Source organism: Haematobia irritans, chromosome 4 (assembly GCF_050003625.1).
Source record: "Haematobia irritans isolate KBUSLIRL chromosome 4, ASM5000362v1, whole genome shotgun sequence".
Taxonomy (NCBI): domain Eukaryota; kingdom Metazoa; phylum Arthropoda; class Insecta; order Diptera; family Muscidae; genus Haematobia; species Haematobia irritans.
Window position 1 is genome coordinate 154,656,079 of NC_134400.1, and position 72,089 is coordinate 154,728,167.

Sequence of the window (72,089 nt, forward strand, 5' to 3'; positions counted from 1 at the left end):
ATGAGGAATGTGGTAATTCCGAAACGTGCGTCCATCCAACCATCTTGCAGTCTATAGGGCTTTGCCCAAATAAATTTGACAAATATTCTTTTCCTCTGTTGGTTAAGCTACACTTTTAGTTTAGTCAATGCATGGTTTTAAGCTGAAATAAAAAAACAACAACAATGCGAAAATTTATTTCTATAGAAAATTTTGTCAAAAGTTTGTTTCTATAGAAAATTACAAAATTTTATTCTAAAGAAAATTTAAGTAACTCTTAGTTGGACAGGTATATTTTAAAAATTCTACCTATATAGAATTCTTGGTAGAATTCTACCACCTGTGGCAACCATGCTTCTGAGTCAATCTAGCAATGTCCGTCTGTCTGTGAACATATTTTTTGATTAAAATAGAACCCTATTGAGTTTGGAAAAAATCGGTTTAGATTTAGATATAGCTCATATGGCACAAAGGACCAAAGTTTTACTCCGATTGTGTACAGGGAGCAGGATTAACATTCTTACTACGAATGCCAAATGTGGTCAATATCGGTTCAGATTTATTGCCAGTCTATAGAGTCAGGTCAAAATTTCTCTCCGATTTACTTGAAAATGTGCACATAGAGAATAATTAACATTTGAGAAATGTGTGTCAAATTGGCTCAGATTTAGACAAAGCCCCATACATAATACAAAAAGAGTTTAGATTTAAATATTTCCAATATTTTTAGTAGCAGTGTGCTCCGCCCCAGGGCATAAGCCTATTTAAATGTTAACTCTAGAGATTTTGTTCAGATCGATTCAGATGTAAATATATATAGCTTTGTATATACACTAAAAAAAAAGCATGTCCGGTTCCAAAGATTTTGTCTTTACTTTAACAATTTTTGTATTGATTCCGAGCCAAAGAAGCGGAGAATTCAAGTAAGGATACTTTTAAGACATAGTTCTCTTTTAAATTTGGGTTTTGTGTACTTGGTTCTAGGAAGCAAATTTAAATTTTTCGCTGAAAAATGTCCTTATTTTTATACACTTTTGTGTGCATTTTAACCAAGCAATGCATTCAGAACGCATCAAACGTTTCTTCAGGTGTCGAAAAACGTTGATTTCTCATTTTATTTTTTACTTACGGGAACAAATAGAAGTCATTCGATGCCAAATATGGACTGTAAGGCGGATGACCCATCATATCGATGTTTTGAATGCTTAAAAGTGCAGTAGTTTGAACTCGACTTCGACAGTTGGTTTTAATGATTTCTTGGAAGACAACTGGCAAACAAATGGTAGCCATTCTCTTCTCTGTATCTGCTTTCGCTTATCCCCTAAAACTTACACAAAGTTAAAGACAAATTGCAAACTAAAACAAGTAAGGAAAGTCTAAAGTCGGGCGGTGCCGACTATATTATACCCTGCACCACTTTGTAGATCTAAATTTTCGATACCATATCACATCCGTCAAATGTGTTGGGGGCTATATATAAAGGTTTGTCCCAAATACATACATTTACATATCACTCGATCTGGACAGAATTGATAGACTTCTACAAAATCTATAGACTCAAAATTTAAGACGGCTAATGCACTAGGGTGGAACACAATGTTAGTAAAAAATTAAGGAAACTTCGCAAAAGTTTATTTATGATTTATCGCTCGATATATATGTATTAAAAGTTTAGGAAAATTAGAGTAATTTTTACAACTTTTCGACTAAGCAGTGGCGATTGTGCAAAATTTCAACTAAATCGGAGTTAAAAATTGGCGTATGTGGTCATATGATTGTAAATCGGGTGAAAGCTATATATGGGAGCTATATCTAAATCTGAATCGATTTCAACCAAATTTAGCACGCATAGCTACAATGCTAATTCTACTCCCTGTGCAAAATTTCAACTAAATCGGAGTTAAAAATTGGCCTCTGTGGTCATATGAGTGTAAATCGGGCGAAAGCTATATATGGGAGATATATCTAAATCTGAACCGATTTCAACCAAAGTTGGCACGCCTAGCTATAATGCTAATTCTACTCCCTGTGCAAAATTTCAACTAAATCGGACCAAAAAATTGGCCTCTGTGGTCATATGAGTGTAAATCGGCCGAAAGCTATATATTGGAGCTATATCTAAATCTGAACCGATTTCAACCAAATTTAGCACGCCTAGCTACACTGCTAATTCTACTCCCTGTGCAAAATTTCAACTAAATCGGAGTTAAAAATTGGTCTCTGTTGTCATATGAGTGTAAATCGGGCGAAAGCTATATATGGGAGCTATATCTAAATCTGAACCGATTTCAACCAAATTTAGCACGCCTAGCTACACTGCTAATTCTACTCCCTGTGCAAAATTTCAACTAAATCGGAGTTAAAAATTGGCCTCTGTTGTCATATGAGTGTAAATCGGGCGAAAGCTATATGGGAGATTTATCTAAATCTGAACCGATTTCAATCAAATTTGGCACGGATAGCTATAATGCTAATTCTACTCCCTATGCAAAATTTCAACTAAATCGGAGCAAAAAATTGGCCTCTGTGGTCATATGAGTGTAAATCGGGCGAAAGCTATATCTAAATCTGAACCGATTTCAACCAAATTTGGCACGCATAGCTACAATGCTAATTCTACTCCTAGTGCAAAATTTCAACCAAATTGGGGTAAAACTCTGGCTTTTGGGACCGTATTATCGGGCGAAAGATATATATTGGAGCTATATCTAAATCTGAACCGATTTCTTCCAAAATCAATAGGGTTCTATTCCAAAACACATACTTGTGTCAAATTTGAAGTCGATTGGACTAAAACTGCGACCTAGACTTTGATTACAAAAATGTGTTCACGGACAGACGGACATTGCTATATCGACTCAGGACCCCACACTGAGTATTTTTGCCAAAGACACCATGTGTCTATCTCGTCTCCTTCTGGGTGTTGCAAACATATGCACTAACTTATAATACCCTGTTCCACAGTGTGGCGCGGTATAAAAAAGAATATCATCTCAACTTGAAAATAAAATCCATAAAAGTGTCGAAGTAGAAAACCAACAAATTGAAGAAAAATTGAGAAGACTAATGAAAACCGTCTTCTGGCTGCCTGCGGGTATGATAAATTGTCAATTTGTTTATTTTCATTGTCACGCGGTCGTATATCATTGGGAATAAGAGAAGCCATTGAATTTCTTCGTAAACACCCTGTCACAACATGAACAACAATAACAAACGGACCAAACAAAGAAAAAGAACAATAACTCACAAGGTATAAGACGAATTTTTTAAGTATTGTCATATTCTTTTGTATTATAGCTACATTATCCTTGTGTTACAAGAAGGCCTTGGACATATTGCTAGACCATTTAAATCTAATTTAGAATTCGTATATAATTACATGCGTGAGAAATGTCTACAATTATTTTTTGTTTTATTTGTTTTTCCTTGACATTGAATTGAAATCGAATATTGTATTAACCTTGAGACAAATTGATAATTAATTTAATTGAATTGGTTGATCCAACAAGTTATCTATGTGTTTAAATAATACAATTGCAATATATTTTACTGTGAAAGCATATCATATTGAACATGATGTTTAAAGAGTTTGTTTATTTGATTAAAATCTGTAGACAATTTCGAAAATTTCATTCACCCACTCTTATGTTGCCAGTCTCAATCACAGTTCTACAGTATGCTTATGTTGTAAAGCATACTTTTCGGCTGTTTTCTTTAAGTGTCAATTTGTTGCGCTTGAACGGGTACACATACATACATAGATATAGATATGCACTCACGCTTCAACAGTGTTGCCAACTCCCCAAGGCCAAAAAGCACCAAAAATATATTACAAATTCTAACATACCACCTTCCATCACAAAATCGAAAATTAAACGCTCTACTAAAAAAAAAAAAAAAAACACTTTTGTGAATTGAATTTTAAGAAGTTAACGTGGGTATTAAGATCGAGTTTAGCTGCTAAAATTACCATTTTTCATAATTACTTTTCTTAAGTAATTCATTTTAAGGAATACAAACTTTGTGAAAATTTGCTTTTGGCTATTCCCCATTAAGTTCTAATAAAATTTGCAGCAAATATGCATAATTTTATGCCTTGTTTACTGATATAGTTTTCACATTAGCGGCAAAACTCGAACTTAGTACTCACCATTATGAACCGCTATACAAGTATACACTTTGATCAGTTTTAATGCTTTCGTCCAATTCATTTTGATCAGTGATGTTTTTCAACTTTCAAAATATTAATATATGGAAGGAGTCTATTGCTTATTTCAGTGTGCGTCTGAATCTAATACAAACGTTTTTAATGACATCTTTACCAAATTCAAAAATTCGACACTCATCGCTCGACTTTCCTACAGAATACCCTAAATAACAATATTAATTAAAAAATAATCAATACCAACTTCATAACAATCAAATTCTATATTTGGCAATAAATTTGAGTTTTTTCGGCTCTTGAAAGTCTAATCAAAATTTTTGTATCAATTAAACTAATACTGTTCAAAATAAAAAAAGCACCAAAAGCACTAAATGAAAATGCCAGAAAGCACCAAGTTGGTGCTTTTTTTTGAAAAGGCACCAAAAAGGCAATTTGGTGCTTTTTAGAAATCAAAAAGCACTAAATTTGGTGCTAAAAGCACCAAATTGGCAACACTGCGCTTCAAGTATTTTTCCTCGTTAATGTCTCCGTTGGAACATCAGAAACAAATAATCTAATATTTATGGATAAACATTATTGTAAATGGCGTGAGGAAGATCTACCCTAATGCATAGCATGGGATTCGTTTCTGCCATGGACATACTCCTAGATAATTTAAATCTAATTTAGAAATCGCATCTAATGATATGCGCTGGGCATCGAAATATACTAATATAGCATTGAGATAAATTGACATTTAATTGAATTGTGTTAAAATGTCTAACACTCATATTCATAAAAGTTAACGTACACTTTAAACCTACTATTACCATACAAATTCCTTCGGTAAATGGCCAGTAAATTATTATGAATATGGGCATAAGTGTTTAAATCAAACGATTGCAATATCTTTTCTTGTCAAAGCATATCATAATCCCTACAATTGAACTTGATGATTATGGTAAAACAGTTTATTTGTTTATAGTCTGCAGACAATTTTGAAAAATTTACTTAAATTTACTTTACGAAGTAACAATCATTCGCCCACTCGTATGTTGCCAGCCTCAATCACAGTTATAATGTATGTTTATTTTTTTATAGTATACTTTTCGACTGTTTTCTTTAAGTTGCAGTATGTTTAAAATGTTTGCGGGGAATTTACTGGTTGCGTATATATCAGGGATGGAAAATACAATTTCTAAGAAAGTACCAAAAAGGTATTTTTTTTTTTTTGAGCGAAAAAGTACTCTTCACTAATTTCAACAAAATTCCATTGGAAGATTATTGTCAAGAGCACCTTTAGACTGTAGATACTCGTAAATTGTTGACAAAATTTTCTATACAAATAAAATTTTGACAATATTTTCTATAGAAATAAAATGTTGACAACATTTTCTATAGAAATAGAAAATCTATAGAAATAACATTTTCGAAAAAAAATAATATTTTCTATCGAAATAAACTTTCTGAGGAAATTTTCTATAATATCAACTTTGTGACAACATTTTCTATAGTATAAAGTTTTGACAAAATTTTCTATAGTACAAAATTTTGACAAAATGTTCTATAAAAATAAAATTTTGACAAAATGTTCTATAGAAATAATATTTTCGCAAAATTTTTTATAGAAATAAAATTTTGACAATAATTTCTATCGAAATAAATTTTCTGACAAAATTGTCTATAGTATAAACTTTGTGACAAAATTTTCTATAAAAATAAAATTTTGACAAAATTTTCTATAAAAATAAAATTTTGACAAAATTTTCTATAGAAAGAAAATTTTGACAAAATTTTCTATAGAAGTTTCGACCGTGGCTGTAATGTTTCGCATTATTTTTGTACACGATCGATAACTTCTTATCTAGAAGTAGAAGCGCAATATAGAATCACATGCTTTTTTCGACTAAAACAGTCTTTAAATTCGATAAAATCGCGTTTTTGACAAAATCGAGATTTTCTTCCCACATGAACTTATCGGTTTTGCCAAATTTGTAAAAGACTATTATTTTGTGAAAGACTTTCTGAAAATATTAAAATATTTTGTCAAAACTGTTGTACCATAAATCTGATATCGGCTCAAAAATGTCTACACAAAGGTACTAAATCATCCGCAAGGGTACTAAGGTACTGAACTGGTGAAAAAGTATTGAAAAAAAGTACTATGGTACTGCATTTTCCATCCTTGGTATATATATGCCCTTAACCTTCAAGAATTTTTCAGATTATATTTTTGATTATATTGAACAATTTTATGGAAAAACTTAACGGCATTGTGCAAAAATTAAGTTAAAGTATATTCCATTTTTAGGAATTTCCATAATGCTTTGTTCCTTGACAATGTATTGAAATCGAATATACTAACAGGTTGGCTGATTAGTCCCCGGTCTAACAAAGAAAAACACATTTTAGTGTCAAAATTCGTTTTTATTATTCAACATAGTTCCCTTTAAGAGCGATACAACGATTATAACGACCTTCCAATTTTTGATACCATTTTAGTAGTACTTCTTCGGTTTTGCCTCAAAATAGGCCTCAGTTTCGGCGATCACCTCTTCATTGCAGCCAAATTTTTCGCTGCGAGCATCCTTTTGAGGTCTTAGAACAAGAAAAAGTCGCTGGGGCCAGATCTCGAGAATACGGTATGTGGGGCAGCAATTCGAAGCCCAATTCATGAATTTTTGCAATCGTTCACAATGACTTGTGGGGCCGTTTTGCCGCGATTTCGACCTTCAAACGCTCCAATAACGCCATATAATAGTCACTGTTGATGGGGTTTCCCTTCTCAAGATAATCGATAAAAATTATTCCATGCGCATCCCAAAAAACAGAGGCCATTACTTTGCCAGCAGACTTATGAGTCTTTCCACGCTTCGTAGACGGTTCACCGGTCGCTGTCCACTCAGCCGACTGTCGATTGGACTCAGGAGTGTAGTGATGGAGCCATGTTTCATCCACTGTCACATATCGACGGAAAAACTCGGGTGTATTACGAGTTAACAGCCGCAAACACCGCTCAGAATCATCAACACGTTGTTGTTTTTGGTCAAATGTGAGCTCGCGTGGCACCCATTTTGCACAGAGCTTCCGCATATCCAAATATTGATGAATGATATCACTAACACGTTCCTTTGATATCTTTAAGGCCTCTGCTTCTGCTATCTCGATCAACTTCATTTTACGGTCATTCAAAATCATTTTGTGGATTTTTTTGATGTTTTCGTCGGTAACCACCTCTTTCGGGCGTCCCCTGCGTTCACCGTCCTTCGTGCTCATTTCACCACGCTTGAATTTTGCATACCAATCAATTATTGTTGATTTCCCTGGGGCAGAGTCCGGAAACTCATTATCAAGCCAAGTTTTTGCTTCCACCGTATTTTTTCCCTTCAGAAAACAGTATTTTATCAAAACACGAAATTCTTTTTTCCATTTTTTTTTCACAAAAGACGCTCTATCTCACAAACTAATTGACTTACAGACGTCAAATTTTGACACGAATCATCTGAAGGTTGGTATTATATAAAAATTATATGCATTTAATACTAGCGACGCCATCTATGTGTCAGACCGGGGACTTATCAGCCAAGCTGTTATTAGACGTGAGATAAATTGATAATTAATTGAATTGAGTTGCCATTGTCTTAAGTTATCTATGTATTTAAATCATACAATTGAAATATCTTTTGTTGTCAAAGAATTCCCTATAAATTGAACATGATACTTGGCTTAAAGTTTACAATGTAACATTCATTCGCCCACAACGGCGCCCACTTTTATGCTGTCAGCATATTTTTTTGGCTGTTTTCTTTAAGTTGCAATTTATTTACAATGTTAGAGAATTTATTCGTTGCGCTTGAATGGGTACACATTCATACATAGACATAGATATGCACTCACCCTGCAAGTATTTTTCAGTGTATAATCACTAATTCACAAGAATAGCTACCCTACCTGAGTTCGTTTCTACCTTGACCATCCTCCTAGATAATTTGAATGACATTTTCGCATCTAATTACATACTATGGAGATTTCTAAAATTGTTTTGGTTTTATTAGGTTTTCTTTGACATTGAATTGAAATCGAATATTATATTAGCCTTGAGACAAACTGATAATTAATTGAATTGAACTGGATGATCCAACAAGTTGTCTGTGTGTGGAAATCAATCAATTTCAATATATTTTGCTATCAAAGCATATCATATTCCCTATAAATTGAACTTGATGTTTAAAACAGTTTGTTTGTTTAAAGTCTGCAGACAATTTTGAACAATTCACTTAAATTTACTTTATCTACAATGTAACAGTCAATCGCCCACTCGTATGTTGCCAGCCTCAATCACATACTTTTCGGCTGTTCTCTTTAAGTTGCAAGTTGTGTAAAATGTTTCCAGGGAATTTATTCATTGAGCTTGGGCGGATAAATATGCAAAGATATAGGATGTACACTTACCCTGCATGTAGTTTTCAGTGTTTATTCGCTTCTTCGATAAATGTCATGAGATATTCCCGGTTTGAACCTTAGTGGACTTGATTTGATAGCACCAAAAAGTCTAATGCCTATAATGAAATTAAATGTATTAAATTAGTTTACATTATTATAAATTAAACAATAATTACAATAAATTAAACAAATTAATGGTGGGAGGAGGAAATTTTAGTGAGATCATAGTAATTTTGATCTGTCCTAATGCCTACAATTAAGTTCTTTTTCTGCGAAAAACACATATCAGAATGTTTCAATGCCATTAGAGTTAAAAATCATGTACTGTTAACTTGTTTTTGCGAAATCATATCATTTACGAAAGGAAACTATTACCTATATTTGATTCGCTACTTAACCCTCTAATGCCCAAATTTTTTTGCCAGCTGATTAAATATACAATGTTAACGACACAAAAGCAAGAAAACTAAACACGAAAAATTTTTACGGTAAAATTCAGTATTCAGGTTGGCTGATAAGTCCCCGGTCTGATACATAGATGGCGTCGCTAGTATTAAATGCATATTATTTTTATATAGTACAAACCTTCAAATGATTCGTGTCAAAATTTGACGTCTGTAAGTCAATTAGTTTGTGAGATAGAGCGTCTTTTGTGAAGCAACTTTTGTTATTGTGAAAAAAATGGAAAAAAAGGAATTTCGTGTTTTGATAAAATACTGTTTTCTGAAGGGAAAAATACGGTGGAAGCAAAAACTTGGCTTGATAATGAGTTTCCGGACTCTGCCCCAGGGAAATCAACAATAATTGATTGTTATGCAAAATTCAAGCGTGGTTAAATGAGCACGGAGGACGATGAACGCAGTGGACGCCCGAAGGAGGTGGTTACCGACGAAAACATCAAAAAATCCACAAAATGATTTTGAATGACCGTAAAATGAAGTTGATCGAGATTGCAGAGGCTTTAGAGATATCAAAGGAACGTGTTGGTCATATCATTCATCAATATTTGGATATGCGGAAGCTCTGTGCAAAATGGGTGCCGCGTTGATCAAAAACAACAACGTGTTGATGATTCTGAGCGGCGTTTGCAGCTGTTAACTCGTAATACACCCGAGTTTTTCCGTCGATATGTGACAATGGATGAAACATGGCTCCATCACTACACTCCTGAGTCCAATCGAGAATCGGCTGAGTGGACAGCGACCGGTAAACCGTTTTCGAAGCGTGAAAAGACTCAAAAGTGCAAAGTAATGACCTCCGTTTTTTGGGATTGCGCATGGAATAATTTTTATCGATTATCTTGAGAAGGGAAAAACCATCAACAGTGACTATTATCTGGCCCCCAGCGATTTTTTCTTGTTCTCAGACCTCAAAAGGATGCTCGCAGGGAAACAATTTGGCTGAAATGAAGAGGTGATCGCCGAAACTGAGGCTTATTTTGAGGCAAAGCCGAAGGAGTACTACCAAAATGGTATCAAAAAATTGGAAGGTCGTTACAATCGTTGTATCGCTCTTGAAGGTAACTATGTTGAATAATAAAAACGAATTTTGACAAAAAAATGTGTTTTTCTTTGTTAGACCGGGGACTTATCAGCCAACCTGTTATGCTGCAAAGCCTCTTGAACAGTTTTAACAAAGTTTTCTTTTTTTCTTTTACCAATGTTTGTGGTCTTAAGGTGTGTTTTAACTAAAAGCTTCTTGATTTAACGAAGCCCGCCTAAAGGCGGGATTGGGCATTAGAGGGTTAAGACTTGGCCTGGCCAAAATTACGACAGTATATACTTGTTTAATATTTCGTTGCGAATTTAAAAACTCCCAAAAGTTGATTAAAGATAACAAAACGTTGACTTCGAATTTTGGAATGTGGGTTTCCTTCTTTTTGAATTTAAATGTCAAATATTTTCGATTCAAATATTTTGAGGGGTTTTTGGTATTCATTCCGGGCCAAAGATGAGGCTTCTTTAAAATAAAGAATTTTTTTAGCTTGAAATCTAGGATCAATATAAGTAAATTTACGATACAGATCTCATTTCTCGAATCACTCTTGTGATATATTAATAAAGCTATTCACGTACAAAACAATGCCAGTTTTAAAATCCAAATTATAATAGATACTTCAAAGTAAACTGTTTTCTTAATTCCAAAAAAAAACTTCCTCAAAATAAATCGTAGCTTATATTTGAATCTTTTTTGTCTTAAATCTTAAGATTCAATATATCAGCAAATTTAATTTAAGAATTTTGTCCTTAATATTGTGTAACCTAAATTGTAAGATAGATGGCAACATGAAATGACCACATGTTACACTGAAAACATATTGTCGTGAGGCCAAAGGTTTCTTATCCTTAAAATACGAATGCGTTTTTTGAAAGAATTTTAGCATAGAAGACGCATTTCTCCTTGTTCAAAAATCGATAAACTTTTCAATGAAATCGTTTTGTCCTTATAGTTAAGTGATTCAATCTAAAAATGGGTATGTTTACATGAAAGCAAATTATGTTTGACTAAGGACAACTTGGCTTTAATAATTCTGAAAAATTCTTCAAAATTAAAATTTTTTTTGCATCTTGACTACAAAACAAAACAGAGTTCACAAAAAATGGGAGATGTCTTTCCATATTTTATTGTAAAACGAGTTTTACTGGAAACATAATTTATACTTGTCGAGTATAAATTATAAATTTTACTCTGATAGCACATGAAAAAAACAGAAAACCCGAATACATTCAAATATGCTTCCTAGTATCAAGTACGCAAAAGTGTACCCGTATACGAACGTTTGCGAGTCATCGAGCCCTCAATCAAATATAGGTTTCGAATGTATGAGAAAACAACTGAATATTAGTATTATTTATCCCATGTAAACGAACATAAGCTCATTGCTAGCCCACTGCCTCCAATAAGGAATATTGAACAAGAAGTACTAACCCCCTAAATGTAATAAATTCCACGAAATTCCAAAGACTGATCTCCCAAATTGAGATAGCTGTTGGAGTTCGCTATCTTATGATAATAAACACGGCCCTTCGAACCGGATATCAACCAGTGTCTTGTGGTTACCTTCGTTTACAAAACCCCGATTTGTGTCTTTCTCGAACATATGAACAAGAGACATCGATTCAAGACTATATCAATGCTGCAGACATTTATGTATATTACAAAAGCTTCTTCGAGTGATTTCACATATAGTGTGACACCTATAAAAAATTCGGACGATTATCATTGACCTTAACAGGTAGCACTCATTTATGAGAGTCAAAATTCACCATAGCAAACCAGTATTGCCAGTATTGGGGATTTCCCCAAATTGGGGATATTTTTTTGTGAATGGGGACGAAATTTCTGAGTTGGGGACTTGGGGATTTGGTGGGGAATTTCCATAAATTTGGGGATTTTTTCGAGAAATAGGTTTAATCTTTTTTAACAAAATTTTATTTCTTTAGAAAATTTTGTCAAAATTCTATTTCTATAGACAATTTTGCCAAAATTTTATTTCTATAGAAAATTTTGTCAAAATTTTATTTCTTTAGAAAATTTTGCCAAAATTTTATTCCCATAGAAAATTTTGTCAAAATTTTATTTCTATAGAAAATTTCGTCAAAATTTTATTTCATATTTGTTGTGAAATAATACAATATGACTGAAAACCAAACAAACAATAAAAAAAATGTTATTTCTATAGAAACTTTTGTCAAAATTTTATTCCCATAGAAAATTTTGTCAAAATTTTATTGCTATAGAAAATTTTGTCAGCATTTTATTTCTATAGAAAATTTTGTCAAAATTTTATTTCTTAGAAAATTTTATCAAAACTTTATTTCTATATAAAATGTCAAAATTTTATTTCTATAGAAAATTTTGTCAAAATGTTACTTCTATAGAAAATTTTGTCAAAATTTTATTTCTATAGAAATTTTTGCCAAATTTTATGTCTATAGATAATTTTGTCAACATTTTATTTCTATAGAAAGTTTTATCAAAATGTTATTTCCATAGAACATTTTGTCAAAATTTTATTTCTATAGAAAATTTCGTCAAAATTTTATTTCATAATTGCTGTGAAATAATACAATATGCCTGAAAACCAAACCAACCAAAAAAAAAAAAAAAAAAAAACAACAACAACAACAAAACAAAACAAAATTTTATTTCTATAGACAATTTCGCCATTTCCATAAATTTGGGGATTTTTTCGAGAAATAGGTTTAATCTTTTTTAACAAAATTTTATTTCTTTAGGACATTTTGTCAAAATTCTATTTCTATAGACAATTTCGCCAAATTTTATTTCTATAGAAAATTTTGTCAAAATTTTATTCCCATAAAAATATTTTGCCAAAATTTTATTCCCATAAAAAATTTTGTCAAAATTTTATTTCCATAGACAATTTTGTCAAAATTTTATTTCTATAGAAAATTTCGTTAAAATTTTATTTCATATTTGTTGTGAAATAATACAATATAACTGAAAACCAAACTAACAATTTAAAAAAAAAATTATTTCTATAGAAACTTTGGTCTAAATTTTATTTCTATAGAAAATTTTGTCAAAATTTTATCTCTATAGAAAATTTTTTCAAAAGTTTATTTCTATAAAAAATTTTATTTCTATAGAAAATTTTTCTCATTTTTTTTTCTATATAGAAAATTTTCTCAAAATTTTATTTCTATATAGAACATTTTATCAAGATTTTATTTCTATATAGAAAATTTTGCCAGAATACTGAATCTTCCAAAACATCCAATCTACCAAACACCTCATGTTTACTACTTGAATATTTAGAAGTAAATTATCTTTCATAAATACAAGGCGTCCGAACTCCCATTTTTAACAACACTGCTATCGACTTCTTAATCGCAAGCTGCTATTCTATTTTGTCAAATATATCCCTTTGGAATAAATATATTAACAAGATCAACATTTAATCCCCATCTATCAAGACTGGTAGCGAAAAGCAAATTTTGTATTCCATAGACGATGCTTCTTTTTTTGGCATGAAGATCGATTTGGGTCTATATTAAATGTCCATTACTCGATTTTCGTTAATATGAGAAGTCGAATAGTTACTTTGAAAATTCGATTAGTCGAACTTGAAAATTACAAAAACTAAAGCAGATTTATTTGAACAAAACTGTGCATCGAATTTCAGGAAGAAAAAATTCTGATACGAACTAACAAATAATGGGTGGTAATATATAGTCCCATTATCAACGGTTTATGTTGAAAATAGCATCCTTTTTCGTATGTAAATTAAAGCATTACCAAGCATGTGCCTATCGTAAAGATTTCATCAGCAATAATTGAATACAATTAATTACAAACTTAAAAATGGCAACATTATTGAATCATTGAAGACCATCATGACCATGATAATTTATCTTTGTCTATTTGCAGTTATGTTGCAGATGCTGGCGCCCGCAGTATTCTGGTGTACGATATCACCGGTGCTAAATCATACCGCATTGTTTTACCCAAAGCTACATGTCCCACAAATGATGTCCTATACATAGCGCTAGCTGTTCAAGCTGATGGTACATCGACACTCTTCTTTAGCTATTTGAGCTCATCTCGCCTATATTCCATTAAGGGTGAATATTTACGTGTGGGTCAGGGTGCTGGCTCTATTGTGGATGTGGGTGGCAAACCGTATGGCAAACAAACTGTTCTACTGGGAGCTGATGGGGGCAGTTCACTGTTCTTCCGTTACAAAGGTGAAAATGACATCTACTTGTGGGACTCGGAGACATGCTTTAAACCATCAAATCTGCAGGAAGTCCAGCGTGGTGGTGATTGTCGTCTTTCGACGCAGGTATGTATTTATATAATTTACGGTGAGATAATTTAAATACAAGTTGAGCAAAAGAATATTGGGGTATACCGATAAGATTAACGATAGTAATCACATAACATATCTATTTCCATGAAATTGTAAAATACATGTATGCAGAATCGTGCCCCAGCAAAAAAAGCGTCGCCAAAAATGTACTGAAAATATTCTGTTTTGATCCGGAAGTGGTGCAAAATTGTCGCAGAAGCGATGAATTTAACATGGGCTTGTCCCTTTCAACAGCCATTGCACTGAATTTGCATCACTTCTTTAGGTGTGATCCGAATTCAATGTTTTGGATGTAAATAAAAAAATTCTGTGATATTTTGCACCACTTTGTAGATCTAAATTTTTTCGATACCATATCACATCCGTCAAATGTGTTGGAGGCTATATATAAAGGTTTGTCCCAAATACATACATTTAAATATCACTAGATCTGGACAGATTTTGATTGACTTGATATATACTTATTAGAAGTTTAGGAAAATTAGAGTAATTTTTACAATTTTCGACTAAGCAGTGGCGATTTTACAAGGAAAATGTTGGTATTTTGACCATTTTTGTCGAAATCAGAAAAACATATATATGGGAGCTATATTTAAATATGCACCTATTTCAACCAAATTTGGCATGCATAGCTGCAATTCTATTGCCTGTGCAAAATTTCAACTAAATCGGAGTTAAAAATTGGCCTCTGTGGTCATATGAGTGTAAATCGGGCGAAAGCTATATATGGGAGATATATCTAAATCTGAACCGATTTCAACCAAATTTGGCACGCATATCTACAATGCTAATTCTACTCCCTGTACAAAATTTCAACTAAATCGGAGCAAAAAATTGGCCTCTGTGGTCATATGAGTGTAAATCGGGCGAGAGCTATATATGGGCGCTATATCTAAATCTGAACCGATTTCAACCAAATTTGGCACGCATAGCTACAATGATGATTCTACTCCCTGTGCAAAATTTCAATTAAATCGGAGTAAAAGATTGGCCTCTGTGGTCATATGAGTGTAAATCTGGCGAGAGCTATATATGGGCGCTATATCTAAATCTGAACCGATTTCAATAAAATTTGGCACACTTGACTACACTACTAATTGTACTCCTAGTGCAAAATTTCAACCAAATTGGGGTAAAACTCTGGCTTCCGGGACCGTATTAGTCCAAATCGGGCGAAAGATATATATGGGAGCTATATCTAAATCTGAACCTATTTCAATAAAATTTGGTACACTTGACTATAGCACTACTTGTTCTTCTTGTGCAAAATTTTAAGCAAATTAGGGTAAAACTCTGGCTTCTGGGGCCATATAAGTCCATATCGGGCGAAATATATATATGGGAGCTATATCTAAATCTGAACCGATTTCTTCCAAAATCAATAGGGTTCTATTCTGAGCGAAAACACATACTTGTGCCAAATTTGAAGTCGATTGGACTAAAACTGCGACCTAGACTGGGATTACAAAAATGTGTCCACGGACAGACGGACATGGCTATATCGACTCAGGAGCCCACCCTGAGCATTTTTGCCAAAGACACCATGTGTCTATCTCGTCTCCTTCTGGGTGTTGCAAACATATGCACAACTTATAATACCCTGTTCCACAGTGTGGCGCAGGGTATAAAAATTAAAACAACATTTTTTTGGCTGCCCCATGGAAGACAAAACTTTCATAGGCGATATCGTCTTCTTATCGAGTTAGTGTCCCCGTTTGGGAACAAATGTTCCACTACCCGATAGTGTCCTCGAGGAGTCGAAACTGTGGCTTAACGAAGTAAAAAAAGCGATAGTTATTTTTTATACATTTTTTTTGCAAAATTTTTTCTGATGATCTTCCACATCGAACGTTGAAATCGAAACTTTCGTTTTAAAGTCAAAGGCTCTCCTTATACACAAGTGTTTCCGTTGTGCCACTTTTTTCAAGCCGTGATACTTTGTGTCACTAAATGTACTACTTTTAACATTTTCGTGCCACCATTTCGTCATACTGAGCCACTTTAAATTACATTTATTTACACTGTAGAACTTTTTATACATTGTGACCCCAAATGCCTTCAAGATTACGGATATGGTCGGTGTCTTAGCAAATAATCGAGTTTAATTTTCCAATACTATATTTATGAACAATTTTCCCTTTTGTGTCATAATATTCTCAGTGAACAAGTGGTCCGCCTAAAAGTATGCAAAGGAAACTAACCCTAATGTTAAATTTCAAAGAAAGGTTTTAAATGGAATTGAGATACAAATGATTGTTAGATTAGTGAGAATCTAAATTCAAAAAATCATTTCACAATTCTATATAAAATACTGATATAAAAGCGTTAAATGAAAAATTTTATCATTTTTTTTAAATGAGTGTGCCACCTATTATTGGTAGTGCAACTTTTTGTGCCACTTTTCTGAAATTCTCTACGGTAACGCTGCTCTGTGCTTTCCTCCATTGTTGGTTGAAAGTGGCATTTTACACACATATAGGTTAGGTTAATTTATGTGGTAGCCCGATGTATCACACTCACTTAGACTATTCAGTCCATTGTGATACCACAGTGGTGAACTTCTCTCTTATCACTGAGTGCTGCCCGATTCCATGTTAAGCTCAATGACAAGGACCTCCTTTTTATCGCCGAGTCCGAACGGCGTTCCTCATTCCAGTAAACCACTTAGAGAAGCTTTGAAACCCTCAGAAATGTCACCAGCATTACTGAGGTGGGATAATCCACCACTGAAAAACTTTTTGGTGTTCGGTCGTAGCAGGAATCGAACCCACGACCTTGTGTATGCAAGGCGGGCATGCTAACCATTGCACCACGGTGGCTCCCTTTACACACATATACTCTCAATGAAGTATTATTGAAAAATTAGCTATGTCGATTTAAGGAGTTTATTTTTTTCTGTTTGAAAAAAAAAACAGCTGTTAAACCCGCAAAGGAACAAAATATAAATCTATATATCTAGGGTTATACAAATGCCTTAAGCTTAGACAAAAACATCCCAAGTAAAAGGGATCGATCCAGAACATATGATATTCTGTGTATTAAACGATTTCAAATGGCCGTAACTTATATTAGCAGATTAGCATATAATATAATTCTCAAAGCAGTGATCATGGATTTTATGGGTTCAACAATTTTATTACACAAAATAATATACATCCAAATATTTCCAATTAGATTGTTGAATGAAACTGAAAACATATTTAATCCAAAACATTCAACACTCTACGGCGATTTTCAATTAAAATAGTAATTGGGTTTGGGACCAAAATTGAAAATTCTAAAGAAATTGATTATTTAATCCAATATATTTTTTATGTCTAATTAATTCTGTGAATCATAATATAATTTTCATGATTCAAGAGATTTTATTTAAAATATTAATTGGAAAACATTTTTTGTGTGGCTTATTGCAAATATTTTATTACATTAATAAAAATCTTCGTTGGCTCAATTTTTGGACAATTTAAATTAATAAAACATTTAGAATTAACAAATATCCTGGTATACCCCAATTTTAATCATCTTCACGACTATACAAGTTTTTGTTAAATTGTCCTTTTGCCTGTGAGCACAGGTAAATAATCAACTCAGCTTTCACAAAGGCAAAGATGAAAATTAAAGTTTCTTGCTTGCGAATGGAGGTTGTTCTCATGGTTCATTGTTATTGCACTTTCATATTCCATTTCCAATTACAGGTCCTTCCTGGTCATAAACGTTTCATGTGGGCTTTGGAAAGTAATTTTCATGATTTTATATCGGAACGTACTGGTTGCAATGGTGCTTCAATTATTCTTCATCCGGTGGTACGAGAATGTGATGACTAAATATGGCAACAATTCGCATTTGCAATTCGTAATTAAGAATACGTGAATAATTTTCAACACTCGCCATTCAGAAAGCAGCAATAACAACCTGCCACAATAAACATTGACTCGAACAGATGCAAACCACTTTGGCGAATATGGTGAGGCTGATGCACAAATTATATTGCCTACCATTTAAGTCAATTAATTTACATGTAATTATAGCATATTTTTAGTTGTCATAAGATAACTTTTATATCGTATATTAAGAATTGAGTTTTTATGCAGTAATTAATTATTTCGAATAAATAACTCTCAATTATATTCCTATTGTAAATACACATAGGTCGATAAGCCTTTATGGGTAAGTATAAAATTTTACTACATAATAGTTGTGTTCCTTTACTTTACTCATAGTAAAAAGTAGTAGAAGAGAGAAATGTTGCAATTCCTCTCAGAGTTCAAAATTTGTTAAATGTATAGGAACGAAAATATAGTAAACAAGTATATACGGCCGTAAGTTCGACTAGGCCGAATCTTATATACCCTCCACCATGGATTACGTAGAAACTTCTACTAAAGACTGTCATCCACAATCGAATTACTTGGGTTGCGGTAACACTTGCCGATGGCAAGATATCTTAAAAAATCCTTAACGCCGTCTTCTAAATAGTAAGTTAGTCCATACGGGGGATAACATATATTAAACAAAAAAAAGGCCGATTAAATACGTATATAATTCAGTTCGACAAAATTTTTTATAGAAATAAAATGTTAACTAAATTTTCTATATAAATAAAATTTTGATAAAATTTTCTATAGAAATAAAATTTTGACAAAATTTTCTATAGAAATAAAATTTTGACAAAATTTTCTACAGAAATAAAATTTTAACAAAATTTTCTACAGAAATAAAATTTTGACAAAACTTTCTATAGTAAAAAATTTTTGACAAAATTTTCCATAGAACTAAAATTTTTGTAGATTAGATTTGGCGATATGGACAAATTTTTGTGTGATTGGCCATTGGCCATAATAACTATAGACCGATATGGACCAATTTTTGCATGGCTGTTAGCGGCCATATACTAGCGCAATGTAACAAATTTCAACCGAATCGGATGAATTTTGCTCCTCCAAGAGGTTCCGGAGGTCAAATCTGGGGATCGATTTATATGGGCCTATATATAATTATGGACCGATATGGACCAATTTTTGCATGGTTGTTTGATACCATATACTAACACCACGTACCAAATTTTAACCGAATCGGATTAAATTTGCTCTTCCAAGAGGCTCCGGAGTTCAAATCTGGGGATCAGTTTATATGGGGTCTATATACATATAATTATAGACCGAAATGAACCAATTTTTGGATGGTTGTTAGAGACCATATACTAATACCACGTACCAAATTTCAACCGAATCGGATGAACTTTGCTCCTCTAAGAGGCTCCGGAGATCAAATCTGGGGATCGGTTTATATGGGGGCTATATATAATTATGGACCTATATGAACCAATTTTGGCTTGGTTGTTAGAGACCATATACTGACACTACATACCAAATTTCAACTGGATCGGATGAATTTTGCTCCTCTAAGAGGCTCCGGAGGTCAAAACTGGGGATCGGTTTATATGGGGGCTATATATACCCAGCAAAAAAAAATGGAAGTTGTTCCACAAACATTTCTTTTATAGCCCATCCCAAAATCCCCCATCGAGTTTCTTCAACTTCCGATGAAGCCTTTTTGGACAAGTCCACAAACATTTCTTCTAAAGCGCATCCCAGAATCCCCAACGAGTTTCTTCAACTTCCGATGCAGTCCTTTTGGACAACTGCACAAACATTTCTTCTAAAGCACATCTTGGGATCCCCCAATGATTTTTTTCTACTTACGATGCAGTTCTTCTGGACAAGTATTAGAAAGAAGGCAATCAGGCTATTTTAAGTGCAAATTTTGGACTATTAAATTAAAAAAAAAATAGAAAACTAATAAAAAATTGAAAATTAATAAAAAAGTAAAAAAATAATAATAAAGAAAAAAATACATTTCATCCCCGCTGGGATTTGAACCTGTGTCGTTTGACTTTTTCGCTTCCATGGAAGTTCTTTTGAGAAGATTTTGCAAATTACGAGAATTTTTTATTTTTTTTTTTTTTTTTTGTTGATTTTTAATGGAAAATATATGCCGAAAATTAAAAATAAAAAAGATGCATAACATTAAAAAAAATAATTTTTTAGAAAAATATTTGATACAAAAATTGCCGCTGGTGAGATTTGAACCTGCGTTTCTTATTTTTTCGTTCATACTAATAAAGAACTTCTCGAGAAGCAATTACAATGTTATTCCTTGGTGTCGTATTACGATCATATCACACACATTTGAATTGACCTTTCGACGCTTTATGTTCAATGGCGTTTGTGGCTGAGTGTGCTAAGGCGTTCTGTTATGGTGCCAGCAAACCCAGGTTCAACCCCTGGTCGGAGCGAAAAAGTTTTTCAAATTGTAAAAATTAGATAATAGGAAAATAATAGTGTACTAAAACATATGATCGAAAAAAAGTGAAATTGGTTGAAAAAATTTTTTGTTCGCTTTTTAAATTTCTTCATTCAAATTAACTTCCAGGGCACAACTTCTAAAGCAATGCAAAGGATCCAAAAAGGGAGTACTTCCGTCCTATGATAAGCCCGTGTAAAATTCATTGGAGTAGTCCAAGTTTGCACTACTTCCAGATCACATATTGGGGATCCAAACTACTTTTTTGGAAGCTCTTTTTTTGCTGGGTAATTATGGGCCCATATGGACCAATTTTTTTATTGTTGCTATAGACCATATTCTAACACCACATACCAAATTTTAACGGGATCGGATGAATTTTGCTCCTCCAAGAGGCTCCGGAGGTCAAATCTGGGGATCGGTTTATATGGGGGCTATATATAATTATGGACCGATATGGACCAATTTTAGAATGGTTGTTATAGACCATATACTAACACCACATACCAAATTTCAACCGGATTGGATGAAGTTTGCTCCTCCAAGAGGCTCTGCAAGCCAAATCTGGGGGTCGGTTTATATGGGGGCTATACGTAAAAGTGGACCGATATGGCCCATTTGCAATACCATCCGACCTACATCAATAACAACTACTTATGCCAAGTTTCAAGTCGATAGCTTGTTGCGTTCGGAAGTTAGCGTGATTTCAACAGACGCACGGACATGCTCAAATCGACTCCGAATTTCACCATGACCCAGAATATATATACTTTATGGGGTCTTAGACCAATATTTCGATGTGTTACGAATGGAATGACAAAGTTAATATACCCCCCATCCTATGGTGGAGGGTACAAAAATTGTTAAAAATGCCAAATAAACAAGAAAAGTCTAAAGTCGGGCGGGGCCGACTATATTATACCCTGCACCACTTTGTAGATCTAAATTTTCGATACCATATCACATCCGTGTTGGGGGCTATATATAAAGGTTTGTCCCAAATACATACTTTTAAATATCACTCGATCTCAACAGAATTTGATAGACTTCTACAAAATCTATAGACTCAAAATTTAAGTCGGCTAATGCACTAGGGTGGAACACAATGTTATTAAAAAAAAATATGGGAAACGTTTAAATCTGAAGCAATTTTAAGGAAACGTCAAAAAAGTTTATTTATGATTTATCGCTCGATATAAATGTATTAGAAGTTTAGGAAAATTAGAGTCATTTTTACAACCTTTCGACTAAGCAGTGGCGATTTAACAAGGAAAATGTTGGTATTTTGACCATTTTTGTCGAACTCAGAAAAACATATATATGGGAGCTATATCTAAATCTGAACCGATTTCAACCAAATTTGGCACGCATAGCAACAATGCTAATTCTACTCCCTGTGCAAAATTTCAACTAAATCGGAGTTAAAAATTGGCCTTTGTGGTCATATAAGTGTAAATCGGGCGACAGCTATATATGGGAGCTATATCTAAATCTGAACCGATTTCAACAAAATTTGGCACACATAGCTACAATGCTAATTCTACTCCCTGTGCAAAATTTCAACTAAATCGGAGCAAAAAATTGGCCTCTGTGGTCATTTGAGTGTAAATCGGGCGAAAGCTATATATGGCAGCTATATCTAAATCTGAACCGATTTCAACCAAATTTGGCACACATCGCTACAATGCTAATTATACTCCCTGTGCAAAATTTCAACTAAATCGGAGCAAAAAATTGGCCTCTGTGGTCATTTGAGTGTAAATCGGGCGAAGCTATATATGGGAGCTATATCTAAATCTGAACCGATTTCCACCAAATTTGACACACATACCTATAATGCTAATTCTACTCCCTGTGCAAAATTTCAACCAAATCGAAGCAAACAATTGGCCTCTGTGGGCAAATGCGTGTAAATCGGGCGAAAGCTATATATGGGAGCTATATCTAAATCTGAACCGATTTGGATGATATTTTGCAAGTTTTTCGAGACTCATAAAATATTCGGATGTACGGAATTTGAGGAAGATTGGTTGATATACACGCCAACTATGACCAGATCGGTGAAAAATATATATCAGCTATATCTAAATCTGAACCGATTTTTTCCAAAATCAATAGGGATCGTCTTTGAGCCGAAACAGGACCCTATACCAAATTTTAGGACAATCGAACTAAAACTGCGAGCTGTACTTTGCACACAAAAAAACATCAACAGACAGACGGACGGACAGACAGACAGACAGACAGACGGACATAGCTAAATCGATTCAGAATTTAATTCTAAGACGATCGGTATGCTAAACGATGGGTCTCAGACTTTTCCTTCTTGTCGTTACATACAAATGCACAAACTTATTATACCCTGTACCACAGTAGTGGTGAAGGGTATAAAAACTAAAAACTAGCGTTTACATGCTTATTTTTGAAGTTAAGTACATCTGCTTACGTAGCATTTAAATTCCTTTTGGGGAGTGTGCAAAGTACTTCGAAGTTATGTTGGGCAAGAATCTAGACTATAAGTTCAGTATACACTGAAAAAAAAGCATGCCCGGTTCCAAAGATTTTGTCTTTACTTTAAAAATTTTGGTATTGATTCTGAGCCAAAGAAGCGAAGCTTGTATTCTTCGCTTATTCGCTTATTATAGGGTATTTTTAAGACACAATTCTCTTTTAAATTTGGGTTTTGTGTACTTGCTTCTAGGAAGCAAATTTTAAATTTTCGTTTTTTCAGCTTTTTTTCTTCATATGCTATCAAAGTCCTTTAAAAAAACGAGTTAACGACAACTTTATTTTCCAAATTCAGACTCGACTTCCAGTAGAAATTATGCTTTGTTTCAAGTAGAAAACGTCTTTAAAATAAAGTGTTGAAAAGCATGTCCTATATTTGAACGCTTTTTTGGTTTGTAGTCAAGAGCCAAAAATACAACAAATTTAAAGACAATTTCATTAAATATAAGGAATTTTTCTGAATTATTAAAGTCAAGTTGACCTTAGCCCAAAAATTTTTTCTTTCATGTTATGATACCCATTTTTAAGTGAAATCACTTAATTATAAGGACAATACGACTGCATTGAAAAGTTTATCGACTTTTGGACAAGGAAAAAACTTTATATTAGAGAAACGTGTCTTCTATGCTAAGCAAAAATTGCATTTGTATTTTAAAGACATCAAATCTTTGACCTCAGGACAATATTTTTTTCAGTGTACTTTGCCCCTCCCCCCTATATAACGAGAACATAAAAGTATTGAAGTACACAGATGATGTGTCACTAGCAGTGAGAGGAAAATTCCTGGTTACAATTAGAGATATAAAACAAAGAGTCCTTCGGATAATTGGGAAATGTGTTGGGGAGAAAGGTGTGGGACGAAATCCTGCAAACTAGAACATGTTGGTAGTCAAAAAGTTCTGCGAAAAAATGTTTGAAATGTGCGACATTAGTCCCACACTAAGAAAGTGCTAAAATTTGAATCATTTTTTACAAAGGGTAATATGTCGTTGATTTTCCGGTCAGCTGATCAGCTGCTGTCCAATATTTTTTCTACAATAGAAAATTTTCTACAATTTTTCTACAAAGTTAATTTTTTTTTTCAATTAATAAATTTTAATCAAAATATCAATTAACTTTTTAATCAAGATAGAAACATTAAATTAATTAAGTCAATGATTGAAAATTTTAAAAATTTTAATTAAAAAATTAATCGATACAATTAACTTTTTAATCTAACTCGGAAGACTAAGTCAATTAAAACAAGTGATGGAATTTTTAATTTTTAACTAAAAATTTTTTTTTCAAACAATCAATTTTTTTAATCAAACTAAAAACACTAAGTCAGTTAAGAAAGTAATTGAAAATAGTTACGTCTTTAATGAAAAAATTAATTGAGTTTTGCAATCACCATCAATTAAATTTTTATACCCTTCACCACTACTGTCGTACAGGGTATAATAAGTTTGTGCATTTGTATGTAACGCCAAGAAGGAGTAATCATAGACCAACCTTTTAGTATACGGATCGGCTTACAATTAAATTCTGAGTCGATTTAGCGATGTCCGTCTGTCTGTCTGTCTGTCCGTCCGTCTGTCTGTCTGTTGATGTATTTTTGTGTGCAAAGTACAGCTCGCAGTCCGATTGTCCTAAAATTTGGTATAGGGTCCTGTTTCGGCTCAAAGACGATCCCTATTGATTTTGGAAAAAATCGGTTCAGATTTAGATATAGCTGCCATATATATTTTTCACCGATCTGGTCATAATTGGCATGTATATCAACCGATCTTCCTCAAATTCCGTACATCCGAATATTTTATGGGTCTCGAAAAACTTGCAAAATATCAGCCAAATCGGTTCAGATTTAGATATAGCTCCCATATATAGCTTTCGCCCGATTTACACTCATTTGCCCACATATGCCAATTTTTTGCTCCGATTTAGTTGAAATTTTGCATAGGGAGTAGAATTAGCATTGTTGCCATGTGTGCCAAATTTGGTTGAAATCGGTTCAGATTTGGATATATCTCCCATATATAGCTTTCGCCCGATTTACACTCATATGACCACAGAGGCCAATTTTTAACTCCGATTTAGTTGAAATTTTGCACAGGGAGTAGAATTAGTATTGTAACTATGCGTGCCAAATTTGGTTGAAATCGGTTCAGATTTAGATATATCTCCCATATATAGCTTTCGCCCGATTTACACTCATATGACCACAGAGACCAATTTTTAACTCCGATTTACTTGAAATTTTGCACAGGTAGTAGAATTAGCATTGTAACTATGCGTGCCAAATTTGGTTGAAATCGGTTCAGATTTGGATATATCTCCCATATTAGCTTTCTCCCGATTTACACTCATATGACCACAGAGGCCAATTTTTAACTCCGATTTAGTTGAAATTTTGCACAGGGAGTAGAATTAGCATTGTAGCTATGCGTGCCAAATTTGGTTGAAATCGGTTCAGATTTAGATATATCTCCCATATATAGCTTTCGCCCGATTTACACTCATATGACCACAGAGGCAAACTTTTAATTCCGATTAAGTTGAAATTTTGCACAGAGAGTAGAATTAGCATTGTTGCTATGCGTGCCAAATTTGGTTGAAATCGGTACAGATTTAGATATAGCTCCCATTTATGTTTTTCTGATTTCGACAAAAATGGTCAAAATACCAACATTTTCCTTGTAAAATCGCCACTGCTTAGTCCAAAAGTTGTAAAAATGACTCTAATTTTCCTAAACTTCTAATACAAATATAGCGAGCGATAAATCATGAATAAACTTTTGCGAAGTTTCCTTAAAATTGCTTCAGATTTAAATGTTTCCCATATTTATACCCTTCACCACTACTGTGGTACAGGGTATAATAAGTTTGTGCATTTGTATGTAACGCCAAGAAGGAGTAATCATAGACCAACCTTTTAGTATACGGATCGGCTTAGAATTAAATTCTGAGTCGATTTAGCGATGTCCGTCTGTCTGTCCGTCTCTCTGTCTGTCTGTTGATTTATTTTTGTGTGCAAAGTACAGCTCGAAGTTTTAGTCCGATTGTCCTAAAATTTGGTATAGGATCCTGTTTCGGCTCAAAGACGATCCCCATTGATTTTGGAAAAAATCGGTTCAGATTTAGATATAGCTGCCATATATATTTTTCACCGATCTGGTCATAATTGGCATGTATATCAACCGATCTTCCTCAAATTCCGTACATTCGAATATCAGCCAAATCGGTTCAGATTTAGATATAGCTCCCATATGTAGCTTTCCCCCCATTTACACTCATTTGCCCACAGAGGCCAATTTTTTGCTCCGATTTAGTTGAAATTTTGCATAGGGAGTAGAATTAGCATTGTAGCTATGTGTGCCAAATTTGGTTGAAATCGGTTCAGATTTAGATATATCTCCCATATATATCGTTCGCCCGATTTACACTCATGTGACCACAGAGGCCAATTTTTAATTCCGATTTAGTTGAAATTTTGCACAGGGAGTAGAATTAGCATTGTAGCTATGCGTGCCAAATTTGGTTGAAATCGGTCCAGATTTAGATATAGCTCCCATATATATGTTTTTCTGATTTCGACAAAAATGGTCAAAATACCAACATTTGCCTTGTAAAATCGCCACTGCTTAGTCGAAAAGTTGTAAAAATGACTCTAATTTTCCTAAACTTCTAATACATATATATCGAGCGATAAATCATAAATAAACTTTTGCGAAGTTTCCTTAAAATTGCTTCAGATTTAAATGTTTCCCATGTTTTTTTACTAACATTGTGTTCCTCCCTAGTGCATTAGCCGACTTAAATTTTGAGTCTATAGATTTTGTAGAAGTCTATCAAATTCTGTCCAGATCAAGTGATATTTAAATTTTTGTATTTGGGACAAACCTTTACATATAGCCCCCAACACATTTGACGGATGTGATATGGTATCGAAAATTTAGATCTACAAAGTGGTGCAGGGTATAATATAGTCGGCCCCGCCCGACTTAAAGCTTTCCTTACTTGTTTTTAATTGAATCAATTAAAAATAAATTGAAATTTGCTAAAGAAATCAATTAATTTTCTAATCAAGTATTTTTTAATGTCTTATTAAAACTGTGATTGATACTATCATTTTCGTAATTGAAGACATTTCAATTAAAAAATAATTTTATCAATTAAGTTCTGGATTGAATCAGAAAAAAACATTTTTGGTGTGTACACACCGAAAATTTTCTTCGTAAAAAGAATGAAAAATTTCGTTAAAAGTACGAAATTTGTCATTATTTTACAACCAAAGAAATTTTTCATTAAAAGTACGAAATATTTCGTTCTTTTTACAAAGAAAAGTTCTTCCAAATTTTTCGTAGTTTGTAAGAAAAAGCTTCGTACTTTTTATGAAAAAGTTTATGAAACTTTTTTTATGAAATAATAATTTAGTAGTGTAGTCAAGTGTGCCAAATTTTATTTGAAATTTGAAATCGGTTCAGATTAAGATATAGCTCCCATATATATCGTTCGCCCGATTTACACTTATATGCCCACAGTGGCCAATCTTTTACTCCGATTTAATTGAAATTTTGCACAGGGAGTAGAATTAGCATTGTAGCTATGCGTGCCAAATTTGGTTGAAATCGGTTCAGATTTAGATATATCTTTCGCCCGATTTACACTCATATGATCACAAAGGCCAATTTTTAACTCCGATTTAGTTGAAATTTTGCGCAGGGAGTAGAATTAGCATTGTAGCTATGCGTGCCAAATTTGGTTGAAATCGATTCAGATTTAGATATAGCTCCCATATATATGTTTTTCTGATTTCGACAAAAGTGGTCAAAATACCAACATTTTCCTTGTAAAATCGTCACTGCTTAGTCGAAAAGTTGTAAAAATGACTCTAGTTTTCCTAAACTTCTAATACATATATATCGAGCGATAAATCATAAATAAACTTTTGCGAAGTTTCCTTAAAATTGCTTGAGATTTAAATGTTTCCCACAATTTTTTACTAACATTGTGTACCACCCTAAAGCATTAGCCGACTTAAATTTTGAGTCTATAGATTTTGTCGAAGTCTATCAAATTCTGTCCAGATCAAGTGATATTTAAATTTTTGTATTTGGGACAAACCTTTACATATAGCCCCCAACACATTTGACGGATGTGATATGGTATCGAAAATTTAGATCTACAAAGTGGTGCAGGGTATAATATAGTCGGCCCCGCCCGACTTTACACTTTCCTTACTTCTTGTCCATAGGAAAATATCTTCTCAGAGATTTGGCAGGGCTTAACACTCAGCAATATTAACCTAATTTCAAGTTGAGCTTTCTTCGGTTCACACAAATAATATGATAAAAATAAAAAAAAAAATATATGTTGATCATGGATTGGGTGGAATACTCCCCTCTTTTGTGCCAGCAGTCCATTATTGAGTGATAACGATGTTAATGGTCCAATAGCCCTGTTACACTTCACTAGACAAATAAAACTCAAATGAGATTTCTGTGTTAAATTTCCAAAACCCAAAAATTGTTTAGATGTCCATAATGTTTGGTTACACTTACTGGTTTATGAAAAATGTTGACTCCCAAATAGAAATTTATAATGATTTTCTATTGACACAGTCATAAATTCATCATCAGAAACAAAAATGAAGACAAAAACAAAACATTAAAAAAAAAATCAACTGATATCACGATGGAAAAATATCTAGAAAAGTGAAACGTATCTCATAGAACAACCAAACCAAAGATATCGAAGCAACAACATCATCATTAGATTGACGATGATGATGATGATGATGATGAAATAACACAGCAATATTTGAGAGAGTGGTAATGGTATGACGAAAAATCTGAGTCCCATATAAAACCATCTGAAAAATTCGATATCATTTCAGACAATTTTTTTGCTCGAAACTTTTAACAAGACGTCTTATAGAAGAAGAAATAGAGAAGGAACCGCAAATACAAGTCCAAATCAAAGAATTGTTACAGTGAAATTGTATTATAGTGTTAAATTAAACAAAAAATCCATATTTTATTAAAGACATTTGAAACTTTGCAACTACAATCGCATTTTTTGAAGATGTGGCGAATTTATATGGTACATAACAACTTTTTTGTATGACTTTAGAATTAAAATGCAAAACAAAATAAGTGAAAATGGAACCAATTCCGGCCTTACCGAAGATCAAATATAAAGTGATTTAACTAATTCGGTGAAAAAATTTAACGAACGTATAAAGATTGGGTGTGGCAAAAATCATAGTTTTAATGTTTGGATGATTGTAATGCAACAAAGTAAAAAGCTATATAAATATTTTATTATATTTTTTTTAATTTTATTGTATGAAAGTAAAACATCAAATTTTTTACGAGGGCGGTTGAAAGAGAATAGTTAGTTTTTCAAAAATATTTTTATTTTTCAATATAATCTACTGAAACTTCAATACACTTAGTCCAACGCTTTTCTAGCAATTCTATCCCTTGATTAAAATAGTTTTCCTCATTGTCTTCAAAATAGTGGTTTACAACTTTAATTGCATCTTCATTTGAGGTAAAACGCTTTCCAGCAAGGATTTTTTTTAGATTTGGGAAAAAGTAAAAGTCACTGGGAGCTAAATCAGGAGAATAAGGTGGGTGGTCAAGCAACTCGTACTTTAATTCGTTGATTTTAGTTATTGTTAAAACACTCTTAGCTTAGGTTAGGTGGCAACCCGATGTATCAGGCTCACTTAGACTATTCATTGTGATACCACATTGGTGAACTTCTCTCTTATCACTCAGTGCTGCCCGATTCGTTGTTAAGCTCAATGACAAGGGACCTCCTTTTTATAGCCGAGTCCGAACGGTGTTCCACATTGCAGTGAAACCACTTAGAGAAGCTTTGAAAACCTCAGAAATGTCACCAGCATTACTGAGGTGGGATAATCCACCCCTGAAAACCTTTTTGGTGTTCGGTCGAAGCAGGAATCGAACACACGACCTTGTGTATACAAGGCGGGCATGCTAACCATTGCACCACGGTGGCTCCGTATGCTGGTATGTTGCCTTAATGAAAAATTATTTTTTTTTTGTTGTAAGCCAGGACGTTTTTCTCGAATTTGTACATTTAATTGATCCAGAATTTGTACATTTAATTGCGCTGGTGTGTTGTCTTGATGAAAAATTATTTTTTTGTATTGTAAGCCAGGACGTTTTTCTCGAGTTTGTACATTTAATTGATCCAAAAGATTGCAATAGTACTCTGAATTTATTGTTTTACCCTTTTGCAGATAGTCAATCAATAAAATACCTTTGAAATCCCAAAAAAAACCGTTGCCATAACCTTACCACCCTATTATTTGGGGCACTTCCTCCAGCTTCAGTCCATTGTTGGGATTGGTCTTTTGTCTCTGGAGTATAGTGGTGGATCCATGTCTCATCAACAGTTATGGAACGACGCTTAAAATCCATTTTATTTCGCTTAAAACGATCCAAACAAGCTTGAGAAATATTCACTCTTATGCGTTTTTGATCGACTGTTAACAAACGCGGCAGCCATCTTGCAGAAAGCTTTTTCATCTGTAGTTCTTCATGCAAAATTAAATGGACTCGATCATTTGAGATGCCCATGATATTAGCAATTTCACGCACTTTTATTCGTCGATCATTTAATACCATATCATGCACTTTGGCTACAATTTCTGTTGTTGTTGTTGCTGTTTTTGGACGTCCACTACGTGGTTCATATTCAATGCTTAGGATTAGGTTTTAGGTTAGGTGGCAGCCCGATATATCAGGCTCACTTAGACTATTCAGTCCATTGTGATACCACATTGGTGAACTTCTCTCTTATCACTGAGTGCTGCCCGATTCCATCTTAAGCTCAATGACAAGGGATCTCCTTTTTATAGCCGAGTCCGAACGGCGTTCCACATTGCAGTGAAACCACTTAAAGAAGCTTTGAAACCGTCAGAAATGCCACCAGCATTACTGAGGTGGGATAATCCACCGCTGAAAAACTGTTTGGTGTTCGGTCGAAGCAGGAATCGAACCCACGACCTTGTGTATGCAAGGCGGGCATGCTAACCATTGCACCACGGTGGCTCCCAATGCTTGTACGACCACGTTTAAATTCAGCAACGCAATTTTTTACTGTTGCATATGAAGGAGCACTTTCACCTAACACATTCACCATATCATTATGAATTTCTTGTCCCGATAAACCTTTTTTATGTAAATATTTAATGTTGTTTTTTTGATTTCAGCTTAAAACCATGAATTGACTAAACTACAAGTGTAGGTTAACCAACAGAGGAAAAGAATGTTTGTCAAATTTATTTCGGCAAAGCCCTATAGACTGCAAGATGGTTGGATGGACGCACGTTTCGGAATTACCACATTCCTCATCAGCATTCTCTACATGCAGCAAAACTATCAACCAATTATCAGAACAAATTCAGGCAGTTCCTCTGTTGGTTAAGCTACACTTGTAGTTTAGTCAATGCATGGTTTTAAGCTGAAATCAAAAAAACAACAACAATGATTAAAGGAAAAAAATCAACAATCACAAAACAAAACGAATGAAAAACAAGTAAGGAATGTCTAAAGTCGGGCGGGGTCGACTATATTATACCTTGCACCACTTTGTAGATCTAAATTTTCGATACCATATCACATCCGTCAAATGTGTTGGGGGCTATATATAAAGGTTTGTCCCAAATACATACATTTAAATATCACTCGATCTGGATAGAATTTGATAGACTTCTACAAAATCTATAGACTCAAAATTTAAGTCGCCTAGTGCACTAGGGTGGAACACAATGTTAGTAAAAAAAAATATGGGAAACATTTAAATCTGAAGCAATTTTAAGGAAACTTCGCAAAAATTTATTTACGATTTATCGCTCGATATATATGTATTAGAAGTTTAGGAAAATTAGAATCATTTTTACAACTTTTCGACTAAGCAGTTGCGATTTTAAAAGGAAAATGTTGGTATTTTTACCATTTTTGTTGAAATCAGAAAAACATATATATGGGAGCTATATCTAAATCTGAACCGATTTCAACCAAATTTGACACGCATAGCTACAATGCTAATTTCAACTAAATCGGAGTTAAAAATTGGCCTCTGTGGTCATATGAGTGTAAATCGGGAGAAAGCTATATATGGGAGCTATATCTAAATCTGAACCGATTTCAACCAAATTTGGCACGCATAGCAACAATGCAAATTCTACTCCCTGTGCAAAATTTCAACTAAATCGGAGTTAAAAATTGGCCTCTGTGGTCATATGAGTGCAAATCGGGCGAAAGCTATATATGGGAGATATGTCTAAATCTGAACCGATTTCAACCAAATTTGGCACGCATAGCTACAATGCTTATTCTACTCCCTGTGCAAAATTGCAATTAAATCCGAGTCAAAGATTGGCCACTGTGGTCATATGAGTGTAAATCGGGCGAAAGCTATATATGGGAACTATATCCAAATCTGAACCGATTTCACCCAAATTTGGCACGCATAGCTACAATGCTAATTCTACTTCCTGTGCAAAATTTCATCTAAATCGGAGCAAAAAATTGGCCTCTGTGGTCATATGAGTGTAAATCGGGCGAAAGCTATATATGGGAGATATATCTAAATCTGAACCGATTTCAATAAAATTTGGCACGCATAGCTACACTGCTAATTTTACTCCTTGTGCCAAATTTCAGTTAAATCGGTGTAAAAGATTGCCCACTGTGGTCATATGAGTGTAAATCGGGCGACCGATATATATGGGAGCTATATCTAATTCTGAACCGATTTCAATAAAATTTGGCACACTTGACTACACTACTAATTGTACTCCAAGTGCAAAATTTTAACCAAATTTGGGTAAAACTCTTCTTGCAGTCTATATGGCTTTGCCCAAATAAATTTGACAAACATTCTTTTCCTCTGTTGGTTAAGCTACACTTGTAGTTTAGTCAATGCATGGTTTTAAGCTGAAATAAAAAAAACAACAACAATGATTAAAAAAAAAACAAGTAAGGAAGGTCTAAAGTCGGGCGGGGCCGACTATATTATACCCTGCACCACTTTGTAGATCTAAATTTTCGATACCATATCACATCCGTCAAATGTGTTGGGTTTGTCAGGTTTGTCCCAAATACATACATTTAAATATCACTCGATCGGGACAGAATTTGATAGACTTCTACAAAATCTATAAACTCAAAATTTATGTCGGCTAATGCACTAGGGTGGAACACAATGTTAGTAAAAAACAAGTAACGAAAGTCTAAAGTCGGGCGGGACCGACTATATTATACCCTGCACCACCTTGTAGATCCACATTTTCCGATCTGGGCAAAATTTGCTAGACTTCTATAAAATCTATACACTTGGTTTATAAATTAGGCAATAAACATGAATTTCACTAATTAAGAATAAAATCAAACAATATTAACAATTTATTTCTATTTATTGTGTATGCTCTTAATTATTGATATTGGACTTATATTGCGACCTAGACTTCGATCACAAAAATGTGTTCACAGACAGACGGACGGACGGACGGACAGACGGACATGGTTATATCGACTCAGGGAACCTGAGCATTATTGCCAAAGACACCATAGGTCTACCTCCTCTCCTTTGGGTGTTACAAACATATGCACTAACTTATAATACCCTGTTCCACAGTGTGGCGCAGGGTATAAATATGGGAAACATTTAAATCTGAAGCAATTTTAAGGAAACTTCGCAAAAGTTTTTTTATGATTATCGCTCGATATATATGTATTTGATGATAAGGAAAATTACAGTCCTTTTTACAAGTTTTCGACTAAGCAGAGGCGATTTTAAAAGGGAAAATGTTGGTATTTTGACCATTTTTGTCGAAATCAGAAAAATATATATATGGGAGCTATATCTAAATCTGAACCGATTTCAACCAAATTGGGCACGCATAGCTACAACGCTAATTCTACTCCCTGTGCAAAATTTCAACTAAATCGGAGTAAAAAATTGGCGTCTGTGGTCATATGAGTGTAAATCGGGCGAAAGCTATATATGGGAGATATATCTAAATATGAACCGATTTCAATCCAATTTAGTACGCATAGCTACAATGCTAAATCTACTCCCTGTGTAAAATTTCAACCAAATTGGGCCAAAACTCTGGCTATTAGAATCATATTAGTCCATATCGGGCGAAAGATATATATATGGGAGCTATATCTAAATCAGAACCGATTTCAATCAAATTTTGCACACTTAACTGCACTACTAATTGTACTCCTAGTGCAAAATTTCAAACAAATTGGGCCACAACTCTGGCTTCTAGGACCATATTAGTCCATATCGGGCGAAAGATATATATGGGAGCTATATCTAAATCTGAATCGATTTCAACCAAATTTGGCACGCATAGCTACAATGCTAAATCTACTCCCTGTGCAAAATTTCAACCACATTGGACCAAAACTCTGGCTTTTAGGACCATATTAGTCCATATCGGGCGAAAGATATATATGGGAGCTGTATCTAAATCTGAACAGATTTCTTCCAAAATCAATAGAGTTCTATTCTGACCCAAATTAGGAACATGTGCCAAATTTGAAGGCGAGTGGACTTAAATTGCGACCAAGACTTTGATCACAAAAATGTGTTCACAGACAGACGGACGGACGGACGGACGGACAGACGGACGGACAGACGGACAGACGGACATGGTTATATCGAGTCAGGGACCAACCCTGAGCATTATTGCCAAAGACACCATGTGTCTATCTCGTCTCCTTCTGGGTGTTACAAACATATGCACTAACTTATAATACCCTGTTCCACAGTGTGGCGCAGGGTATAAATATGGGAAACGTTTAAATCTGAAGCAATTTTAAGGAAACTTCGAAAAAGTTTATTTATGATTTATCGCTCGATATATATGTATTAGAAGTTTAGGAAAATTAGAGTCATTTTTACAACTTTTCGACTAAGCAGTGGTGATTTTACAAGGTAAATTTTGGTATTTTGACCATTTTTGTCGAAATCAGAAAAACATATATATGGGAGCTATATCTAAATCTGAACCGATTTCAACCAAATTTGGCACGCATAGCAACAATGCAAATTCTACTCCCTGTGCAAAATTTCAACTAAATCGGAGTTAAAAATTGGCCTCTGTGGTCATATGAGTGTAAATCGGGCGAAAGCTATATATGGGAGATATATCTAAATCTGAACCGATTTCAACCACATTTGGCACGCATAGCTACAATGCTAATTCTACTACCTGTGCAAAATTTCAACTAAATCGGAGCAAAAAATTGGCCTCTGTGGTCATATGAGTGTAAATCGGCCGAAAGCTATATATGGGAACTATATCTAAATCTGAACCGATTTCAATAAAATTTGGCACGCATAGCTACACTGCTAATTTTACTCCTTGTGCAAAATTTCAGTTAAATCGGAGTAAAAGATTGCCCACTGTGGTCATATGAGTGTAAATCGGGCGAACGATATATATGGGAGCTATATCTAATTCTGAACCGATTTCAATAAAATTTGGCACGCATAGCAACAATGCAAATTCTACTCCCTGTGCAAAATTTCAACTAAATCGGAGTTAAAAATTGGCCTCTGTGGTCATATGAGTGTAAATCGGGCGAAAGCTATATATGGGAGATATATCTAAATCTGAACCGATTTCAACCAAATTTGGCACGCATAGCTACAATGCTAATTCTACTCCCTGTGCAAAATTTCAATTAAATCGGAGTAAAAGATTGGCCACTGTAGTCATATGAGTGTAAATCGGGCGAAAGCTATATATGGGAACTATATCTAAATCTGAACCGATTTCAATAAAATTTGGCACGCATAGCTACACTGCTAATTTTACTCCTTGTGCAAAATTTCAGTTAAATCGGAGTAAAAGATTGCCCACTGTGGTCATATGAGTGTAAATCGGGCGAACGCTATATATGGGAGCTATATCTAATTCTGAACCGATTTCAATAAAATTTGGCACACTTGACTACACTACTAATTGTACTCCTAGTGCAAAATTTTAACCAAATTGGGGTAAAACTCTGGCTTCTGGGACCGTATTAGTCCATATCGGGCGAAAGATATATATGGGAGCTATATCTAAATCTGAACCGATTTCTTCCAAAATCAATAGGGTTCTATTCTGAGCCGAAACACATACTTGTGCCAAATTTGAAGTCGATCGGACTAAAACTGCGACCTAGACTTTGATTACAAAAATGTGTTCACGGACAGACGGACATGGCTATATCGACTCAGGAGCCCACCCTGAGCATTTTTGCAAATACACCATGTGTCTATCTCGTCTTCTTCTGGGTGTTGCAAACATATGCACTAACTTATAATACCCTGTTCCACAGTGTGGCGCAGGGTATAAAAGAGAGCACGCTCAAAAATAAACCCAGCCAACTGCACTCAAATCGATGATTTGACGGTGGCAAAGGAAAAGAGTTATGTTTGTACGAATTTATTTCGGCATAAGCCGGCTATCATGTAAAACCTTTTTTCGGAAGGTTCAAGTGTGCTTCATTGTTGGGTTTAATGAACTGCCTGAATTTGTTCTGATAATTGGTTGATAGTTTTGCTGCAAGTAGAGGGTGCTGTTGAGGAATGTGGTAATTCCGAAACGTGCGTCCATCCAATCAACTTGCAGTCTATATGGCTTTGCCCAAATAAATTTGACAAACATTCTTTTCCTCTGTTGGTTAAGCTACACTTGTAGTTTGGTCAATGCATGGTTTTAAGCTGAAATAAAAAAAAACAACAACAATGATAAAAAAAAACAACAACAATAACAAAACAAAACGAGTAAATATTTAATGACAGCACACATTTCTAATTTTTCCATGTAAAAAAATTACGGATGCGTCTTTTTTGAACACCTCTTTCTATATGAAGAAGTTGCCAGATACGAAGGAGTTCTATATGAAGGAGTTTGTCAGAACAAAATTTAACACTTTGATTGAGATCAGGAGATTTCAATGGTCACTGTACGATGGAAATGAAGCGTGGGACCCTTTCCTTATCAAGCCATTCTTGGTGAGTCCAATGGTGCTGAGTTCTATTGGAATGGCCATGGTCTGCGACCGAAATTTTTGTGTGCCTAGGGCTTCAGGACATTTTCCCTATAATTTTTAGAATTTATTTTGACCACACACTGAAAAAAATTTTGTCGTGAGGCCAAAGATTTCATGTCCTCAAAATACGAATGCGAATTTTTCTTAGCATAGAAAACGCATTTCTCTAATATAACCTAGCAAAAAATGGAGCACTATTTCAACAGGTTTACAAGGGAGAGAGGCAGTGCCAACTGCTTACAAATCAACCGAATTAGCGCTGATTTTTGTGGGCGATGTCCCGATTTAGAGCAGCTTTTGCATACCGCTGTTATAATTGTTCATTTTAATAGAAATATGTTGACTTTTTGTATCTTGTAAAGACATTTTTACTTGAAACCTGGCATTATTTCTACTTAAAATCGAGTTCGCATTTGGAAATTTAAGATGTCGTTAACACTTTGATAGCACATAAAGAAGAAAGCTCAAATAAATAAACAAATCCAATCAAAAAGATTTACTACAACATATATATTTTTATTTTTGCCCTAAACAAAAAACTTCTTTATTCCAAAATTATTTCACTACACCGAAAGAAAAGTTTACTTGGATCCAAAGATTTTGACCTTCTTTTAAGGATTCCGAGCAAAAGATGCGGTATCTTTAAAATAAAGACATTTTTTAGCGAAATTATGATACAGATATCATTTATCGAAGCTTTATTTTTTCGCGGTATATTAATAAAGCTATTCACGTACAAACAAATGCCAGTTTAAAATCCAAATTATAACGGATATTTCCTTAACTCCAAAAAAAAAAAACAAATAGACTCCAAAAAAACGTTTACTTCACTGAAAAAACAATGAACCCATCAGGAAGAAAACTTTCGGTTAATTTTAGAAAATTTTGGATATTTGTGAGAAAATTTTAACTAAACAGTATTACAAACGTAGGCATCACGCCGATGTCATAAAAATAAGTAAATATTTTTCGACAAATTCAAGAAAGTTTATTAGGCATAACTAAGTTTTTTCACTTGTTAAAGAAAATTTTGTAGTTTGAAAGAAGAACTTGGAGTTCAAAGTTCCAAGAATATCTTTAGTGACATACGAAGTTCATGATGGACATATTTTTGGTAAAATTTACAAATTTAAAGAAATTCTGAACTATTTTGTGGAAGACACGAATTTAGTTAATCTTTATGCTTTATTTGAGTATATTTTTTCCTCGGTTTTAGTTAATTTAACTAACGTACACAATAAATTATTAGAGTAAAGGAAACTTCCTCCAAACATAATAATTCCATGAACTAAAATAAAATTAATTTGGCTTTAGTGAAATAGAGAGTTCACTTTTTTTGAGTGTTGGATCCAAAGATTTTGACCTTCCTTTAAGGATTTTGGTATTGATTCCGAGCCAAAGATACGGGTTCTTTAAAATAAGGAAATTTTTCTGCGACCTATCTGGCTTTAAATCTAGGATCTATAAAATTAAAATTAGAATAGAGATCTCATTTATCGAATTTTCATTCTATTTTCCCCGGTATATTAATAAAGCTATTCACATACAAACACATGCTAGTTTGAATATCCAAATTATGACGGATTCTTCGAAGTAAAACATATTGTCTTAATTCCAAAAAAGCTTTAAACCAAAGATGCTAAAACCTCACAATAAGTAAAGCGTTTTTGTCTTAAATCTAAAGATTCAATATTTCAGTTTATTTAAGGACAATTTATTTAAATCGAAAATGCGTTTCTTTACTTTAAGGAAAATTTGCCTTAGTTTAAAGGCATGCAGCTTTAACGAAGGGACGCAAATTTTCAAAATGTGTGTCCTAGATTTTATGAAACAAAATTTTTGAAGTAAAAATTTTAAACTTTGTTTTAATTAAAATTTCATAATTTTAAAGAAATTTGTCCTTAATAGTGTGTAAATTGCGCATACTAAAATTGAGGTTGCGTAATCTTTAATATCACGTAAATATTTTTTTCAGTGTATGCAAAATCCTCAAACTAAGTCGTAGCCTATATTTGAAGCGTTTCTATTTTAAATCTAAAGATTTAATATTTCAATTAATTTAAGCACGATTTCTTTAATGTCTTTCATTACTTTAAGGAAAATTGGCCTTAGTTCAAAGATATACCAGTTACCACTCGTCGACTACGAAACACATCACATCCGGGGGTCCGGGTTCGAATCCGACCGAAACCACCCATTTTTATACCCTCCACCATAGGATGGGGGGTATATTAACTTTGTCATTCCGTTTGTAACACATCGAAATATTGCTCTAAGACCCCATAAAGTATATATATTCTGGGTCGTGGTGAAATTCTGAGTCGATCTGAGCATGTCCGTCCGTCCGTCCGTCCGTCCGTCCGTCCGTCCGTCTGTTGAAATCACGCTAACTTCCGAATGAAACAAGCTATCGACTTGAAACTTGGCACAAGTAGTTGTTATTGATGTAGGTCGCATGGTATTGCAAATGGGCCATATCGGTCCACTTTTACGTATAGCCCCCATATAAACGGACCCCCAAATTTGGCTTGCGAGGCCTCTAAGAGAAGCAAATTTCATCCGATCCAGCTGAAATTTGGTACATGGTGTTAGTATATGGTCTCTAACAACCATGCAAAAATTGGTCGACATCGGTCCATAATTATATATAGCCCCCATATAAACCGATTCCCCGATTTGACTTGCGAGGCCTCTAAGAGAAGCAAATTTATATACACCAGTAAATGGTGTTAGTATAGGCTCTCTACGTACCGTGCAAAAAGTCCATATCGATTCGTAATTATTTGTAGACTTAACTATACATAACTTTTTTGTCTAATATATACCACGTATGGACTAACTCACAATCTAGAAAACGATGTTAAGAAGTTTAAACATTCCACAACCCAAGTATTTCGATTGTGGATGGCAGTCTTTCGTAGACGTTTCTACGCAATCCATGGTGGAGGGTACATAAGATTCGGCTTGGCCGAACTTACGGCCGTATATACTTGTTTAATCTTATTAAATATTTTGGAATCCTTCAGAAATATGTTTTCAAAAGTGTGACTTTAATTTTTTTTTCTTGAAAATTGAGTGGAATACACTGAAAAAAAAATCATGTCCGGTTCCAAAGATTTTAAAAGTAGCTTTTAAACACTCAGAAATGTCACCAGCATTGGGCCGCTTGAAGGCCATAATTCGTGCCAAAGGTAGCTAATTCGAACAAATACACACAAATTCTAAAGGGTGATACGGTCAAAATTTGGTCAAGGGAAAACGCGTGTAAATCGGTGAAATCGTTTATTTAAAAAATCAAATTAAATTTCTTTTTCAAGTTCAATTAGTATAAAATTCAGGAAAAATATTCAGTTAGGCTTTCGCTTTTCCAAATCCGAATTGCCGGGCCTCACGCTTGACACCTGCCATCAGATTTTGTACAGCCACCTTGTCCACCTTCTTCGCCGCAGAAAGCCAGTTTGCCTTGAACTGCTGTTCGTCCTTAGCAGTTTTTTGGTCTTCTTTAGGTTCCGCTTGACAATAGCCCAGTATTTCTCAATTGGGCGGAGCTCTGGCGTGTTGGGAGGTTCTTGTCCTTGGGAACCACCTGCACGTTGTTGGCGGCGTACCACTTCATGGCCTTTTTACCGTAATGGCAAGATGCCAAATCCGGCCAAAACAGTACGGAACAACCGTGTTTCTTCAGGAAAGGCAGCAGACGTTTATTCAAACACTCTTTCGCGTAAATTTCTTGGTTGACAGTCCCGGAAGCTATGAAAATGCTGCTTTTCAAGCCACAGGTACAGATGGCTTGCCAAACCAGATATTTCTTTGCGAACTTTGACAGTTTTATGTGCTTGAAAATATCTGCTACCTTTCCCCTTCCTTTTGCCGTATAAAACTCCTGTCCCGAAAGCTGCTTGTAGTCGGCTTTGACGTAGGTTTCGTCGTCCATTACCACGCAGTCAAACTTCGCCAGCATCGTCGTGTACAGCCTCCGGGATCGCACTTTGGCCGTCGTATTTTGTTTATCATCGCGATTTGGAGTCACTACCTTCTTGTAAGTCGATAGTCCGGCTCGTTTTTTGGCTCGATGCACGGTTGTAGACGATACACCCAGCTTATTTGCGGCATCTCGGAGAGAGAGGTTAGGGTTTCGCTTGAAACCACCGGCAATTCTCTTTGTCGTCTCAGCGGCTTCCGGTTTTCGATTTCCCCCGATCCAGACTTCCTGGCTGTCGACAAACGTTCCCCAAACACTTTAATTACATTTGTAACGTTTGACTTGGCAACTTTTAGCGATTTTGCCAGCTTTGCGTGCGAGTAGCTCGGATTTTCGCGATGCGCGAGCAAAATTTTGATACGCTGCTCTTTTTGCTTGGACGGCATTTTGACAACTGAAGAGTGAATTCCAAAATCAAAATAGGAGCAACATTCTACACACACATACCTTCAAAATGAGGGGTGTTCAGGTTTTTTAAATGCAAAATTGAAAGAAATACGTCAAGTTTATATTGACCAAATTTTGACCGTATCACCCTTTAAAATTTGATATTTGATATTGATAATATAGCGCTTCACTTATGTAATGCAACATATTAGCTACCTTGTATATATATTTTTACTATGGAATTTTAAAATAAATCTATTTACGGAGTAAAGTCTTTCGTTCTTCAGAAAGCAACAGCGCTTAATATAAACGATTTCAACTTTGGTTTAAGAATAAAATAAATCTTTTGGTTATAAAAATTTAAACTTTTCGAAAAGACACACACAACTGTAACAAAAGAATAACGTTTTTATTTGTTTTATTAAATTGCTTGCTTACAGTCAAAAAAAAGTTTACTTGGATCCAAAGATTTTGACCTTTCCTTAAGGATTTTGGTATTGATTCCGAACCAAAGATGCGGCTTCTTTAAAATAAGGAAATTTTTTAGCGACCTATTTGGCTTTAAATCTACACAGTTAGAAAAATATGTTTTTCATATGTTCCGATATAAACAAAATGTGTTTCGGGCACAATTTTTAAACACAATATATTTGCAAGTGCAAACATGTAATGTTCCTAAACTAACACAAAATGTTTGGGACACATATGTTAATATGTTACAATATATTATGTTTGGGGCATGAATGTTTCATACAAATAATATGTGTGAATGTAAACATATATAAATTTACAAATTTCGAGTAAACATATATATGTTGTGATACTGTATTCAGAGAGCGACAGAGAGAGAGAGAGAGTTAGTATAGAAAAAGAAATAGAGATGGAAACCGGGAGGGTTGAATAAAAAGATATCAACATAACACAGCGAGAGAATGAAATGAGAGCAATTTCTGTGAAACCGCTTGTATGTTGTTTCGGAAAACTGTTTTATAATAAGGCAAAAAATTTGGTATGCTTAAGTCTAAATAGTATTTAATTTGAATAGTAGAATGAGTATTCGGAATAAAGAGAATAGACATTCGGAATCAAGAGAATAGACATTTGAAAAAAACAGCATATTTGTATTACAGAAAAAGATGCGAAGAACTCAAAAATTTCGTGGAAGTGAAAATTATGTGAGGGAATGAACACAATCTTCTTTGGGGAATTCTTCCAAGCATATACTATTTTTGGACTCAAAATGCTTCCAAACATATAATATGCTCACATAAAACAAACATATTAATGTTTCGGCGGTATCCAATAATATATGTGCTTCCTGCAAAATATGTTTGGAACATATGTTAGAGAAGCGATTTTTTTGAGGGTGTAGGACCAATAAAATTAAAATTAGGGTACAGATCTCATTTATCAAATTTTCATTCTCTTTTCGAGGTTTATTAATAAAAGTAGTCACGTACAAATAAATGCCAGTTTAAAAATCCAAATTATGACGAATACTTCAAAGTGAAAAATGTTTTCTTAATTTTAAAAAAAACTTTAAACCAAATTTCCATTGCGTAATCTTTAATATCATGTAAATATTTTTTTCAGTGTAATTATATTCAGTGTAGTTGGTGCAGGCAGTCAGCCTGGATTGACATGAACTCAAATTGCATATCATTTATTTTGTTATGGTGCCACTGATATAATTGCGTTGTAAACTTTTATCACTGACCAAGTAAAACATTTATCTTATATCTCCAGGTTATTTCTCTTGCCACAACAATTGCTGCCGTTTACAATCCCCGTACAATTCAATCTAGACAACAATACTACATACAAAGTCGAGAAACAAGCACATGCGAAGGACGGCAATCACCTGGCCCAATTTGTGAATCTTGTGACCTCTTGGCCACATGCGTCAAACACTCCACTGGATGGGTCAATATACCTGTAGAGACATGTGACACCCAAAATGGTTTCTACTGTAACTCTCTACTTGGTCGATGCAGCAATGACACTGGCCCCTGCCATCCATTTAGTGCTGAGGGTAATTTCCCTTGCACTTCACATGGCATCTTTCCGGATCCTTATGACTGTCAAAAATATCACATGTGTTACTTTGTTGGTCCCACGCTGGTATCCGCCAGTGTTGAATGTGGTGGAGATAAAGCCTTTAATCCGGCTACCGGACAATGTTCTCTGACATTGGCTCATTCGATTTGTCAAAAGCAACAATTCATTTGCCACAATGCTGGAGATGCCAACGTATGGCCCCTCAGCTCGAACATTTTCTACATATGCAAGGCTAGCTCAAACCAAGATGAACGTATACTCTATCCCACACTCTATCGTTGTGATGATGGTGAAGTTTTTGATGGTTATTATTGTCGCTCGGGTGTGGTCGGTGGTGAATTACCCAACATACCACCAGATATGATACCTGGAATGCCTCCTATGGGCCAAATACCAACCACTACTACGCCCAAATCTACAGATATCGAAAACTCTTCTAATCCCAGAGTGTGTCCGCAGGTGGGACTCTTTGCCGATACAGATGATTGTCGTAAATACTATTACTGCTCGGCCATAAATGGAAATCTTAAGCAGATGCAGTGTCCCTTTGGAACTGTATTCAATGAGGATTTGTCTTCATGCAGCCTGGGCGATTGCTGAGCAAATATACGGACCGTTATATATGTAAATGTTTAAAAGCAAAACTGTTTGAGTTTTTTTTATTTAATAAAGATGTGACTGGCTATTGCAGTATATAATACCTAGAGTTTGATAAGAAATATATAACATTCGGCCTGGCCGACTGTCGGCTAGAGGGCGATTTTTTATATGGGGCTACATATAATTATAGACCGATATGAACCAAAAAACGAGCTGGTTGAAAATTTCACAACATCTTCATTATTGAAAGCTGTAGCGTGATTTCAGACAGCCAGACGGATGGACACGTTAGGTGGGCACAGTCACATTTTTTGAAAATAGTTGCCCATATTTTATCACTCGGCATTTCTTTTGGTTAATTCGCATAAACGCCACGTAAAGACCGGTACTAACATATGTTCAGTTTTCGAGTTGAAAGTCACATTATTTTCGCGATTATTTTATCTAAAACAATCAAAATTATAAATGAAAAGAAATACAGTCCTGTTAAATCTTAATGAAATCTAGATGAAAAAGATAATGCGTATCAATTGAGTTAATATATCTGGTTTTAATCGCACTATTTTAATAAAGTAACCGCCGAAATTTCAGCGCGAAAAGTGAACATAGTACCGCTCTTACGACACAGAAGTCGTTATTGTCTAGAGACTGAGAAATTCCTAAATAAAGGGTGATACGGTCAAAATTTGGTCAAGGGAAAACGCGTGTAAATCGGTGAAATCGTTTATTTAAAAAATCAAATTAAATTTCTTTTTCAAGTTCAATTAGTATACAATTCAGGAAAAATATTCAGTTAGGCTTTCGCTTTTCCAAATCCGAATTGCCGGGCCTCACGCTTGACACCTGCCATCAGATTTTGTACAGCCACCTTGTCCACCTTCTTCGCCGCAGAAAGCCAGTTTGCCTGGAACTGCTGCTCGTCCTTAGCAGTTTTTTGGTCTTCTTTAGGTTCCGCTTGACAATAGCCCAGTATTTCTCAATTGGGCGGGGCTCTGGCGTGTTGGGAGGGTTCTTGTCCTTGGGAACCACCAGCACGTTGTTGGCGGCGTACCACTCCATGGCCTTTTTACCGTAATGGCAAGATGCCAAATCCGGCCAAAACAGTACGGAACAACCGTGTTTCTTCAGTAAAGGCAGCAGACGTTTATTTAAACACTCTTTCACGTAAATTTCTTGGTTGACAGTCCCGGAAGCTATGAAAATGATGCTTTTCAAGCCACAGGTACAGATGGCTTGCCAAACCAGATATTTCTTTGCGAACTTTGACAGTTTTATGTGCTTGCAAATATCTGCTACCTTTCCCCCTTCCTTTTGCCGTATAAAACTCCTGTCCCGGAAGCTGCTTGTAGTCGGCTTTGACGTAGGTTTCGTCGTCCATTACCACGCAGTCAAACTTCGTCAGCATCGTCGAGTACAGCCTCCGGGATCGCGCTTTGGCCGTCGTATTTTGTTTATCATCGCGATTTGGAGTCACTACCTTCTTGTAAGTCGATAGTCCGGCTCGTTTTTTGGCTCGATGCACGGTTGTAGACGATACACCCAGCTTATTTGCGGCATCTCGGTGAGAGAGGTTAGGGTTTCGCTTGAAACTACCGGCAACTCTCTTTGTCGTCTCAGCGGCTTCCGGTTTTCGATTTCCCCCCGATCCAGACTTCCTGGCTGTCGACAAACGTTCCCCAAACACTTTAATTACATTTGTAACGGTTGATTTGGCAACTTTTAACGATTTTGCCAGCTTTGTGTGCGAGTAGCTCCGATTTTCGCGATGCGCGAGCAAAATTTTGATACGCTGCTCTTCTTGATTGGACGGCATTTTGACAACTGAAGAGTGAATTCCAAAATCAAAATAGGAGCAACATTCTACACACACACTTTCAAAATGAGGGGTGTTCAGGTTTTTTAAATGCAAAATTGAAAGAAATACGTCAAGTTTATATTGACCAAATTTTGACCGTATCACCCTTTATGTTGGCGCCTCTGAAACTTTCTCCCATGATGACAGCGATGATTTTATATCAAAAGGCAATAGTTTAGCAAATTTGTTTCTAGAAAGTCAGAAGCCTAAGCTCATAATTACTGGAATATTACTGTGGGGTATGTTCCGATATTCGGAATCGCAAAATCTTCGTTTGGTGATGTTTTCTTAACCCTATAATATACAAATTTAAATTTTAGCAACATAGTTCTGTTTTATAAGAAGTTTAAATACAAATTGAATTTAAATCCGATAGTATCTCAATTTTTATACCATGCTCCACACTGTGGAACTGGGTATTATAAGTTAGTGCATATGTGTGCAACACATATGGTGTCTTTGGCAAAAATGCTCAGGGTGGGCTCCTGAGTCGATGTAGCCATGTCCGTCTGTCCGTGAACACATTTTTATAATCAAAGTCTAGGTCGCAGTTTTAGTCCAAACGACTTCAAATTTGGCACAAGTATGTGTTTTGGCTCAGAATAGAACACTATTGATTTTGGAAGAAATCGGTTCAGATTTAGATATAGCTCCCATATATATATTTCGCCCGATATGGACTTATATGGCCCCAGAAGCCAGAGTTTTACCCTAATGTGCTTTAAATTTTGCACAAGAAGAACAACTAGTACTATAGTTAAGTGTGCCAAATTTGGTTGAAATCGGTTCAGATTTAGATATAGCTCCCACATATATCGTTGGCCCGATTTACACTCATATGACCACAGTGGCCAATCTTTTACTTCGATTTAATTGAAAATTTGCACAGGGAGTACAATTACCATGAAGCTGTGCGTGCCAAATTTGTTTGAAATCGGTTCAGATTTAGGTATATCTCCCATATATAGCTTTCGCTCGATTTACACTCATATGACCACAGATGCCAATTTTTAACTCCGATTTAGTTGAAATTTTGCACAGGCAGTAGAATTAGCATTGTTGCCATGTGTGCCAAATTTGGTTGAAATCGGTTCAAATTTAGATATAGCTCCCATATATATGTTTTTCTGATTTCGACAAAAATGGTCAAAATACCAACATTTTCCTTGTAAAATCACCACTGCTTAGTCGAAAAGTTGTAAAAATTACTCTAATTATCCTAAACTTCTAATACATATATATCATTGTGGTCCACTTCAGTGCATTAGCCGCCTTAAATTTTGAGTCTATAGATATTGTAGAAGTCTATCAAATTCTGTCCAGATCGAGTGATATTTAAATGTATGTATTTGGGACAAACCTTTATATATAGCCCCCAACAGATTTGACGGATGTGTATCGAAAATTTAGATCTACAAAGTGGTGCAGGGTATAATATAGTCGGCCCCGCCCGACTTTAGACTTTCCTTACTTGTTTTTTACTAACATTGTGTTCCACCCTAGTGCATTAGCCGACTTAAATTTTGAGTCTATAGATTTTGTAGAAGTCTATCAAATTCTGTCCAGATCGAGTGATATTTAAATGTATGTATTTGGGACAAACCTTTATATATAGTCCCCAACACATTTGACGGATGTGATATGGTATCGAAAATTTAGATCTACAAAGTGGTGCAGGGTGTAATATAGTCGGCCCCGCCCGACTTTAGACTTTCCTTATTCTAGAACCCCAAGAAGTAAAATTCTAGAACCCCAAGAAGTAAAATCGGTAGATCGGTCTATATGGGGGCTACACCAAAACATGGACCGATAGTCACCATTTTTGGCACACCTCTTTATGGTCCAAAAACACCTCTAGATTTCTAATTTCAGGCAAATTGGACACAAACTACGGATTCTAGAAGCGCAAGAAGTAAAATCGGGAGATAGGTCTATATGGGGGCTTTACCAAAACATGGACCGATACTCACCAGTTTTGGCACACCTCTTAATGGTCCTAAAATATCCTATATTTTAAATTTCAGCAAATTGGACAAAAACTACGGATTCTAACAGGTTGGCTGATAAGTCCCCGGTCTGACACATAGATGGCGTCGCTTGTATTAAATGCATATTATTTTTTTTTTATAGTACCAACCTTCAAATGATTCGTGTCAAAATTTGACGTCTGTAAGTCAATTAGTTTGTGAGATAGAGCGTCTTTTGTGAAGTAACTTTTGTTATTGTGAAAAAAACGGGAAAAAAGGAATTTCGTGTTTTGATAAAATACTGTTTTCTGAAGGGAAAAAATACGGTGGAAGCAAAAACTTGGCTTGATAATGAGTTTCCGGACTCTGCCCCAGGCAAATCAACAATAATTGATTGGTATGCAAAATTCAAGCGTGGTGAAATGAGCACGGAGGACGGTGAACGCAGTGGACGCTCGAAAGAGGTGGTTACCGACGAAAACATAAAAAAAATCCACAAAATGATTTTCAATGACCGTAAAATGAAGTTGATAGAGATAGCAGAGGCCTTAAAGATATCAAAGGAACTTGTTGGTCATATCATTCATCAAACAAAAAACAACAACGTGTTGATGATTCTGAGCGTTGTTTGCAGCTGTTAACTCGTAATACACCCGAGTTTTTCCGTCGATATGTGACAATGGATGAAACATGGCTCCATCACTATACTCCTGAGTCCAATCGACAGTCGGCTGAGTGGACAGCGACCGGTGAGCCGTCTCCGAAGCGTGGAAAAACACAAACGTCCGCTGGAAAAGTAATGGCCTCTGTTTTTTGGGTTGCGCATGGAATAATTTTTATCGATTATCTTGAGAAGGGAAAAACCATCAACAGTCACTATTATATGGCGTTATTGGAGCGTTTGAAGGTCGAAATCGCGGCAAAACGGCCCCACACACAAAAAATATTTTTTCTGATTCAATCACGAAATTAATTGATTTTAATTTTTTAATTGAAGTGTCTTCAATCACAGAAATGATAGTATCAATTAAAAAATTAATTGGCATTCAATTAAAAAATTAATTGATTTAATTAAAAATTTAATTGATACTATTAATTTGTGTGATTGATTTTTATTTCAATTAAAAATTTTGTTGATTCAATTAAATCTTTAATTGAATATTTTTTAAAACTCAATTAAGATTTTAATTGGAAAAATGTTCGTGATTTTTTTTTTCTGTGCATATGAAGAAGAAAAAAGTGTTGTTCCACCAAGACAACGCACCGTGCCACAAGTTATTGAGAACGATGGCAAAAATTCATGAATTGGGCTTCGAATTGCTTCCCCACCTACCGTATTCTCCAGATCTGGCCCCCAGCGACTTTTTCTTGTTCTCAGACCTCAAAAGGATACTCGCGGGATGCTCGCAATTTGGCTGCAATGAAGAGGTGATCGCCAAAACTGAGGCCTATTTTGAGGCAAAACCGAAGGAATACTACCAAAATGGTATCAAAAAATTGGAAGGTCGTTATAATCGTTGTACCGCTCTTGATGGGAACTATGTTGAATAATAAAAACGAATTTTGACAACAAAAATGTGTTTTTCTTTGTTAGACCGGGGACTTATCAGCCAACCTGTTAGAAGCGCAAGAAGTAAAATCGGGAGATCGGTCTATATGGGGGCTACACCAAAACATGGACCGATACTCACCATTTTTGACACACCTCTTTATGGTTCCAAAATACCTCTCGATTTCCAATTTTAGGCAAATTGGATTAAAATTCTAGAAGCCCAAGAAGTAAAATCGGGAGATCGGTCTATATGGGGGCTACACAAAACATGGACCGATAGTCACCATTTTTGGCACACCTCTTATGGTCCAAAAACACCTCTAGATTTCAAATTTCAGGCAAATTGGATAAAAACTACGGATTCTAGAAGCGCACGAAGTACAATCGGGAGATAGGTCTATATGGGGGCTATACCCAAACATGGACCGATACTCACCATTTTTGGCGCACCTCTTTATGGTCCTAAAACACCTCTAGATTTCATTTCAGGCAAATTGGATGAAAACTACAGTTTCTATAAGCCCTGTATCAAAACCTGGACCGATATAGCCCATCTTCCAACTTGACCTGCCTGTAGACGAAAGACGAGTTTGTACAAAATGTCTTTATTGCTTTATTATTGAAGACTGTAGCGTGATTACAACAGACAGACGGAGATGGTTATATCGACTTAGAATTTCTCCCTGATCCAGAATATATATAAATTGTTAGGGCCGATGTTGAATGTGAACCACACCTAAACGCCAAGTTTTTTCCGAATTTTATTTGACATTTCTCTATTTCAGACTTACTCAATTTGAACCATGGAGAGATACACAATCCAACAACGTGTTAAAGTTATCCAGACTTATTATGAAAATGGGCGTTCAAATCAAAATGTATATCGTGCACCTTCATCTTCAGTGATGAGGCACATTTTCACCTCAATGGATTCGTCAATAAACAGAATTGCCGCATTTGGGCGAATGAGAATCCAAGAGTGATTGTCGAAAAACTAATGCACCCACAAAGAGTGACTGTTTGGTGCGGTTTATGGGCTGGCGGCATCATCGGGCCGTATTTTTTCCAAAATGAGGCCGGTCAGGCAGTTACTGTGAATGGTGTTCGTGATCGTGAGATGATAACGAACTTTTTATGGCCCGAATTGGAAGATATGGATGTGTACGATATGTGCACACAAAAAAATAACTGCAAATAAATATTAACAACTTTATTTGTATGTAAAATCTGCTGATGCTCAACAAATTTGTCTTTGAATATGAGGCATTTTCTGTTGAAATGTGTTTGTAGATGCTTGACAGAGGAAATAATAGAAATATTGTGAATTTTCAACAAATTATTTTGTTGCGAAAATAGTTGACTGCTATCGATATGAAAACAAAAACAAAAATACAAGACTGGTTACGCGCACATCGCTGAGAATATGTACGAAAGCTAAAAGAAGTATGCGAAGAATACCGTTAGAACAAAATGAGTATGAGCACATGCACGTGTATGATAGCAAACAAAGAGCTCACTCATCAGAGAATACAGAAAAGCATTTATAAATATCTGTGAAAAATGTATATTTTTCAGTTTGATAGTTTCTTAAATGTGTTTGTTGTATGAGATAATTGAAAAACCCATATTAATATCGGGATTAGAGTTATTACAATTCTAATTAACTAGAATGTTTAGCACTGGGCAAGAAGTTGTCAAAATGTTTGCTAGACCCTGGACTAATACTCAAATTTAAAATCGTCATACATTTACAAAAGTGAGTATAGGATTTTCGACATAAAAATGTTACAAGTTCCCCATCCAAAAATAACATTTTGGGCACATTTCTTCTCAGTGTGTACTTAACAAAATATATCCAAAATTGTTCCGGCAATTTTGGTACAATTCATAGCATAATTCGGTCAATTTTAATTTCAATTTAATTTTTTGTCAATACACCAATAAATTAGTTACAGGTCATTGATAGACTCCAACAAACCACATACAAATTTTTTCGTCCAAATTCAAAAATATTCGTTGAGGATTAAATTAACGTTCAACAACAAATATTTTGTACTCAACAAATTACTTACAAATTATGTTATTGAGAACACAGATTATTTGTTGCCTTCTGATGGTAACGATTGCTAACAACTTTTTTGTAATAAAGGTTATTAAAAGTACAAATTAGTTTGTTGCAGGAAAATTAACAAATTTTGTTATTGGTTTTCCAACAAAAGTTATTGGTTCTCAAACTTATTTTTATCTGTATGGTTTCAGCAGGACGGTGCCACTTGTCACACAGCTAACGAAACAATGGCTCTTTTGCGCAACAAATTCAATGGCCGTGTTATCTCACGTAATGGCGATGTCAATTGGCCGCCAAGATCATGTGATTTGACACCGTTGGACTTTTTTCTTTGGGGTTATTTGAAAGAAAAGGTGTACGTCGATAAGCCAGCAACAATTCAAGAGCTAAAGGATGAGATAATTCGGCACATTAACGGCATAGAACCTCCATTATGCCTCAGCGTCATCGAAAATTTGGACCATCGGATGAAGGTGTGCCACCGAGGTCGCGGCGCCCATTTGGCCGATATTTTGTTCCATACATTATTGAGTAATACCAATATATCACAATAAAATAAAATTAAAATAATTTCCTAAATAGTTTGTGTTTTATTCAAAATCAACATCGGTCCTTGAAATTTTAACCACCCTTTACTTTACATAGTCGGAAATCGTTATTTCGATGTGTTACAAACGGAATGACAAACTTATTATACCCTCGTCACCATTCTATGGTGGTGGATATAAAAACTGTGGAACTAGTTTACTTATTCGTCCAAGCCTTTATTTCAATGAAATTGCTAAGCACGACATCTGTTTACGAACATGTACCACAAAAAAGCTCCGCTGATGTTTAAGCGTTTGCTTCAACCAAAGCCATAAATTATCGCAAGATGCCATACCTGAGATGCAGAATATGCATAACAGGGGAATTGTTAATTTGTTCATTGCTATTACATTGCCGGCAAAAAACCAATAGATGGCGTTGGTTCACCCGCTTTTGTCTACACTAAGAGGTGTACGCATGAGGGAAATGTCATTCACATTCATGCACATTCAAGAAGCAAAATGTTTATTCACGCACGATACGTTTGGTAACCACTTACACTCACGCACGTTCACAAAATAGTACTCACGCACGAACTCATTTTAAAGCCTCACGCTCACTCACGATTCACGACAATTAACGGGACTCACGACAACTTCACGTCACGCGCACGACAAATTCATGTCACGCGCACACCTCTAGTCTACACCAGGATATTATAAACGCCGTCATTATTTGGTATCCCGGCTGTTATTTTTTGTTTACATTATCCTAACTTTTTTACGAATTGGCTTTATCCGTGTGATAGAGGAACTCTCTAGTATTAAGGACCCTGGAAGAATACGTAAGCGTAAAATGGCCGTTCGACAGTTTCGGTCCATGCAAAACTCCAGGCTTGGACAGAGTATACCGATATATGCTTCAGGAGACTTTCGATCTCTTGAGCGATACTTATGTAGAGTTAATGAAGGCCTCATTGTAATATGGATACATAACAAAGGCCAAGCGAAAGGTTAAGGTGGATTTCATTGCAATAGGTGGGAAAATAGTGCACGGAAAAGCAAAATAGGGTTCAGGAACCGGCTCATCAGCAAAGCTCCTGAATTTCTGTGGACAATGTTGAGTCTCTGTCTTACACACAATTTTTTTTCTGATTCAATCACTATATTAATTGATCCAATTAATTTTTTACTTGAAATATCTTCAATCACAGAAATAAATAAATAATCAAATAAAACATTAATTGATCCAATTAAAAAATTAATCGATACTATTAATTTTTGTGATTGATTTTTGTTTCAATTAAAAAAATTGTTGAATCAATTAAATTTGTAATTGAATATTTTTTTAAAACTCAATTAAAATGTTAATTGGAAAATTTTCGTGAATTTTTTTTCTGTGTACCTTTAGAGGTACTGATGGAAGTCTGCCTACTAAATTTGCACATAAAGAAAACAACACATGTGACAGTCGTGAGACTTAAAACCTTAGATGCACTAGAAAGTGCTGTTTGCAGGCATACAGATCTTCTTTGTGAGGTGGGGATTACTTTGTTTATTAGAAGCGATATCAGCTTTTTCATCGACAATCAAGCACCTATAAGGGTTTGGGCCTACGCAAAAATAAGGTCTAAGGTGGTCAGCCACTGTCGTAGAGTGCTTAGGGTTCTCACTGAACAGCACAATATAATTCTCTGATGGGTGCCTGGGCACTGTGGAATAATGACAATTTAAGAAGTAGATGTGCTGACTAAGGAGGGTTCTCATTGAATGAATAATATGCTTGCGGACGTTTTTCCTCCGCTTTTCTACAGGATTCATGCCAAAGGTGATGAACTATGGCAAAGAAGCTGTGCACCGTCGAAATGTTGCAAACAAGCCAAGTTGATATGGGAAAAGAACCGTCGTAGGAATTGCGAAAATCTGATGGCGATAAACAGACAGGAGATGAGGCATTCACAGAAAAAACTATCCGTAGTTAAACTAACGCTAATTTTAACTTATTTTTATTGCAAAAAATTTATTTGTTTGCAATTAGGTTTTATTGTGTTTTCACAACCCAATACCATTTTCCTTTTTTTAAGAATGTCTCAAACATTTTATTAACTAAACTTGGCTATAAAGTTCAATATGTACTAAAGCAGAAAAAAAATTCGTTTTCAATTTCCAAAACAAGTAAAGAAAGTCTAAAGTCGAGCGGGACCCAGTATATTATACCCTGCACCACTTTGTAGATCTAAATTTTCGATACTATATCACATCCGTCAAATGTGTTGGGGGCTATATATAAAGGTTTGTCCCAAATACTCGTACATACATTTAAATATCACACGATCTGGACAGAATTTGATAGACTTCTACAAAATCTATAGACTCAAAATTTAAGTCGGCTAATGCACTAGGGTGGAACACAATGTTAGTAAAAAACAAGTAAGGAAAGTCTAAAGTCGGGCGGAGCCGACTATATTATACCCTGCACCACTTTGTAGATCTAAATTTTCGATACCATATCACATCCGTCAAATGTGTTGGGTGCTATATATAAAGGTTTGTCCCAAATACATACATTTAAATATCACTCGATCTGGACAGAATTTGATAGACTTCTACAAAATCTATAGACTCAAAATTTAAGTCGGCTAATGGGGAGACACCGTGGTACAATGGTTCCTGCTTCGACCGAACACCAACAAGTTTTTCAGCGGTGGATTATCCCACTTCAGTAATGCTGGTGACATTTCTGAGGGTTTCAAAGCTTCTCTAAGTGGCTTCACTGCAATGTGGAACGCCGTTCGGACTCGGCTATAAAAAGGAGGTCCCTTGTAATTGAGCTTAATATCGAATCGGGCATCACTCAGTGATAAGAGAGAAGTTCACCAATGTGGTATCACAATGGACTGAATAGTCTAAGTGAGCCTGACACTTCGGGCTGCCACCTAACCTAACCTAATGCAATAGGGTGGAACACAATGTTAGTAAAAAAATATGGGAAACATTTAAATCTGAAGCAATTTTAAGGAAACTTTGCAAAAGTTTATTTATGATTTATAGCTCGATATATATGTATTAGAAGTTTAGGAAAATTAGAGTCTTTTTGCAACTTTTCGACTAAGCAGTGGCAATTTTACAAGGAAAATGTTGGTATTTTTACCATTTTTGTCGAAATCAGAAAAACATATATATGGGAGCTATATCTAAATCTGAACCGATTTCAACCAAATTTAGCGCACATAGTTACAAAGCTAATTATACTCCCTGTGCAAAATTTCAATTAAATCGGAGTAAAATATTGGCCACTGTGGTCATATGAGTGCAAATCGGGCGAACGATATATATGGGAGCTATATCTAAATCTGAACCGATTTCAATCAAATTTTGCACACTTAACTGCACTACTAATTGTACTCCTAGTGCAAAATTTCAAACAAATTGGGCCAAAACTCTGGCTTTTAGGACCATATTAGTCCATATCGGGCGAAAGATATATATTGGAGCTATATCTAAATCTGAACCGATTGCAATCAAATTTGGCACACATGACTATACTACTAATTGTACTCCTAGCGCAAAATTTCAACCAAATTCGGCCAAAAATCTGGCTTCTGGAGCCATATAAGTCCATATCGGGCGAAAGATATATATGGGAGCTATATCTAAATCTGAACCGATTTCAACCAAATTTTTGGCACTTGACTATACGACTAAATGTTATGTTTGTACAAAATTTCAAGCAAATCGGTATAAAATCTGGCTGCTGGCTCCATATTAGTGCATATCGGGCGAAAGATATATATGGGAGCTATATCTAAATCTGAACCGATTTCTTCCAAAATCAATAGGGTTCTATTCTGACCCAAATTAGGAACATATGCCAAATTTGAAGGCGATTGGTCTTAAATTGCGACCTAGACTTTGATCACAAAAATGTGTTCACAGACAGACGGACGGACGGACGGACGGACGGACGGACATGGCTATATCGACTCAGGGACCAACCCTGAGCATTATTGCCAAAGACACCATGTGTCTATCTCGTCTCCTCCTGGGTGTTATAAACATATGCACTAACTTATAATACCCTGTTCCACAGTGTGGCGCAGGGTATAACAAGTAAGGAAAGTCTAAAGTCGGGCGGGGCCGACTATATTATACCCTGCACCACTTTGTAGATCTAAATTTTCGATACAATATCACATCCGTCAAATGTGTTGGGGGCTATATATAAAGGTTTGTCCCAAATACTCGTACATACATTTAAATATCACTCAATCTACAAAATCTATAGACTCAAAATTTAAGTCGGCTAATGCACTAGGGTGGAACACAATGTTAGTAGAAAATAACTTATAATACCCTGTTCCACAGTGTGGCGCAGGGTATAAATATGGGAAACATTTAAATCTGAAGCAATTTTAAGGAAACTTCGCAAAAGTGTATTTATGATTTATCGCTCGATATATATGTATTAGAAGTTTAGGAAAATTAGTCATTTTTACAACATTTCGACTAAGGCGATTTTACAAGTAAAATGTTGGTATTTTGACAATTTTTGTCGAAATTAGAAAAACATATATATGGGAGCTATATCTAAATCTGAACCGATTTCAACCAAATTTGACACGCATAGCAACAATGCTAATTCTACTCTCTGTGCAAAATTTCAACTAAATCGGAGTTAAAAATTGGCCTCTGTGGTCATATGAGTGTAAATCGGGCGAAAGCTATATATGGGAGATATATCTAATTCTGAACCGATTTCAACCAAATTTGGCACGCATAGCAACAATGCTAATTCTACTCCCTGTGAAAAATTTCAACTAAATCGGAGTTAAAAGTTGGCCTCTGTGGTCATATGAGTGCAAATTGAGCAAATTTTTACAACTTTTCGACTAAGCAGTGGCGACTTTACAAGGAAAATGTTGGTATTTTGACCATTTTTGTCGAAATCAGAAAAACATATATATGGTAGCTATATCTAAATCTGTACCGATTTCAACCAAATTTGGCACACATAGCTCCAATGCTAATTCTACTCCCTGTGCAAAATTTCAACTAAATCGGAGTTAAAAATTGGCCTCTGTGGTCATATGAGTGTAAATCGGGCGAAAGCTATATATGGGAGATATATCTAATTCTGAACCGATTTCAACCAAATTTGGCACGCATAGCTACAATGCTAATTCTACTCCCTGTGCAAAATTTCAACTAAATCGGAGCAAAAGATTGGCCTCTGTGGTCATATGAGTGTAAATCGGGCGAAAGCTATATATGGGAGATATATCTAAATCTGAACCGATTTCAACCAAATTTGGCACGCATAGTTGCAATGCTTATTCTACTCCCTGTGAAAAATTTCAACTAAATCGGAGTTAAAAATTGGCCTCTGTGGTCATATGAGTGCAAATTGAGCAAATTTTTACAACTTTTCGACTAAGCAATGGCGATTTTACAAGGAAAATGTTGGTATTTTGACCAATTTTGTCGAAATCAAAAAAACATATATATGAGAGCTATATCTAAATCTGAACCGATTTCAATAAAATTTGGCACACTTGACTAATTTTACTCCTAGTGCAAAATTTCATCCAAATTTGGGTAAAACTCTGGCTTCTGAGGCCATATAAGCGCATATCGGGCGAATGATATATATGGGAGCTATAGCTAAATCTGAACCGATTTCAATAAAATTTGGCACACTTGACTACACTACTCATTGTACTCATAGTGCAAAATTTGAACCAAATTGGGATAACACTCTGGCTTCTGGGACCATATTAGTCCAAATCGGGCGAAAGATATATATGGGAGCTATATCTAAATCTGAACCGATTTCAATAAAATTTTGCACACTTGACTATAGTACTAACTGTTCTTCTAAAATCAATAGGGTTCTATTCTGAGGCAAAGCACATACTTGTGCCAAATTTGAAGTCGATTGGACTAAAACTGCCACCTAGACTTTGATTACAAAAATGTGTTCACGGACGGACGGACAGACGGACATGGCTATATCGACTCAGGAGCCCACCCTGAGCATTTTTGCCAAAGACACCATGTGTCTATTTCGTCTCCTTCTGTGTGTTGCAAACATATGCACTAACTTATAATACCCTGTTCCACAGTGTGGCGCAGGGTATAAATAGTAAGAATGAATTACTGTATCATTAAAATGGTCATGATTTGACGCCAATTATTTGTTTCTTTACTTAAGTTATTTTTTTCATCTATTAGAGATAATGTAATTTCGTGAATTGCAGTTCAAAAGTTCACCAGAGCATTACATTTTCCTGTTTTTAACAACGCCTTGTTGAAATCCCAAAATGTGGAGTACAATTTAGTTCAATTATCGATTCAATTATAAACCATTTTATTTTTTTTTCTGTATTTAATTGACATTATAACTGGCCATATCACGTTTGGAAAACACATGGTAAGAATTAGCCTTAAATATCATATCTTTTACAGATGACATCAGAACTGAAAGTTACGCAAGAATTGTCCAGCATTATCCTTTAGAAGAAACAAGATACTTGGTTAATTTTTCTTTCAGAAGAAACAAGATATTCTCTCCGATCTGTGTAGCTTAGCGCCAGTGTAGCTTAAAGAACATTAAGGGTGATACGGTCAAAATTTGGTCAATGGAAAACGCGTGTAAATCGGTGAAATCGTTTATTTAAAAAATCAAATTAAATTTCTTTTTCAAGTTCAATTAGTACAACATTCAGGAAAAATATTCAGTTAGGCTTTCGCTTTTCCAAATCCGAATTGCCGGGCCTCACGCTTGACACCTGCCATCAGATTTTGTACAGCCACCTTGTCCACCTTCTTCGCCGCAGAAAGCCAGTTTGCCTTGAACTGCTGCTCGTCCTTAGCAGTTTTTTTGGTCTTCTTTAGGTTCCGCTTGACAATAGCCCAGTATTTCTCAATTGGGCGGAGCTCTGGCGTGTTGGGAGGGTTCTTGTCCTTGGGAACACCCTGCACGTTGTTGGCGGCGTACCACTCCATGGCCTTTTTACCGTAATGGCAAGATGCCAAATCCGGCCAAAACAGTACGGAACAACCGTGTTTCTTCAGGAAAGGCAGCAGGCGTTTATTCAAACACTCTTTCACGTAAATTTCTTGGTTGACAGTCCCGGAAGCTATGAAAATGCTGCTTTTCAAGCCACAGGTACAGATGGCTTGCCAAACCAGATATTTCTTTGCGAACTTTGACAGTTTTATGTGCTTGAAAATATCTGCTACCTTTCCCCTTCCTTTTGCCGTATAAAACTCCTGTCCCGGAAGCTGCTTGTAGGCGGCTTTGACGTAGGTTTCGTCGTTCCCCAAACACTTTAATTACATTTGTAACGGTTGATTTGGCAACTTTTAGCGATTTTGCCAACTTTGCGTGCGAGTAGCTCGGATTTTCGCGATGCGCGAGCAAAATTTTGATACGCCGCTCTTCTTGCTTGGACGGCATTTTGACAACTGAAGAGTGAATTCCAAAATCAAAATAGGAGCAACATTCTACACACACACACACACCTTAAAAATGAGGGGTGTTCAGGTTTTTTAAATGCAAAATTGAAAGAAATACGTCAAGTTTACATTGACCAAATTTTGACCGTATCACCCTTTACAAGCCTTCATCAGGGCCTCTGGTTGGAAATTTTTAGCAACTTTCAAGAAAGCGGATAAATGGAATTTCTTGAAGACTACCTCACGAAGAAGGAGATGAGAAAATTGCCTCGAGGAATCGGAATAACCCTATAGTGGGCTAAGTGAACCTAACCTAATCTAACTTTAATGAACAACAGGTTCAAACAAAGATTACAACCTTTTCTGCAATTAAAATTTCCTTATTTTAATGAAAATTCTTATTAATATTGTATACATTTAATTTCCCAAAGGCACATTTTCATATCTGAATGCTATTATACCCAAAACACATTGGGGAAAAGTGTATAATACTTGAGTCATTTGCAAAATACGTTCTCGCCATTTTTACTAATTCTTATCGTATGACACTCTAACCCGTATGATTTGGACAACTCATATTTAATATGAACATAGAACTTAATCTGTATTTCCACAAAATATTTTTAAAAATGAAGATATTCCCTTTAGATAGCGTTTAATTAATTCGATTCTAATCAAATAACATTATTCTAGTATTCGTAATTAATCCATGGAGCTGGGTATATATACCATGGTAGAGTATCGAACATTATCACTAAATCAACGTCTACTAGTTAGGACAGCAGTATCAATTGAAACTTTAAAAATGAAAGTGTCTTCGGCTATACTTATGGTAAGTTTAAAAAAAGTATAAGATCTGTAGTGCTTCAATATTTTGGAAGTTTTGCTTCAATTGTTTGTTTGTTTTTTTTTTTTTAATTTTTTGATCGCTTGCATGCGTAGTCAGGCATGTACAATTTAACTATTAACGACAATCAAGAACTGTAGCGACCCATATCGGAAGTATTTTATTGTAATTTCCTTTTTCAAAATGTTAGTTCCTGTTTGGACATATTGCAGCTATTTGATCTTTCAAATCTACTTGTATTTTCCTGTTCTATGTTATGCCGACTACTTTATGTAACTTGTTTTTGGGCTTCTTATACCCTGCGCCTCACTGTGGAACATGGTATTAACATATAAGTTAGTGCATATGTTTGCAACACCCAGAAGGAGACGTGATAGACACATGGTGTCTTTGGCAAAAATGCTCAGGGTGGGCTCCTGAGTCGATATAGCCATGTCCGTCTGTCCGTGAACACATTTTTGTAATCAAAATCTAGGTCGCAGTTTTAGTCCAATCGACTTCAAATTTGGCACAAGTATGTGTTTGGGCTCAGAATAGAACCCTATTGATTTTGGAAGAAATCGGTTCAGATTTATATATAGCTCCCATATATATATATTTCGCCCGATATGGACTTATATGGCCCCAGAAGCCAGAGTTTTACACTAATTTGCTTAAAATTTTGCACAAGAAGAACAATTAGTACTATAGTCAAATGTGCCAAATTTTATTGAAATCGGTTCACATTTAGATATAGCTCCCATATATATCTTTCGCCCGATATGGACTAATACGGTCCCAGAAGCCAGAGTTTTACCCCAATTTGGTTGAAATTTTGCACTAGGAGTACAATTAGTAGTGTAGTCAAGTGTGTCAAATTTTATTGAAATCGGTTCAGATTTAGATATAGCTCCCATATATATCGTTCGCCCGATTTACACTCATATGACCACAGTGGCCAATCTTTTACTTCGATGTAATTGAAATTTTGCACAGGGAGTAGAATTAGCATTGTAGCTATGCGTGCCAAATTTGGTTGAAATCGGTTCAGATTTAGATATATCTCCCATATTTAGCTTTCGCCCGATTTGCACTCATATCACCACAGAGGCCAATTTTTGACTCCGATTTAGTTGAAATTTTGCACAGGCAGTAGAATTAGCATTGTATCTATACGTGCCAAATTTGGTTGAAATCGGTTCAAATTTAGATATAGCTCCCATATATATATGTTTTTCTGATTTCGACAAAATTGGTCAAAATACCAACATTTTCCTTGTAAAATCGCCACTGCTTAGTCGAAAAGTTGTAAAAATTACTCTAATTATCCTAAACTTCTAATACATATACACATTGTCACATAAGTTTACATACCCTTGAGGTTTTTACCTTATAACTAAACATGTTTCTTATTGTTGTTTATAATCCAGACTAAAAAGATCTTCTTGAAAATTGACACATACTTTGTTTTCCAAATTAATTTACAAAATCGAAAGCATATATATGCATATTTTACTATATTTTATTAATAAAAGAAAATACAATTTCTTAAACCGTATGTAAACTTGTGTAAGACTGTGTATATTATTGTGTTCCACCCTAGTGCATTAGCCGACTTAAATTTTGAGTCTATAGATTTTGTAGAAGTCTATCAAATTCTATCCAGATCGAGTGATATTTAAATGTATGTATTTGGGACAAACCTTTATATATAGCCCCCAACACATTTGACGGATGTGATATGGTATCGAAAATTTAGATCTACAAAGTGGTGCAGGGTATAATATAGTCGGCCCCGCCCGACTTTAGACCTTCCTTACTTGTTTGGAATTCGATTAATGTTATATGTTTTTGTATTTTTCTCAATTGGAACGTACCACCCATTTCAATAATTGGAAGAACAAGTATCTGGAATGTATTTTTAAAACCTCGTGATTTTACCACAAAAATTCAACCGGATCGAGTAAAATTTGATCCTCTAAGAGGCTCAAAATGTCAAATCTGGAAAACGCATATATGCTTGGTTGTTTGAAGATATATATTGACATCGCGTACACTATTTCAACCGGATCGGATGAAATTTGCTTCTCCAGCAGCCTCCGGAAGTCTAATCTGGAAATTTGATATCATGGTTGTTAGAAGACAGATTCTCACATCATATAGAAAATTTTAACAGGATCGGATGAATGTTGCTCGACCAGGAGGCTCCATAAGTTAAATCTGGGGATCGGTTTATACGGGGGCTATAATCATGGACCCATATGAACCAATTTTTGCATGATTGTTAGCAGACGTACACTTACATGAAATACCAAATTTCAACAGGGTCGTATGAAGGTTGCTCTTCCAGGAGAATCCAGAAGTCAAATCTAAATAAATAACAACTGTTTGTGCCAAGTTTCGGAAGTTTCTGTAAATCGACTCAGAATTTCACAACGACCATGACTATATATATACTTTATGGGATCTGGGACCAACACTTCAAAGCTTTACAAACGGAATGACAAAGTTAGTAACCCGGAATGACAAGATTGTAGTACGGATGCAAATTTAACAAAATTTTTGTAAGTGCCTTTATTCAAGTACACCCCTAGAGAAAATCATGAACGGCGTACATGTTTCAAAACCATCCGTTCATGAAAGTGAATCAACACACATGTAGTGCCAAATGGAGAACAGACGGTGTCAATCTGATAACGATACAATGACACCATGCCAGCGTTCAAGATCTGAAAGCAAAATGGTTTCGAATTAAAGAAAAGAAAATCCGCTACCGTGACTCGAATCTGGATAGTCTGCTCCATACGCGTTAACAGGCGCCTTAGCAAACTACATCACCAACGGAGTAACCATGAGAATGACTAACGAATATTTTAAGACTTTTCATGGCCAAAGAAAGACGAAAGCGTTTAATAAAATCATAAAAGGCCGAGAACGTGAACATTCAGTTTTGATTTTTCGTGAACGTTTCCGTTTCATTTTGTTACCATCCGTTCATGATTTTGGAAAGTAATTTTTTCTATTAGTGTAGCAGCGCAAATGAAAGCGAAACTTGTTTAATTAATTGCGTCAAATAGTGAAATTTAAAAATAAAATCCAGATCGTTTTTGTCTTGGCTAAAAACAACTTTAACTTCACCCTCGTATCTTTTCTTATCTAATTTAATCAATTTATTTACTTTTAGCCTTTCCTGGTGTCATTAGCTACAGCTAACTTTGCCACGGAATATTCCAATTATCCGGATGCATATGCCGTCATACAAAATCCTTGCAATGATACACGTAATGGTCAATTCATTTGCAAAGATTGTGCTACCCTAGCAATTTGTATTCAAGAAAATGGCAACTGGAACTCGATGGATATTAGCACTTGTGACACAAATCGTGGATTCTATTGCGATGAAAATGTTCGTGGTTGTGTTTACAAAAAGGAATGCATTAGCCGTGGTCCCAAATTTGAATGTCAAAACTCTGGCATATTTCCCGATCCATATGATTGCAAGCAATATCATGTTTGTAATCTGGCCAAGGAAGATGATCGATTCATGTGCCCACAAGGTACAGCCTATTCACCGGCCACCAAATCCTGTACATTATCACAATACGATGATATCTGCTATAAAGCTCAATACACGTGTGACAATCCGCTGGACATGGCTGCATGGCCCACTGATGCAAATATCTACTATATATGTTGGTATACAATCATTGATGGGGAAATTGTTCGTTATCCTCTGTTGTATCGTTGTCCAGATGGTTATGAATTTAAGGCAAATAATTGTGTGCCGGTCTGGCCCGCTCCTACAGATTCGCTGATATCACCAACAACACCCTCAACTACGGCATCATCGACTCTGATAACAACAGCAACACCATCAACTACGGAATCGGCATCCTGTACTACTGGATCTGGAATTCGTGTGAATCCCAATGATTGCTATTCTTATTATATGTGTAAAAATGGTCAACTGGAAAGTACGCGATGTCCTTCGGATACTTATTTTAATCCCATAACTCTTAGTTGTGTGTTTGGAAATTGTTAATAGTATCCACTAAATACATACTAAAAAATGAATACATTTCTCAGAAGCAACATCTTATTCCAAAGTTCTAAATTTCCCTTACGTGCAACCAAAACGGAATATAATGCCCTTTGGAGAATAATATAATGGCAAAATACAAACATTTTATTTCAAATTCAGTTGCGGAAAAAAAAAATTGTTTTGTATACAATATATTTCAATAAAATTTAAAACTAACCTGCGAGCATAAAAACTAAGAAAATTCTCTCATTAATTAAGAAAAAAAAAACAAAAAAAAGTACGCAAGCTCAAACTAATAGAAGCAAATTAGGATTTAATGTTTATTAACTCTCTGTATTAGTTTATATTCACAGTGGTGCAATGGTTAGCATACCAAAAAGCGGTGAAGTATTCCCTCTAAGTAGTTTTGGTGCCATTTCAGAGTGTTTCAAATCCTTCCAAAGGGTTGCCCCGTAATGTGAGGAAAGCTCCCTTGTCATTGAGCTAAACATTGAATCGACCAGCACTCAGTGATAAGAGAGACGTTCACCATTTTGGGTGGTATCATAATATGTTAAATTGTCTAAACGAGCCCAACATAACGGGCTGTCACTACCTAACCAAACCTACTGTGTTGCACCCTCAATAAAATAGCCTCTGTACTCTTCAGAATGTAGTTCAAACAAAAAATGTGCACTGAGGAAACATATTATGTTTCACCCTGAACATATATTTTTTTTAAGGCCACAAATGGTTAATTTCCGTTGCTACTCATTTTTTTGGTTGCAACCAAATGTCTTAAATATGATTGTGTTGAAATACAAATAAGTCGATAAGCAACCATTAACCCTTTCACTACCGAAATAAACCTAATATTAAAAACTTTAATTTTTCTTCTGTTTTTACTTGTACTAACTTCAAGAGCTATATGAGCTTGTGCTGAAAACTTGATTCTTGAATTGTGACCAAATGGCCTTACGAAAATAAGCGCTATTTGGCCTATAATATCTTCCACAGTGTGAGACAAAATACAAAAATATCCCGTAAAAGTATCAGCTATAGTTTTTGTATAAATGTCCATTTACTAGAAACATACAGTAGAAAAATTGTCTCAAATTTTCGTATTTTTCGTTTATTTTTAAAGAAGTTTAAAAAAATGTATTTTAGTGCTCACCAATATGGAAAATATTTATAGCTTATTTAGATTAAAGCCTCTACTTTAAAATAACATCGAGAAATAAATCGAAACTAAGTGGGAAAATAGAATTTGGTGTCTTATTCGAATGTCCTTCTAAGAGGACATCGGTAGTGAAAGGGTTAACGTTTACTCAGCACTTTTATTTGTTGTAATTATACTTTGTTTACATACAGTGCACTCACGGTAACGTGAACACCGTATTACAATGCCAAATAAAGGGTGATTCTTTTGAGGTTAGGATTTTCATGCATTAGTATTTGACAGATCACGTGGGATTTCAGACATGGTGTCAAAGAGAAAGATGCTCAGTATGCTTTGACATTTCATCATGAATAGCCGAACGATCTGCCACAACGTCGAATTTTCAGTGAATGGGCCCTAGAAAAGTTGGCAGAAAATCCGCTTTTTTATCGACAAATTTTGTTCAGCGATGAGGCTCATTTCTGGTTGAATGGCTACGTAAATAAGCAAAATTGCCGCATTTGGAGTGAAGAGCAACCAGAAGCCGTTCAAGAACTGCCCATGCATCCCGAAAAATGCACTGTTTGGTGTGGTTTGTACGCTGGTGGAATCATTGGACCGTATTTTTTCAAAGATGCTGTTGGACGCAACGTTACGGTGAATGGCGATCGCTATCGTTCGATGCTAACAAACTTTTTGTTGCCAAAAATGGAAGAACTGAACTTGGTTGACATGTGGTTTCAACAAGATGGCGCTACATGCCACACAGCTCGCGATTCTATGGCCATTTTGAGGGAAAACTTCGGAGAACAATTCATCTCAAGAAATGGACCGGTAAGTTGGCCACCAAGATCATGCGATTTGACGCCTTTAGACTATTTTTTGTGGGGCTACGTCAAGTCTAAAGTCTACAGAAATAAGCCAGCAACTATTCCAGCTTTGGAAGACAACATTTCCGAAGAAATTCGGGCTATTCCGGCCGAAATGCTCGAAAAAGTTGCCCAAAATTGGACTTTCCGAATGGACCACCTAAGACGCAGCCGCGGTCAACATTTAAATGAAATTATCTTCAAAAAGTAAATGTCATGGACCAATCTAACGTTTCAAATAAAGAACCGATGAGATTTTGCAAATTTTATGCGTTTTTTTAAAAAAAAAGTTATCAAGCTCTTAACAAATCACCCTTTACAATTTCCTTAGGATTTTTTCGTGAATTTTAATTACACAGTGCAACAAAAAAATAAAAAAAAATCATTTATCCTAGTCGAAAGTACTTAATGAGAGGAGAAGAGTAATTTCTGGATTTTGCTAGATTGGTTGCGGTTGTCTTTTATAAGCCTCTAAAGTTTTGACGCCAAATTGCACCTTTTTGCAATTTTCTTATGGCCATAGCTCGAAAAATGCTGTGAATTTATTTTCGAATCGGCAAAGTTATAGCTCTTGACTCGGCCAACAAAAATGGCGAGTATATTAAGTCGGAAATTTTACATCTTCATGCTCAAAATCACAAAAATGTCGAAAAAAAATCACCACATTTTGAACTATTGAAAATTTTACAAAACATTCGAGAGAAGCAATGTAACCTACAAATGTAGCCTCCTTGGTACGGATTTTGTCATACAAATGCGATTAAACGCATTTGACAAATACGCATTTTTGTTGTTGTTTCCTATACAAAAACCCAAAAATAAAAAATAAAATTCAAGGAGTAGTCATATGAAGATGCCATATACTAGAAAGTTGTTCATAGTTTTATAGGCTACATTTCTTCTCCCGACTATTTGCTAAAATTTTCAATAGTTCGAAAAAACGGAAAAAATCGGTGAAATTTTTACGATTTTAAGCATAAAGTAGAAAATTTTCCGACTTAATATATTCAGCATTTTTGTTGGCCGAGTCAAAAATTCTCTGCATTTTTCGAGCTATGACCATACAAATTGTAAAAAAAAGCTCAAGATCAAATTTGATGACAAAACTTTAGAGGCTCATAACAGACGAAAGGCAACCAGTCTATTAAAATACAAAAATTACTTTTTTCCTCTCACTGGGATAAGTGATTTTTTTTTTTGATTTTGTTTTGTTGAACTGTGTCGAAAAATTAAAATTTTTATATGTAAAACTTATTTTGGTCATATCTCCTTAAATATGCGTCCTAGAGCGGAAAGGACCTCAATTCGTGACCACCTCCGCATCCTGATACGAAGATGCCATATACTAGAAAGTTGTTCATAGTTTTATAGGTAACATTTCTTCTCCCGACTATTTGCTAAAATTTTCAATAGTTCAAAAGCTGTAGTCGAAAAAACGGCAAAAATCGGTGACATTTTTGCGATTTTGAGCAAGAAGGTGAACATTTTCCGACTTAATATATTCAGCATTTTTGTTGGCCGAGTCAAAAATTCTCAGCATTTTTCGAGCTATGACCATACAAATTGTAAAAAAAAAGCTCAAGATCAAATTTGAAGACCAAACTTTAGAGGCTCATAACAGACGAAAGGCAACCAGTCTATTAAAATACAAAAATTACTTTTTTCCTCTCACTGGGATAAGTGATTTTTTTTTGATTTTGTTTTGTTGAACTGTGTCGAAAAATTAAAATTTTTATATGTAAAACTTATTTTGGTCATATCTCCTTAAATATGCGTCCTAGAGCGAAAAGAACGTTAATTCGAGACCACCCACAAAAATTAAAATTTCGATGAAAATCCTTGAAAAATTAAAATTTTTATATGAAAAACTTATTTTGGCCATAACTCCTTAAATATGCGTCCTAGAGCGAAAAGAACGTTAATTCGTGACCACCCCCAAAAAATTAAAATTTCGATGAAAATCCTTGAAAAATTAAAATTTTTATATGAAAAACTTATTTTGGCCATAACTCCTTAAATATGCGTCCTAGAGCGAAAATAACGTTAATTCGTGACCACCCATGAAAAATTAAAATTTCGATGAAAATCCTTGAAAAATTAAAATTTTTATATGAAAAACTTATTTTGGCCATAACTCCTTAAATATGCGTCCTAGAGCGAAAAGAACGTTAATTCGTGACCACCCCTGCAAAATTAAAATTTCGATGAAAATTCTTGAATAATTCAAATTTTTATATGAAAAACTTATTTTGGCCATAACTCCTTAAATATGCGTCCTAGAGCGAAAAGAACGTTAATTCGTGACCACCCATGAAAAATTAAAATTTCGATGAAAATTCTTGAAAAATTAAAATTTTTATATGAAAAACTTATTTTGGCCAAAACTCCTTTAATATGCGTCCTAGAGCGAAAAGGATCTCAATTCGTGACCACCTCCAAAAAATTAAAATTTCGATGAAAATCCTTGAAAAATTAAAATTTTTATATGAAAAACTTATTTTAGCCATATCTCCTTAAATATGCGTCCTAGAGCGAAAAGAACGTTAATTCGAGACCACCCCTGCAAAATTACAATTTCGATGAAAATCCTTGAAAAATTAAATTTTTTATATGAAAAACTTATTTTGGCCATAACTCCTTAAATATGCGTTCTAGAGCGAAAAGGACCTCAATTCGTGACCACCCCCAAAAAATTAAACTTTCGATGAAAATTCTTGAAAAATTAAAATTTTTATATGAAAAACTTATTTTGGCCATAACTCCTTAAATATGCGTCCTAGAGCGAAAAGAACGTTAATTCGTGACCACCCCTGAAGAATTAAAATTTCGATGAAAATCCTTGAAAAATTAAAATTTTTATATGAAAAACTTATTTTAGCCATAACTCCTTAAATATGCGTCCTAGAGCGAAAAGGACCTCAATTCGTGACCACCTCCAAAAAATTAAAATTTCGATGAAAATCCTTGAAAAATTAAAATTTTTATAAAAAAACTTATTTTGGCCATAATTCCTTAAATATGCGTCCTATAGCGAAAAGGACCTCAATTCGTGACCACCTCAAAAAAATTAAAATTTCGATGAAAATCCTTGAAAAATTAAAATTTTTATATGAAAAACTTATTTTGGCCATAACTCCTTAAATATGCGTTCTAGAGCGAAAAGAACGTTAATTCGTGACCACCCCTGAAAAATTAAAATTTCGATGAAAATCGTTGAAAAATTAAAATTTTTACATGAAAAACTTATTTTGGCCATAACTCCTTAAATATGCGTTCTAGAGCGAAGAGGACCTCAATTCGTGACCACCTCCAAAAAATTAAAATTTCGATGAAAACCCCTGAAAAATTAAAATTTTTATATGAAAAACTTATTTTGGCCATAACTCCTTAAATATGCGTCCTAGAGCGAAAAGAATTAATTCGTGACCACCCCTGAAAAATTAAAATTTCGATGAAAATCCTTGAAAAATTAAAATTTTTATATGAAAAACTTATTTTGGCCATAACTCCTTAAATATGCGTCCTAGACCGAAAAGGACCTCAATTCGTGACCACCTCCAAAAAATTTAAATTTCGATGAAAATCATTGAAAAATTAAAATTTTTATAAAAAACTTATTTTGGCCATAATTCCTTAAATATGCGTCCTAGAGCGAAAAGGACCTCAATTCGTGACCACCTCCAAAAAATTAAAATTTCGATGAAAATCCTTGAAAAATTAAAATTTTTATATGAAAAATTTATTTTGGCCATAACTCCTTAAATATGCGTCTTATTTTGGAAATAACTCCTTAAATATGCGTCTAGAGCGAAAAGCACGTTAATTCGTGACCACCCCTGAAAAATTAAAATTTCGATGAAAATCCTTGAAAAATTAAAATTTCGATGAAAATCCTTGAAAAATTAAAATTTTTATAAAAAACTTATTTTGGCCATAACTGCTTAAAACTTATTTTAGCCATAACTCCTTAAATATGCGTCCTAGAGCGAAAAGGACCTCAATTCGTGACCACCTCCAAAAAATTAAAATTTCGATGAAAATCCTTGAAAAATTAAAATTTTTATAAAAAAACTTATTTTGGCCATAATTCCTTAAATATGCGTCCTAGAGCGAAAAGGACCTCAATTCGTGACCACCTCAAAATAATTAAAATTTCGATGAAAATCCTTGAAAAATTAAAATTTTTATATGAAAAACTTATTTTGGCCATAACTCCTTAAATATGCGTCCAAGAGCGAAAAGAACGTTAATTCGTGACCACCCCCGAAAAATTAAAATTTCGATGAAAATCCTTGAAAAATTAAAATTTTTATATGAAAAACTTATTTTGGCCATAACTCCTTAAATATGCGTCCTAGACCGAAAAGGACATCAATTCGTGACCACCTCCAAAAAATTTAAATTTCGATGAAAATCCTTGAAAAATTAAAATTTTTATAAAAAACTTATTTTGGCCATAACTCCTTAAATATGCGTCCTAGAGCGAAAAGAATTAATTCGTGACCACCCCTGAAAAATTAAAATTTCGATGAAAATCCTTGAAAAATTAAAATTTTTATATGAAAAACTTATTTTAGCCATAACTCCTTAAATATGCGTCCTAGACCGAAAAGGACATCAATTCGTGACCACCTCCAAAAAATTTAAATTTCGATGAAAATCCTTGAAAAATTAAAATTTTTATAAAAAACTTATTTTGGCCATAATTCCTTAAATATGCGTCCTAGAGCGAAAAGGACCTCAATTCGTGACCACCTCCAAAAAATTAAAATTTCGATGAAAATCCTTGAAAAATTAAAATTTTTATATGAAAAACTTATTTTGGCCATAACTCCTTAAATATGCGTCCTAGAGCGAAAAGAACGTTAATTCGTGACCACCCCCGAAAAATTAAAATTTCGATGAAAATCCTTGAAAAATTAAAATTTTTATATGAAAAACTTATTTTGGCCATAACTCCTTAAATATGCGTCCTAGACCGAAAAGGACATCAATTCGTGACCACCTCCAAAAAATTTAAATTTCGATGAAAATCCTTGAAAAATTAAAATTTTTATAAAAAACTTATTTTGGCCATAACTCCTTAAATATGCGTCCTAGAGCGAAAAGAATTAATTCGTGACCACCCCTGAAAAATTAAAATTTCGATGAAAATCCTTGAAAAATTAAAATTTTTATATGAAAAACTTATTTTGGCCATAACTCCTTAAATATGCGTCCTAGACCGAAAAGGACATCAATTCGTGACCACCTCCAAAAAATTTAAATTTCGATGAAAATCCTTGAAAAATTAAAATTTTTATAAAAAACTTATTTTGGCCATAATTCCTTAAATATGCGTCCTAGAGCGAAAAGGACCTCAATTCGTGACCACCTCCAAAAAATTAAAATTTCGATGAAAATCCTTGAAAAATTAAAATTTTTATATGAAAAACTTATTTTGGCCATAACTCCTTAAATATGCGT

At 34.8% G+C, this 72,089-nt stretch overlaps 2 protein-coding genes across 2 annotated transcripts; both read left to right on the forward strand.

The window, feature by feature from the left end:
- Positions 1–13,833: 13,833 nt before the first annotated feature.
- yellow-g (L-dopachrome tautomerase yellow-g) lies at positions 13,834–18,529 on the forward strand. The gene is made up of 3 exons (XM_075304272.1): positions 13,834–13,844; positions 13,961–14,375; positions 18,098–18,529. The coding sequence occupies exons 1-3, from the start codon at positions 13,834–13,836 to the stop codon at positions 18,224–18,226; spliced, it is 555 nt and encodes a 184-aa protein (XP_075160387.1). The 3' UTR covers positions 18,227–18,529.
- A 10,572-nt stretch (positions 18,530–29,101) lies between these two features.
- On the forward strand, positions 29,102–44,419 carry LOC142233635 (uncharacterized). The gene is made up of 2 exons (XM_075304636.1): positions 29,102–29,294; positions 43,410–44,419. The coding sequence occupies exons 1-2, from the start codon at positions 29,277–29,279 to the stop codon at positions 44,319–44,321; spliced, it is 930 nt and encodes a 309-aa protein (XP_075160751.1). The 5' UTR covers positions 29,102–29,276; the 3' UTR covers positions 44,322–44,419.
- The last annotated feature ends 27,670 nt before the right edge of the window (positions 44,420–72,089 follow it).

What these genes read in the sequence shown, in the direction of transcription:
- yellow-g (XM_075304272.1), top strand. An exon ending in ATTGTCGTCTTTCGACGCAG is followed by an intron (nt 14,376 to 18,097) that starts GTATGTATTTAT and finishes TTCCAATTACAG; the next exon opens with GTCCTTCCTGGTCATAAACG.